Raw genomic sequence first — 72,089 nt, 5'->3', positions numbered from 1 at the left:
GCAGTTGGATGCCGGCGCCCCCTACAACGGAAAGGTTCTTGGAGGTGGGCTGCGGTTTGATACGGAAGAGGAAGCGGAAAAGGTCCCAGTGGGGTTCGATTCCAAGAAAAGCCTCGCAGTAATAGATGAAAATTGAAATGTGTCAAATAGAATTTGGGTTGAGATGGTGAAGCTCAAGCCCGTAGTAATACAGAAGGCCTCGGAAGAAGGAGCAAGAGGGGAGGGCTAATCCCCGTTCGGCAAAGTGGAGAAATGTGACAATTTCGTCAACATTTTCCATGGGAAATGGTTCGCCGTAAGAGGGGCGCCAATTGACAAGGGTTCTTAAGATGGTTGAGGGAGCACTTACTGTGTGACCACTCTGCGGTTGAAGGCTGCGCCTCCTCTGTCTTCTTCTCTTTGATCTCCGCTTTCTTGGGCGCCATCTCCGATTCGCTGGCCACGAGATGCTCGGGGCTGCGGGGAGAGTGGCGGGGAAGTTGGAGCGGGAGGATTCCCTTGGGGGGATGGCGGCGGCGCTTGGCTCGGATTAGGGATTTTTGTGGCTTTTGGCGGGATGCGGATTGAAAGCGTGGTTTTTTTCCCTACTGTTGTCGCGGGGTTAAATAACCAGCGGGGTGGGGAAAAGTTACTGTTCCGAAGTTCAGGAGTCACTTCCGAGAATATTCCGAGGTCGAGGGGTCATTTGGTGGATTGTTTGGATTAAATATTCGATTAACCATTTTTTCAGGGTTAGTTAGCCCGAAAAAATAGGTTTTTAGAATTAATAATCTACTATCCATCATTTGTACCATCATTTTGGTAATTTCGCAAGTGGTCATTTTTTTTTGCCTGCATGCCACGGTTGTTGGATCCTTACCTCCAAATTTTGTGGGATTCGGATTCAAGGCTCGGGGGCTGCGGGATACGTGGCATCGACTACTTATTTTTCAAATTTTGTGAAGGGCAAGCAGGATTGCAGATTAATGGGACCCTCAGCCTGATTCTCCGATTCAACCTAAGGCTCGGGGCATGAGCACCTCATAGCTTCGATGCAGCCAAGCAAGTACTCGAAGAAGGATTTCAAGATGAAGCTCCAGAAGAAGTCGAAGACTGCTTCGAAAGTACTCGATAAGCCTGCAGTACTCAGCTACGAAGAGCTCGGGGGCTTGTCAGACCCAGGGTCACCGGGCTGGGCACATAACGTAGTTTAAAGAGGTCTAAGAGATTAAGTTCATCTTATCTCTTATTCATTTTGTTTATCTCTTGTTTATCCCATTTAAATAGGAGATAGAGCTGACCAACACGGAGGGGATCTACTCGAGATATGTTCTGGTACGATTCCTCAGCTGGTATTGGTTAGTATCTTTGTAACTCTGGCCTCTCGGATATATAAGGGAGGTCAGGGACCCCTCTCAAAAAACAGAAGATCATTAGGTCATTCTACATCAAAGGCAATGCAAACCATACAGGACGTAGGGTGTTACGCTCCGTGCGGCCCGAATCTGTCTAAGTCTTGTGTTCCTTGCACCTTCGAGTTCCTGATCTTGGCGTCTCCTCACCCAAAACTTACCACCTTGGGTATATCCCTCGGTGGGCAGCCGGTTAAACACCGACAATCGGTACTTAAGTGACTGAGTGTGCTCATACATGCATATGAGTAGTTACACATATTCATGGTTGAGGTTAGAACATGAAGGGATTTGGCTGAGACCGGGGCAGCTGGGTGCGCTGGAGCCGGCGCTACCGTGGTGGTGGACTGGCGGGTGAGTGCTACCGTGGTTGTAGGCTCGAGTAATTATGTTGAGGGACGGTTGCTGCCCTGATGAACCATAAGTACCGAGTTGTTTTGACATCCCAACTAGCTTACTTTAGTACGACCAAAGGTTCCGGTGTGGGTCGGACTTAGCCTAATCCCACTGGTTAGCCCGACGGTCGCAGGGATGGTTTACGGGTATAAACCATTAGGGTCAGGGCCTGAGGGTTTGTGAAGCTGGGCTGGGGTGTGACCACGGCTGGGTGTCGGCTATGACGGTTGTCCGTTCGGGCAGTCGTGCGTGTGGGTACAGTGTACGACCTGTGCAGAGTGTATAATCCATTCGAATGGTCCGTGCCCACGGTTTGGGTAGGCTACGGTGTGGTCCTAACAACTAGTGAGCTACCTGTATAATCCATTCGAATGGTCCGTGCCCACGGTTTGGGTAGGCTACGGTGTGGTCCTAACAACTAGTGAGCTACCTGTTATGGGTTTTGTCTGGAAGATTTGCATATAATCGACTACATTGTTAATGGATGGTGCATGGTACGCATCTTGCATGTCATTCCCCTCACGCAGGGCGAGGTGGAACTTGCTGAGTACTTTTGTACTCACCCGTTTATGACTTATTGCAGAGGATACTGATTTTGTGCCTGAGGAAGGTGAGTAGTTCGTGCCCTATACCCAAGTCTGGAGTGGTGCCATTGCAGTAGAAGCCTCCATGTCAGATGAAGAGTTTGCCCTTGCGTTTATCACCACTACTGTTGTATTCCTAGTTTATATTATTATTGTAGTTGAACGTATTAAATAAAGCTATTTATGACTTTGTAATCGAACGTATTAAATAAAGCTATGTATGACTGTGGCACCACTTGTGTAATGTATTTTCACCAGAGACTGTTTTCTGGTGTATAAATACATTTTTAGCTCCGGTCATTTAGACCGGGGCGTTTCAAGTGGTATCAGAGCCGTACTTGGCTATAGGATGTGAACCGGTAGTCAAAGATGACCGTATGAGCCCTAGGATGGCTATCCTTGAAAACCCGATACTCCACGATCAGCCTTATCATTGTTACGCTAACCGTGTGCCCTTGTAAGTCAGATGGCCGACGACTGGATCACCACCTACTGCATCAACGAAGATGGATTCTCCAAGGTGCTCTATGCTGTCACAGTTCGACTTGGTATTCCGAAACGCCTGGAGTACGTGGGTCGCGAGTTCACGGAGCATGGCACCGAAAGTTGTGAAGTCACCATAAATATCAGCGCAAGTGACAAGTATTTGGAGATGCAACCCTGGAGCGTCACCGCCAATGGAAGCCATATGCAAGACACCATCCAAATTGCAGCTCGCAAGGCGTTGAGATACCTATGCTAGATATTCGAATGGCACTTAGGTTCCACTCCCATGAAGTACTTTCCTCCATTGGATCGAAACCGTCCTGCTTGGGCAGCGAGGATCCATAACTTGGAAAGTACTACAGTAACCGAGAAGGACCCCACAATTGTCACGATGTCCGGCTATTTACTTAGCCTTGATGATTTGTGCGACCAACTGAATCGGCGTGTGAGGGATCTCATCCAGCGTGCCGAGAAAGCAAAGACCCGTTGGCATAAGGCTAAGCTGGCCTTAGCTTAGGCAGAAGCCTGAGCGGCTGAAGTCGAAAACCGCCTCGCTGTGGCCAAAGAAAACCTTAGGGAGCAGGCAAACCACCATAGCCAACTTCTTAGAGGTGTCTACCTAGTGGATCATGCCAAGCGTAAGGAACACCATCCCAGGACTGCCGTTGAGTCACCAATCTTGGAGGGGATCCCACTGTACCCTTTGTCCCACCCGCGCAAGAGGATTTGTGAATCAGTGCCACCCACACCTCCCGTGTCTCCCCGCGAAGCTGAAGACAGAGATACTGAAGACCGTGTCGTAGGGACCAATAGTCAAGTTGTTCCGATCGACCCTTAAAAGTTGAGCCGCAATATTGTATTCTGTTGTGCCGTGTACCCCTGCTTGTTTGAATGAATGAATGTGTGAGACTTGCTTGGTGATTGAGTGATTGTGTGCTTTGTGTGTTATATACTAAGCACGTTATTAAGTGCATTTTAAATTAAAGTCACCTATAAAATATTATTCTAATCCTCACCTCTTGCTAAACCATAGATGTCTCATCGTTCGAGTCGAGTCCAGGGACTGCCAGCTCATGAAGACGGGGACGAGGTCAATCAGGGAAACCGGGATGCTCAGAATGTAAACCCAGAAATACCACGGAATGGACATCTACCCCCACCTCGTGCCACAGCTCCTATTGACCTGGCAGCCGTGCTGCAGCAGTAGAACAGGCTCAAGGGAACCTTGGCAACCCTAGACCCACAGCTCATCACAATGGTAATGGTAGCAGGATTGCAGATTTCAACCGGCTGCAATCACCCAAGTTTGGAGGATCTGACAATCCAATTGAGGCAGATGACTGGCTGCGTGAGATTGAGATGAAGCTTGAGGTCGTCCATGCAGATGACAGAGACAAGGTATTATTTGCAGTACAACAGTTGAGGGGACCAGCCCTTGCTTGGTGGCAGAGTTACTGGGAGATAAATGAAAATGCCAACGAAATGATGTGGGCTGACTTCGTCAAGGTATTCAGAGATCAGCATATCCCCAGCAGTGTGATGAAGCTAAACAAGGATGAGTTCAGGAAGCTACGTCAAGGTGGAATGACCGTGACAGAGTATTTGCATAAGTTCACAGAGTTGTCTCGCTATGCACCTGATGATGTCAATGATGATGAGAAGAAGCAAGAAGCTTTTCTTGGTGGACTTAACCCTGAAATAAGGACCCTAGTTGAAGTCACCACCCATAGTGACTTTAATGCCATGGTCAATAGAGCTATTACAACCGAGAGAAATAGAAAGCCGGAGCTCAGTGAACGCAAGCGCCAGTTTGAAGGCAAGAAGCCCCAATAGTCGGAGAAGTTTCAAAGGACTCAATTTCCTGCTCATTCAAGCTATAGGAGCTAGGGTGCTTTGCCTTTCAAAGCACACCCCATTTCCTTCCAGAAGCCAGCCCAGTCAGCCACGCTTGAGAGGACTCAGAGCACCTTCCGCACTCAACAGTCTGGTGGCAGTCAAGTGACCAGTGTGAAGACTTGCTTCCATTGCCGTGAAGCCGGACACGTCAAGGCCAACTATCCATACCTCAGCCAGCCTGCCCCTTCTATCTTCTCCAACTCTATTCAAGGACCGAAGCAGCCTACCGGAGGTAGTCATGAGTACCAGTTAAGAGCCAGCAGTAGGCCTTCGGCAAGGCAAAGGTGAATCACGTGTGCGCAGAAGAAGCGGAGGATGCACCCAAAGTGATTTTTGGTAAGTTCCTGATTTGATCTGTTCTGGCCTCAGTGCTTTTTAATTCTAGAGCATCGCCTTCCTTTATATCCTCTCACTTTGTGGAAGAACATGATATACCTACTATAGCCCTTAAGAGGCCACTAATGACCCATTCTCCTAGAGGTCATATACCCTGCCACTTAGGTGTCATAGATATCCCTATAAACCTAAGTGGGGTAGTCTTCCTTGCCAACTTGGTAGTACTTACCTCCAAAGGGATAGATGTTATACTCGGCATGGACTAGCTCACCAAGCACCGAGGTAATATAGCTTGTGCTGAGAGAGCAGTGACAGTCACCAACCACTAAGGGTTAACAGTCACATGCTTAATCCATCCTAGCCTGCCAGACTCTATGGTGAACCACATTCAGGCAGAGTCACCAGAAGACATGCCAGTAGTGCAAGAGTTTATTGATGTGTTCCCGGATGAACTACCTGGCATGCCTCCAGATCGAGATGTGGAGTTCACTATTGACCTTGTTCCTGGAACCAAGCCGATAGCAAAGAATGCCTACCGGCTTGCAGCCCTAGAGCTTGCTGAGTTGAAGAAGCAGCTTGAAGAACTTCAACAAAAGGGATTTATCAGACCCACTGCATCTCCATGGGAAGCCCCAGTGCTGTTCATGAAGAAGAAATATGGTAGCATAAGACTTTGTGTGGATCATCGTGACCTGAATGTGGTCACAATCAAGAACAAGTACCCACTACCACGGATTGATGACCTATTTGACCAACTGAAAGGAGCTAAGCTCTTTTCCAAGATTGATCTGAGGTCAGGCTATCATCAGCTCAGAGTTCGACAAGAAGATATCCCAAAGACCGCTTTCAGAACCCGTTACGATCAGTATGAGTTCACAGTGATGCCTTTCGGCCTAACAAATGCTCCTACCTTCTTCATGACTCTCATGAATAAAGTGTTCATGGAAGAGTTAGATCAATTTGTCGTAGTCTTCATAAACGACATACTGGTCTACTCTAAGAGTGCCAAAGAGCATGGACAACATCTCAGAGTGGTGTTGGGAAAGCTCAGAAGTCACCAGTTGTATGCCAAGTTTAGTAAGTGTGAATTTTGGATGCAGAGAATCAGTTTCCTTGGACATATCTTAATAGTTGAAGGTGTTGAAGTGGATCTAGAGAAGGTGAAAGCAGTGTCAGAATGGAAGCAACCAACCTCACCATCAGAGATCAGGAGTTTCTTGGGATTAGCTGGCAATTATCGGAGATTCATTGAGGGATTTTCCAAGAGAGCCCAGCCTATGACCGAGTTGCTCCGGAAATACAAGAAGTTTGTATGGTCAGAAGCTTGTGAAAAAAGTTTTCAAGAACTAAAGGAAAGACTAACCTCCGCGCCGGTGTTGGTCTTGCCTGATAATCAGAAAAGTTTTGTCGTCTATTGTGACGCATCAAGACAAGGTTTGGGTTGTGTGCTTATGCATGAAGGAAGGGTTGTAGCCTATGCCTCAAGGCAGTTGAGAACACATGAGCAGAATTATCCTACCCATGACTTGGAGTTAGCAGCAGTTGTGCATGCCCTCAAGATTTGGAGACATTATCTGATCCGAAATAAGTGTGAAATCTACACCGATCACAAGAGTCTCAAATACATCTTCATCCAGTTAGATCTCAACCTCAGGCAAAGAAGATGGTTAGAATTGATCAAAGACTACGATATAGGAATTCACTACCATCCAGGAAAAGCTAATGTAGTGGCTGATGCGCTTAGTCGTAAAGTGTATTGCCACCACTTAGTTACTCAAGCTCCAGAGCTAAGTGAAGAAATGAGGAAGCTGAACCTAAGGGTTGTACGACGCTCTTGCAACTACAACCTCAGCGTTCAGCCTGTTTTGGATGATCATATCAAAGAAGCTCAGATGGAAGATAAAAGGTTATTATGGATTAAAGATCGCAATAGTGAAGGCAAGGCCCCAGATTTCAGAGTAGATAAAGATGGAGTTTTGTGGTTCAAAAAGAGGTTATGTGTGCTTAAGCAAGGACATTTCCGCAAGACCGTTCTGGATGAAGCGCATAACTCAGCTTATTCTATTCACCCGGGTACTACTAAAATGTACTTGGATCTTAAAGAGAAATACTGGTGGAATGGTATGAAGGGTGATATTGCTCGCTTTGTCGCTCATTGTGATGTATGCAGAAGATCAAAGCCGAGCACCAAAAGCCTAGTGGATTACTTCAGCCATTGCCTATTCCAGTGTGGAAATGGGATGAAGTTAGTATGAATTTCATCACCGGTCTACCAAGGACTAAGAATGGACACGACTCAGTTTGGGTGATTGTTGATCAACTCACTAAGGTGGCACATTTCATTCCGGTGCGTACCACTTATGGAGGTGATAAGTTAGCCAAGTTGTACATTGATCGCATCGTGAAGTTGCATAGAGTACCGAGGAGGATCGTGTCAGATCGAGGCACCCAATTTACCTCAAGGTTCTGGAAGAAATTACATGAAGCGCTTGGTACAAAGTTTTATTTCAGTTCAGCCTATCATCCTGAGACTGATGGCCAGACCGAAAGAATTAATCAGATCCTTGAAGACATGTTGAGAGTATGTGTTCTCACTTATGGCAAAGATTGGGAAGACAGTCTATCTTATGCAGAGTTCTCATACAATAATAGCTATCAATCGAGCTTGAAAATATCACCGTATGAAGCCCTCTACAGAAGGAAGTGTCACACACCTCTCATGTGGTCCGAAGTTGGTGACCGTATTATTGAGGGCCCAGATTTCATTAAAGCAGCAGAAGACAAGATAGTAGAAATCAGGGAGAACCTAAAAGCAGCTCAGTTACGCCAGAAAAGTTATGCCGACAAAAGGAGACGTGCCCTCAGCTTTGAAGTCGGAGACCACGTGTACCTCAAAGTTTCCCCGATTCGTGGCACGCGTAGATTTCAAGTCCGGGCAAATTAGCTCCGTGTTACATTGGCCCTTTTCCAGTTGTTAAGAAAGTGGGAGCAGTAGCCTACAAGCTTCAGTTGCCGGAAGATATGTTAGATGTTCACGATATTTTTCACGTATCTCAGCTCAAGAAGTGTCTGCAAGTTCCGGAAGAACAAGTGGCCACAGAAATAATTGACCTATAGGATGATCTGCGATATCAAGAGGTGCCGGTGAAAATATTGGATACTGTGACCAGAAGGACACGCAATTCAGCTGTCAGAATTTGCCGAGTTCAGTGGAGCAGACATTCAGAGGCAGAAGCAACTTGGGAGAGAGAAGATGCGCTGCGGACCGAATTTCCTAATCTCTTTAGTAACCTAATCGAATCTTGGGGACAAGATTCAACCTAAGTGAGGTAGGTTGTAACATCCTGATTTTTACCACTAGAATAAAATGTAATAATTTTTTTTATAACTAACTTGGTTAAAATAAGCCATGTAAAATAATACTAATTCTTACATATGTGACAAGACAAATTGTTTCCTTTCATTTTTCCCTTCTTTGCGCCAACTCATTTCCTAACCTTTCTGTTGTCATCCTAATTAATCCTCCCTCTCCCTATAAAAGCCCACGTAAGCTAGGAAGCTAATGCACTTTTTCTTCCTGTAGTGCTCACGCTAGCTTCTGGATGACAACTTGGATATTGCAAAAAGACCCCTCGTCTCCTCAATTTGTGCATGCAGACCAAAATCTAATTAGCTTCTTCTTCCTCTGGAAACAACAATAGACGCACGCCATCACCAGTGTAGCAGCAAGCGTACCATGGAAACCTCTCGAACTGTCGTACGCTGCAATAACTCTCGGACAGCCGCAGCACCTAACTTCCCCGCCTTAATGCAACCTTGTAGTGCGAGCCGACCTTGCCAAGAAGGAACGCCATGCTGCCGGCTGTGAGGTGACGCCACGAGAGAGAGAGAGAGAGAGAGAGAGAGAGAGCAGCCCGGCGAGAGCCGGGCTCTCGCGCTCGCTTGACCAACCGGCCGGCCACCGCAATCACCGCCGAAGATGTGCCCCACCTCGATTCAAGTGCTCTGCCAACCTTGGGGAAAGCCGCGCACGCACTGTGCCGGAGTCACCATGCACAGTCTCCTGGCCGAGATTTTTCTCCGCTCGAGCTTCCTTCCTCTGCCTATAAAAGGGGCGAGGCCTTCGCCGGGAAGCCTCGCACCTGCCCCAATTACCTGTCGTTCCTCCATAGTCTCAAGTCAATGTCCCTGTGTAGCGTCTCCCTCCACCAGCTAAGTCGCAGGTGAGCTAACCCGTAGTCCTGAGCCCATCCTAAACTTCCTCTCCCACCAATCAATGGACACTCTCCTTTCTTTTCCCTGTCTCCTTTCTTTTCTCTGTAGCTGAATCAAACTCTCGGGCGCTAGAGAGCGAGTGAGAAGAAGAAAAGAAAGACACCCTGTACTGAGCCCTCCGTCCCTTCTCCAGAGCAAACATGTCCAAGTAAACAAGCAAAAGCCACTACAACTAGTACTGGCCACCAGCATTAAATAATGGGCCCCTTGCTAGACCAAGTCACCCCAATGACTCACGAAAATGCCAATCCCATGGCCACGTGACCCAAAGGACAACAAGCTAGTTCTTAATTATTTCATATTTAATGCCAACACTAGCTTGTAAAAATTAATAAATCACACTTACTAACCCAATTTAATCTGATTCTTTTTCCTGAACTCAATGATAATTAAAATTTTATTTTATACAACTAAATTTGTATGATGTACTGATGGATGTTTGCCTTGACTTGCTTGTATGTTTGTTTTCACATGATGCCATCGATCAGAATCGATTCCGGAAGAAAACCCGGAGGAACCAAGAGACGAGGAGCGCGACGACGCGGACGCGTACCGGAGCGAAGGCAAGTTCCATCGACCCCTACGTGAGCGGTTGCATCCAAGTGAGGATGTTTAGTTGTAGTCTTGGTCTAGGATTGATTACATATATCGGTACTTGAGTGACTGAGTGTGCTCATGCATGCATATGAGTAGTTACACATATTCATGGTTGAGGCTAGAACATGAAGGGATTTGGCTGAGACCAGGGCAGCTGGGTGCGCTGGAGCCGGCATTACCGTGGTGGTGGACTAGCGGGTGAGTGCTACCGTAGTGGTAGGCTTGAGTGGTTATGTTGAGGGACGGTTGCTGCCGTGGTGAACCATAAGGACCGAGTTGTTTTGACATCCCACCTATCTTACTTTAGTACGACCACAGGTTCCGGTGCGGGTCGGACTTAGCCTAATTCCACTGGTTAGCCCGACGGTCGCAGGGATGGTTTATGGGTATAGACCATTGGGGTCAGGGCCCGAGGGTTTGTGCGGCTGGGCTGGGGAGTGAGCACGGCTGGGTGTCGGCTATGACGGTTGTTCGTTCGTGCAGTCGTGCGTGTGGGTACAGTATACGACCTCTGCAGAGTGTATAATCCATTTGAATGGTCCATACCCACAGTTTAGGCAGGCTACGGTGTGGTCCTAACAACTAGTGAGCTAGCTGTTAAGGGTTTTGTCTGGAAGGTTTGCATATAATCGATTACATTGTTAATAGATGGTGGATGGTACGCATCTTGCATGTTATTCCCCTCTCGTAGGGCAAGGTGGAACTTGCTGAGTACTTTTGTACTCACCTGTTTATGACTTATTGTAGAGGACCCTGATTTTGTGCCTGAGGAAGGTGAGTAGTTCGTGCCCTATACTCAAATCTGGAGTGGTGCCGTTGCAGTAGAAGCCTCCATATTAGATGAAGAGTTCGTCCTTGCATTTATCACCGCTACTGCTGTATTTCTAGTTTATATTATTATTGTAATCGAACGTATTAAATAAAGTTATGTATAAATGTGGCACCACTTATGTAATATATTTTTACCGGAAACTGTTTTCTGATGTTTAAATATATGTTTTGCTCCGGTCGTTTAGAGCAGGCGTTTCACCCTCTCTCTCCCTCTCCCCTCTCTGCCTCCCCTCCCCTTCTCTCTCCGCCTGCCTCCGTCACCCCTCCCCGCTGGCGCTCCTCCTTTCCGCCGCCGCCGCTCGCTCTCTCGGGATCCGGTCAGGTGCGGGGCGCGGCTCGGAGGGAGGAGGGCATGTGCCAGCCGGCCACGGCGCGACCGCCCCAGCGCATGGAGCAGAGCGATGACCGCATGTGTCTAGGCAGGCCCCGCAGGGCACAGCACGAGCCGTTGCAACCCCGGTGGCGCGGTTCGGCTGGGGTAGGGGGCGCCGGTCCCGGCGCGGTGGGTGGGCATGCGCTGGTGGTAGCTATGGAGGATAAAGGCGGGGGTGGACCGCGGCTCGATTCCTTCGGCGAGTAGCTACGCCGCCCCTTCCCGCACCTCCACCGCATAACCCCAGGCACGACCAAGCCCCTCATCGACCGAATCGGCCATTTCCCTAGCCGCCCAAAGCTTCCTCGCCGGCCCCCAAACGCCCGCACGGTGACAAGCACCTCTGGCCACTCTTCTTCGGCCTCGGACCGCAAAAACCGAGCCCCGGTGAGTCCCTCGACTCGTCTGGCCTGTTTCCCCGCCATTTCCCAAGCCTCCGACGCCAGAACACGGCCGCGCCGCCGCGGCCGAGCCGCCGCGGCCTTCCCCGAGCGCGCTGGTTGCGGGTCACCTCGCCCTGCTGGCCATGGCCCTCGCCGCCGGCCATGGCTCTGGCCATGCCGTGGCCTGGGCTGGCCGGGCCTCCCTGACCTGTGGGGCCCAGTGGTCAGCCCCTGTTAGGGTCAGTCCCAGATCCAATCTCAGGCACGATTCATTATTGTAATCCCTGCAATTATCAATCCCTTTGTATGTGTGGATATAGGTTAGGTTTGAAGACCCTCAGGACCCTAAGGTCGGTGTTCCCTAGGAAGAAGGCATAACTGTCATCAAAGAATAACTTGAGTAGGTATGAGATCAGATGACGCATTGAAAAAATTGTTCTTGCTGTTGACCTTACCGAAGTTAGTTAATCAAAACCTGTAGCGTACTGTTGAGTGGTACTGACAGAAAAGCTAACTCCTTTCAGAAACTCAGAGTAATATCTGAACAGTATGGAGTCAACATTCCATTAAACAACATGCAGAAAAATAAAAGCAGAAACAAGCTTAAAGTTGGTAATTGCATTGGCAAAGTGGAAAACTCCTTCATTTTCTTTATTGATTGCATTTATAAATAGTACATGAGAAACAAACCCATATGATCAACGTAGCTACTAAAATTCAAACCTAATTAGGTGCAATAGTTGTCATTCTTCTTTGTTCCTATATGCATAAAGCTTTTTTGGGTACTGTTGGCCATCCAAGTAAGATTACACATGATTTGTGCTGATTTTTAATTGAAAACATTCCATTCATCCGTACAGGCTTTCAAAGAAGGTGATGGCCAACCACAGGGAAAGCTAACATTTTTGCTTCTTTCTTCACCTCTTGCTCTCAGTATCACTTATGATCACAGCCTTCCTGGATATGCGAACTATCAGGGCCAACTCAAGATAGGGCATAAGTGATCATGGGAATGGTATGCTCTCTTCAAGCATCTGATTATTTTGTGCAGTGCAATTATTTCTTCATATATTTGCTGAGTTGTTCTTCTTATTCTGTAGCAGGAACAGTGCAAGTTGATGGTTCAAAGACTTATGTTTTGAAGTTTGACATGCACTGCCAATGCAATGGTTGTATCAAGAAGATCAATGATGGGGTAAAGGAAATTAGCCTTTCAGACGAAGGTACGCAAATTCTTCTTTCCTTTTTTACCGTGACCTACTTGGCTGCCAAAAAAATGTTTCCCCTTTTGATTTCTTACTTAATATGTAATTCAGTCTGAACGTAAAATCTGCTGTAGTTTCATCAAAATGAAAAAAAACAACAACAACATGGTGCATGTCTTTTTTAGGACTGAATTTTAAGTTACTTGAATTTATCCCTTCATTTAACCCTTTTCTGTAGGGGTGGAGAGGGCTGATCTTTTAATAGAGACAGGAGAGGTGAAAGTGTCTGGGAGAATGGACCCGGAGAAGCTCCTATCTCTGTTGCATGCAGTGACAAAGAAGTGTGTGGAAATAGTTACTCAAAGCACCCTGTCTGAAGGACACAACGCAGCATCTCCGCAAAACAAGAACGTATATGGTCAGATATGAAGGAAGTTACCGTGACTTATAATTTGGGTCGGATAACCTTGTTTTTTGTTGGCCAAGATGGTAATATATCATACGATGTAGCTAATTAGTGGTGACAGTAGATACTATATATACATCTGATGCTAATAAAGTGTTTACACAGCGTTGCACTTGTTCCTTCATTTTATCTTTTATTTGATTGTTGTTCACAAGAAAATTGAATAGGCCATTCATTCATGCTTGTAAATTAGACTGAAACACTGGATTAGTTAGATATAAGCTGCCAATGGCTCTGTGGTGTGTTTAATGAATGTTGTGGTAAGAAGACATAATGACATATCCGGGTTCCTTTCATGACTTGTCTCATTGCCTGCAAGAGAAGTGGTAGGTTAGTAGGTCACCTGCTACTGTATCCATCTCAGAAGCATAAGCTGAATGAATTTCCCAACTGAACTGATGAATGAATCTTTCAGGCGCCTCCTGACCAGTTCGGCTTCCCCGTAACCTCGAGTGCCCCGCCGTTGCCGGAGGAGGCATGGAGCGAGACGATGCCTTCAGGACGATGCTGGTACCGCTGGTCGGCGCCCTTGAGCTCGTTCGGCGTGTGGGCTGCATCGGACATCACCGCGACACTGGCCATGTACGAGCTCTGAGCTGCATATCCGCACCCGCAGATGCCGTTGATGGACAAGTTGCTTGCTTGCCTTTAGATGATGGGTTTTTAATTTTGAAAAATGTGCCTTTAGTTGATTTTGTGTTGAATTTATCCTATACCATGCATACCATTTGTCACATTTCACTAATTGCATATTTTGTTACCTTCGATTCACTTATATTCGATTGTTTAAACGGTAGGGCGCGCATCGCACATCTAATGTTAACACGCACGGGTTGCTTCTTGTTTTTGGCCTCCAATCCATCGGCGATTAGTAAATCAAATCAAGAGCTAGAGATGAAGCAAGGGATGTGTAGGGACCGGTGTGTAGTAGTACGAGTACATTCATTGGTTGAATAAGCTGGTTGCTGATTGCGCGGCTGGGTACTCGCTTGCTGGATACTTTCTTGGTCCCGTAATTCGACGTTTTTTAAAAATCAAGGTCCAAGGTGAGATGTTGATCAGATGAAACTGAATAATTGTAAGGATCCCCCGTTGACTTAGTATGCCTTTGTTTCGGAGATGGATTGGTTCCATCCCTAGTTTTTGGGTTGGGTTCAACCCGAGTTCACCCACATGGTGTTTAGTTGGAGGGATTTATATGGATGGAACACATATCTAATTCATACCATTAGCAACAGTAAAATATGGACCCCACATGTCATCTTCTGTTATTTTTAATTTTTTTCTCTACATCTTATCTTCTTCCCCAGCTCGGCCCGCTTGCCTCCACCGTCCTCCCTACCGCTGCCTGAGCTCGCCTGCACCGCCCCTGCTCATCTTCCCGCACCCGCGCTGTCCCTAGCGCGCCTGCACCGTCTCCTCCTCCTGCTGCTGCTGCTCCCGCCCCCGCCAGCCGCTGCCCCTGCTCCCGCCACTATCCCTGCTCCTATCCTCGCCTGTCGCCGCCCCTGCGTCCGCACCGGCCGCGGCCGCCGCTGCTCCTGCTCCTGCCCCTGCTCCCGCCCCGGCCTGCTGCTGCCCCGGCTCAGGCCTCCGCCTGACGCTACTCCTGCTCCCGCCTCCGCCCGCTGCTGCCCCTGCGCTGGCCTACGCCCGCTGTGGGCTCCCGCCACACTCGGCCCCCCCGCAGCTGCCAACGCCCTGCGCCGGAGCTGCTCCTCCTCGCCCGAGGGCACGCCGCCGAGGCCCGCCTCGTGCCCACGCCCGCGCCCCACGTGCTGCTCACCCCTGCTCTGCCTGCCTAGCGAGACGGAGCAGAACGGCGTCCAATGGGTCGGGACGGTCCTTTCATTTTGGAGGGACCAATCCAACCGTATGTGATGGGAATATTCCCATACGGGTTGAATCTAACCGACTTAGAATTGTAACCAAACACGGATCCAACTGGTCAAACCTATCCTTTCCCATACTGATTGAACCTAACCCACGTAAGATTGTAACCAAACACAGGTCCAACTGGGTCAAATCTATTCTGATCCAATTGAACCCTCCAACCAAACCAAACGCATGCTTAACTATGCATTGTCATGAGCTGCTTGAAAGCATTCACGATGGTCTGTCCTTTATTTGTAATTTATGATTTAAAACCCATGGTTGGTAGTAACATTTGCGGGCAGGTACGGTCGTAGCTTATTATGGAATATTCTCATCTCGAGCAAATTGAGCTGGCTGCTGCATCATGACAGGCTACGATTAAGTCCCGTTTGCATCAAACGATAATCTTACCATTTAGAGTATTAAATAAAATCTATTTATAATTTTTTTTCACAAATAGTGATAATTCGCGAGATGAATTTAATAAATCTAATTAATCCATAATATGCTAATCATGGATTAATATATCTCGTTAGATTCATCTCACAAATTAGCCCAGAGTTTTGCAATTAGTTTTGTAATTAAACTTTATTTAATACTCCTAAATAATAAGATTCTCTTTGATGTGACATAACTAAACTTTAGCCTTCGGTAACCAAATACCCTGTTGATGAAAAAACCGGCGATCGGTTTCTTGCATGGCCACACACGAGGACATGGGATATTTGCTTTGCTCCAGCGCAAGTTCCAATTAGCTTCACGTAGGTGCTAGTCGTGCTAGTCAATTTGATATGTAATTAACAAGAAATAAGCCATCATCAAATACTAGAACGGATCAGTTGGATTTCCAAACTGTTCCAAAAGAGTATCGGCCAGAAGCTCGATACAAATATAATAAGAAATCGGCTAAAAAAAGGCCGATTCTACTGTGAGAGGCAATACTGATTACTTACTACTACTTCACGAACAACATTTAGATTCAGATCTAATCGGCTATATTCTGTATAATAAATTAAAATAATAAAGCTAACTGCAATCGATAGAAAGACTAAGATCTAAGCTGGATAATTTATGATAAAAACTAAACTACACAAGATTAAACGAATCAGTCTTGCAAAGTATAGCAAATATCGATAACTGCTGAGTAAATAGATCAAGAAGGAAGTGACGTGCCATCAATCAAAGATCTAATTTGCTCGATAAACATGGAAGTTACAAGCAAGTTGGAGATCGAAAAGATGCAGCCCTCCAGAAGAACTTGTCGAAAAGGAGAAAACTACAAAACTAGAGTTTGATGAAGTCGCTGACAATGAAGAAAAGAGTTTGTTGTATTGATTGTATGATTATTCTTTTACAAGTCCACAGGCTAATATTTATAGCCTAAGCTACAACTTCTTGTCGATCACGACATTACATAACTTGACTAAAAATAAAACAATCTTTCTAAAATAAATAAGTACCACAGGACTCGGACTCTATATGATAACTTGCTGACATAGACCATCAGCGCCAATTCCGCTCCATCAGCTACGACACCATCTTAGGCAATTGGCCGCCTCCTCTGCTTCAGCATGGGCTAGTCCCATCAGCCTCCTCTGTTGCCTTATCTTTGACTATCTTTTACTAGACTTCATGTAAAAAAAACGGTATCAAACGCACCCCTTAACAATAACCTCCGATCCACTTCTATTCTAGGATCAGAGAAACATACTAATATATACTGAAACAATTACTAGTTCGTGCATGCATGATCTCGACTCGATTCCGAGCTAAAGAACAATTGACGTTGCAAAGAAATTGTTGTCGTATCCATATGTATACGGAACAGCAGGTGCGATCCGATCCAACGATCACATCATTAAAGCTTATCGTAGAGAAATGCCAAATAATGGTCCCGAATTCAAATGCTGTCTCGTGCACGGGGCCTGTACTTTTTTTGTTGGAATGAACAAGAACAAGGCCTGGTGCTTTATTTATTCTGATTGATCTCGACGCGCGTGCTAATAACAAAGACTGGGAACATACTGTGTCATCGTAGCACGAGATCGTATCACCAAGATCTAAGGAAATTAGTGTTAGCTGAATCTATCGTCGTTTCTTCATCCAACCATCCACCGGAATGGGCCAGCCGGCATTGTTGGGGATCGCCACCTCCGAAGGCCCGAGTCAAAGGTTTTGCGCGCATCATTAGCACCGCGAGGAGCACAGTGGTAATTAACCTCCGATGAACCGACCCCGGTCGACATCTTTGTTTTCACATGAAACAACAACGAAGGAACCGAAGGTGGCCCCAGGTAGGAGCATCGTGACCATGAAGGATCATGACCTCCGACTTCCGTGACGACATCAAGACGGGGTCAAAGGCCCTTGATGCTCGAGGAAAAAGCAGGCCTGAAGGACGAAGGCCTTCGATCATGCAGAACTCGATCGGATGTCAGCGTCGAAACGGCTAGGAAAAAATCAGGTCGGGTCACCTCCGTTCCCATGAAAGACACGTTTCAATAGGAGTAGATAATTTGTACACTTTTTGTACGAGAAATGTCCCTAAGGATGGGCAGGTAGAGGTATTTTCGAAGGGTGAGGGAGTATAAATACTCCCTTCGTTTACTGTAACCGGATAATTTTTTAAAATATATTGAGTGTATATAAGACTATTTTGTTGAGCAAGAGAACTACTTTTCTGTTTGGGAACAAATCGTTTGGATCCCAACAGGCATCACTGGTGGATCCGTTCCACGCAGCAATCATGCGCATTCCGCCGTTGTTGCTAGTGTCCGAATCACACCCATCGTTTTCCGTCAGGGACGGAGCAGGCGAACGGTAGCCTCAGCCACCGGAAGTGCCGTTGCACGCTGCTGGGGCCTGTGTGCAGGCGCACAGCGCGCGCGCATGCGCACCACCGTACCAGGTGGCGATCATAATTGTTTGGGGCCCGGGGCAGCCATGCGCTGGCCTTTCTGTTCTGGATTTCATGCATGTAGCGAGGTCGATCCGGGAAATTAAGGGGGTTTCATTTGGTGAGCGCAAGATCTTGATTCAGCCTCTGGTTGTGGATATGATGAAATTGAAACAGCACCTATAATCGATGTATTCGCAGAATAGCATGAGCCATCAGATGCGTTCACAAAATAGCACTCCATCTCTATTTCTCCCCCTTAATTTTTTCCCATCACTTATGCAATATATCAGCAGACCAAATTGCCCCTGCTATCATACAAGACACACTAGCATCCCTGCATTTTAACAAAGGCACATCCTAATTTCTATGGTGCAAACGTTTGTCATGAAAAGAACTCTTTTTGGAAAAATGTTGGTTGTTCGAAACACTGACATGTGCAATGGTTTGTCATTGATGCTAATTCAGATGTCAAAGTTTCCACTTGTGGCAATACCCGTGTAAAAACTCTACAGAACACTCTACAGAAGAGGGCTATTGGTGCCGGTGGTGGCACGACCTAGTACTAATGCTCACTCATTAGTAACGGATCATGCCACAGCCAGAGAAGTGAGCATTCATCTCTGGCGTTAGTACTGGCTGCATTTTAAGCCGGTACTAACGTCTGCATTAGTACCAGGCCGAAAGAATAGTATCCCAGGAAGCTATTTAGTACCGGCTGACTAAAGTGCGCCACCGATGCCGGGGGGCAACGGCTAGTACCACTTTAGTACCGGCTACGTGCTCCAGCCGGTACTAAATGGCGTTGAGGATATTTAGTACCAGCTGGAGGCTCAAGCCAGTACTAAATGGAGAGATCTAGTACCGGCATGAGCCACCAGCCGGTACTAACGTGCCTTCGTCTATATATCAGCACCTTTCTTCCTCCCCGAGCCCAAGCCATTCATTTGGAACTCGGGCTTCTTCTTCCCCATGGCGTTTTAGAGAGGAGGTGTTGCCCTTTTTTCTCAAGATTGGTGGGGATTTCATGCATCCAAGTGCTCAAAAAGTTAGCAACTTCATCCTCTCTTCTTTGATGGTCTTTATGCTTCGTTTCATGCTTTATACTTAGAGAAATTTGAGATTATTAGAAAGAGTGAGAATGAGCATGTTTTTTTTTTATATTTACACATTCATTTGAGATATATAGCTAGAAGCGATGACTAGAATTTGAATGTGGTTAGTTTGCACGTGGGAAATGTAGAGTGATTATTTTGAATTAATTTTAAGTGACATGTGTGTATATATTATTATGCTAATATTTGTTTTCAACTAATTTCAAGTGACACGTGTATTTCCAAGGGTGGCCATTATTGTTATGCTTTGAAGCTAGTGAAATGCATAATTAGTGAATGTGAAATATCTAATTTTCAAAGTGAAAAAATATATATACTTGGTATTTATTTTGTATTATGAAGAAATTATTTTGACACTCTAATGATGTATTTATTTAGGCTCCCATTGAAACCATCGAGATGTAAAAAACATCTTTGTTTCCGAACATGTATATATCGTTAACCTTTACCATGCGGTGATGACACTATCATTCGGGGCCAACATATATTCGCGACACGGTGCGGTATAAGGACGCGATGATGGAGTACAGTCTTGGTCCCAATGAAAAAATCCTCACCTTTGAGCGAGGTGAGGATGCACCATTCGGATCAAGGCCGTACTCCTTCATCACGTCATTATACCGCACCGTGTCACGGATATCAATGTTGGCCCCAAATGGCAGTGTCATCACCGCAGGGTCAAGGTTAACGATAGATACATGTTTCTAAATAAAGATTTATTTTCTTCTAGATGGTTTTCGCATATAGAGCTTGAATAAATGTTTTGGACCTTGAATGCATCCCGTATGCCGTGGGACGATGAGTGTTCGCCTCGAGTGTTGAAATAATTAGGGTTTAGAAATACTGAATGTAAAATGTCAAGTTGAATGTGAATGCAAAGATGTAATTTGAATATAGCCAGTGAGTATGAGTATATTTTCATTGTAATTATAAGAATTTATTCTGTTATTTATATTTATTTGATAAGTGTAGTGAAATTAGTTTTACTTTTAAAAATACTGTAGTTTAGCGCTTCACCCAACATGATGAGTAGTTAATTGATGAGTAATTAGTGTTTAATCTGTAGAAATAGCTTTGCAACATGATGCATTGGAGCGCCGTGCTTTTGATCGGGCGTCGGTACGCAATCATTTGAGGCGCACCGGCCATTCCCTTGAGTTCCGCCCTGAAGAGCGTCTTGGACTTGTTAGCAGTCGTATTCGTCATTGGATTAAGAAAGCATTTGATTGCCTCACCCTATGTAATGCAAGGCGCAAAGTTGAGCGTGAATTAGATGTCGAGTTTCATGGTACGGATGATGATCGCGAGTTGATGGCTCGACATAATGCAACGCGTGTAATGTTGGGGATAGCACAAATTGACCATTCGGTGTCGAGAGTTCGCGAGGCGGTTCACGAGGCATCGGTCAATAGGGTTCGTGAGTAGTTTGTATTAGCATGTAGCTTATTCAGAATTTTGGATCTTTTAATTAATCATGTTGTGTAATTGATAATATGTAATGATAATGTAGACCTTTTAGTTAGTTATGGTGTGTGATGGTTATTTGGACCTTTTAATACTGGACCTCTTAATTTATTATTCATGTTGTGTGATGGAGATTTCAGACCTTTTAATTATTCATGTTATTGTAATAGTTAAAAATATGCATCTTTGATTATAGTTCCTTATAGTGTGAACGGTGCACCATGGCGTGGATAATATGATTGCAGATGGACCGACAATGGATATACGGCGACTGGTGCACCATGGCGTAGATTAATGGCCTAACGTCTTTTCTCGATGCGGCTGAGGTCCACAGGTCATCGAAAGGTTTCATGTGCTGTCCATGACACATTTGCAGTAATAATAAGGACTTCTCTAGAAGAAGCACTCTACACGTCCACCTTATTGAAATTTCATGGATAACTATACTCTTTGGGCCAAGCACGGTGAAGCTGGAGTTCTAATGGAAGACGATGAAGATGCTGATGATAATAACAACATTCCAGACTTGGCCCACTTGTATGAAGCGGGTGCCTTTGATGATGAACCAATGGACGATGCGGAAGAAAATACCATAGAAGAGCAACCACATGACGAACTAGGTCAGGTGTTGCTAGATGCATAGAAAGACAGTGAAACTGTGAAGGAGTCAAAGAAGTTTGAGACGATGTTGGAGGATCACAAAAAATTATATCCAGATTGCAAACTGGGTCACACAAAAGTTTGGTATCACACTTGAATTACTGCAATGGAAGGCAGCAAATGGTATTACCGATAAGGGATTTGAGGAGCTACTGGGAGTCATAAAGAACATGCGTCCTGAGGGTAACGAACTAGGGAATAAATCTAATATGCATATCCCTGACAATGAAATACGCAAAGCTAACTTCACGGTTCTACAGAATTCATCCCTGGTGGCTCCATATATGGAGGAGCACATGAATATTGTACCGTCTGAAAACCCGGGCAAGTCTGAGACCTTGATCACATGTGATCACATAGATACCTTTGTTGTTTGGCTCAGATGAAAATTCATGGGTGATGGCATGATTGATGAACAACTTCAATGGTTGGTTAGGGAACCATCAATCACAATCATGCAATACCAAGGGTACAAGATAAATGGGTATAAATTTTACACCAGAACCCAAGATGAAAAGACAACGAACCAAAATAGTGGTGTGCATATAGATGCAATAGGCAATGATGGAAAAAAGGACAGCTACTATGGTGTCATAGAGGAGATATGGGAACTAGACTATGGACTTTTGAAGATTCCTTTGTTTCGCTGCCAATAGGTGAATTGAGCTGGAGGAGGCGTGACGATAGACCGGTATGGGGATGACAATAGTGGACTTCAAAAAGATTGAATATAAAGACGAACCATTCATCCTAGCCAAGGATGTGACACATGTGTTCTATGTGAAGGACATGTCAAGCAAACCTAAGAAGAACACGTCAAGCAAATCCAAGAACAATGAGCCAAAATACCACATAGTTCTTTCAGGAAAAAGAAAAATCATTGGAGTTGAGAACATTTTGGACTAGTCAGAAGATTTTGATCAGTCTGATGACCTTCCTCCATTCTCAGTCAATGTTGACCCTAGCATCCTATTATCCAAAGAGGACGCTCCTTACTTACACTGCGATCACAACCAAGGGACCTTTGTCAAAAGTAAGATTATCAATATTCCATTAAATAATGATGAGTAGTTTTGTGTAACCGTTATGTTCTATTTGGTGATTTATGTAATGTATGTTGTCGCATCTTTCGAATAACGATACTATTCGAACAATGTGGTCAAAATGTTCTATATTTGCATTTTTTGCACCTATATTTAATTTATTACACACAAAATGTTTTAAAACACTTACAAAAAGCAATTTGGAATCAATATGTTGAATTAAGTGCATAGAACTATATATCATGTGACCAAGTGATGTAAACTATACAATACTATAATTTTGCATGCTAAAAATATTATGTATTTGTATTTTTTGTGCCTTTAGTTAATTTATTACACATAAAAAACATCTAAAACACCTATAATGCAAGAAATAAAAGAAATCGGAATTTGGCTCTTCAGTATGAGGCATCGCCCGGTACTAAACTTCCTTCACCAAAAATTTCCTGCCTGTGGAGGCAGTTTAGTACCGAGCTGCGAAGTTTAGTACCGGGTTGTGTGTAATAACCTAGGTGTTTAAAACCCTAAGTAAGAAAATCTAAATATAGCATCATGCATAATAACTCTGAATCATTGAAACAATGCATTTAATTTTGTGTGTGCATATGCATGTGTATGAATGTGTTCTGCATATGTATGTATCTGTGCATATATGGTTTTTCATAAATATGTTCATAACTATAGATGCCCAACTGGTCATAACCAATGTAGCACAAAAAGCACACTCATATTTTTTGTGCCTAGTAAGTTCACTTAAAAAGGCCAATTGCAAATTCAAAATTTAAACACATTAATAACTAGGAATTCAAATCCTAGAAGTAAAGAATTTAAAATAACATTTTAATCCCTACTCAAACAAACCTGTGCCTGAAATGAAAGATGTAGATTTTGAAATTCTCTACAACTTTCATATTTAAAATTTTTCATGCTTCCACATAAAATGTTGAGAAAAAGTCATTCAAATCCTACTTATTCTCTCTTTCTCTCTTCCCTCTCTCCTCCCTCCCCTCCCCTGTTCTGCCGACCACGGCAGACCCCCGCCTCCATGTTGCCGGCGATACCTATGCTTCACGTCCCGCCAAACCAATCGCCAAGCTTGCCTCCCGACCGGTCCTTCTTCAGCCATGCTCGCCCTACCTCACACGCCAGCAAATGCACGCCGCACGCTCGCCTAGCGCCCGCACGCCACGTGATGCGGGCCGCCGCGTCCGGACAAACCAGTCGGCGAGCTCGCCACCCAGCAAATCGGCGGCCCCAACAACGCGCCAATCCCCGGCCATCACAGTCCTGCCCGCCCATGCCACAATCTTCTTGGCCAGCCAGCCCGCCAGCACTTGACGGCCACGCGGCAGGGCATCTCTGCTGCCCGCACTGCGATGCGCGTCCTGCTGATGACGCTGCTGCCTGGCTCCCTCCCCAACTGCTGCCGCTCCTAGGCCGCGCCTCCCCCTCCTCTTCCACCTTGCTTGTCTATAAGAAGGGGCACGCACGGCCCCTGCTCGTGCGCCAGACCTCACCATCGTACGCCATTAATGCCGTCGCCCAAGCCCCACGTCGAGTCCCACCCTCCGCCCATCCTCTACCCGAGCTGAGCTCCTGAATCGGTTCCCCATGCCCCCCTGAAGCTCCCCGACCTCCTGACGCCGTCCTCCCTCATGGGACCACCACCATCCGCGGCCCGCACTTCGCCGGAGCTCCTGCACACCGCCGACAGCACAACTCCAGCCACCCTAGCACCAACCGAAGCCATAACAAGCTAGCCCTTGCTTCACTCATTCTTCACCACCCCTTTCCCCTTGCCGCTGACTAGTTCCTGTTGGTGTTTTACCGCCACACCCACCGAGGGATATCCACGAGGTGGTGAGTTTGTAGGTAGGGTGTCGCCCAAATCAGGAACTCGAAGGTTCAAATGAACGCAAGATTTTAGACAGGTTCGGGCTGCTGAGAGCGTAATACCCTACGTCCTGTGTAGTTTGTATTACCTTTGATGATGATTGTCCCTGAGGGGGTCCCTGTCTGCCCTTATATAGTCAGGGGGGACAAGTTTACATGGAAGTCCTAGTCGGGTACAAGCCCAGGAGTGCTACCTGAGTACTTCTTGGGTAGTTTCCTACCATGTCCGACTAGTTTCACTACTATACGAGCAATCCTACGTATTATGAGTAGTTACAAGAGATGTAGGGTATGGGCCCTGTCCCATCCCGTATCCTGGGAGAAGTGTGCCACGTGGACAGTCCCGTGTGCCCGGGTCTGATAGTTCCCTTGCCAGATTTTAGTCGGGAACAGCCAGCTCCGACTAGGGGCCACATTGCAAGTCCCCAGATCTTTCTAGGGTCCTTTTTTCTAGATCTAGAGATCTATCTGTGAGAACTCGAGTTAATTTTTATTTTCAAGAGGCTGTCAATTGTAAAATCAATCTAAAATCACAGAAAAATATGAAAAATGCAAACTAAAATTTGTTGTAACCCTCTTGATGAATCCTAAAATTTTTGCATAGAAGGATGACCAGTTACAAACTATAAATTGCTCTAATATTAATCTTGTTTTAAATAGCCCATAAATGTATCTCTTAATCTAGGATAATACTGTGGATGACTTTTGGACTATAAGCTAGTGTCTTCTTGTTAAGACTTGTGTAAAAATATCAGAGCCAGAACAAGTCTCCGAGTAGTTTTTGTTGGATCTTGTTTGATATGCTATTTTGCTAGAGTTATTTTCTCATGCTGTTCTACTGATATGTTAGGGTTGAAATTTTTACAGTAGAGTAACCTTGATGCATAAATGCTATGGAAAAAGTTTGGAACTTTTTACTTCTGTCTAACTTGCTCATATGCTTTTAGTTAAGAGAAACTATATTAAATCAAGTAACTAGTTCTGGTGCTTAGAAAATAAGAAATTTTAACCAGAGACTACGTTTAGAGTAGATTATGACGTTGGAAAAGTTTGAGACATAGAAACTTTGTGGAACAGCCTGTAGAAATAAATTTTGATTAATGTAGATGTATCTTGACTAATTTTCTATGCTCTGTATCTTGCACACTAAAACCTAAAACCTTTACAATAGACTCACCATAAGTTTAGGAGTACTCAGTTAAATGTTGAGCACCAGTTTTGCATGGTTTCTTCTGTATACATGGATCTTGATCCTAGAAGTAATTATTTAATGTATTTTTCATGATTAATCTACTGAATGAAAATAGTTAGAAATTTTACAATGAGTTTGTACTTAAGTAAGGTGCTCTGCATAAAAATCTCAACACCAGAAACTATCTCTAGTAGTTGTTTTATTTTTAATCCATGCTTACTTTTGAAAAATAGCCATTTATGAAATCACAAACCCCTCACTTACTTAATGAAATTAGTTAATCTAGATACTACTTGATAAATGACTACCCAAGAAATAGAAAATGAAGTACTTTACAACATAACTTGAGTTTTGTTGAAGGGCAACTTTGTAGTGAAATAGTTATTTATCTTGTACCATTAAAATAACTCATACATATGCATTCATACAGAATCGACAACTCTCGCTGACGGAATCTACGAGCTGGTGCCGCAGTCTGAGAGTGAGTAGCGTGAAGCTCAAGTTAATCTAACTGAAGTTGCTGAAGACCCGAACCAAAGTTCGGAAGAGCCCAAGCCTAGCTTTGCTCAGGAAGGAGTTGATTGAAATTTATGCAACTTTTATTTATATATGGTACTGTGTATTAAGTTTGCAGGAGTTGATTGAAACCCTAGTGCATGATCCTAGGTACCTATGATATGAACACTAGTCTGTGTCAGTCGCTAGATTTCCATGCTAATAGGACTCCGGTAAAAGTCGAGTGATTTCTTGTCACTTGCGAGATATACGAGTTGCTTTTTTTACTTATGTTGGAATCATAAGGTTGATGGATGGAGCTATATTACGATATTCCTATTAATGATTGAGGCCCCATCTGTTTAGCAAAAATACTAAGGTTGCGGTGTGTGGTAGTGGTGGTTAAATTTTTAAACGTACTAACCACTTGCCGAGAATATGGTAATCTGTAAGCTTATTACCTGATTGGATCGGCGAGTGGACTTTACACTCACCCTCTTGACGTCAATCCCATGGGCACATGGTGAGTGCAAGAGCAGCCACAGCCCGGTGTCGTTCCATGGTTCATGGACCTTTGTACTCGAGGGGGGTGGCCCTGATCCACAACCCGAGAAGAAAGGGGAAAAGTTGCATGTGTGGCTCTATGAGTAACCATGTGAAGTGTGTTTAGGTTTCCCCTTGCACGGTTAAGAAATTTGATTCGAATCATCCATTTCTTGCGGCCATTGAGACTGCTTGACCCTTTTACCACATAGAGTAAGAAGAGGAGCAATGATGATGATTAATCTGGTTGGATGCTCAATCAGTTATTTTCCACCGTGCATGATTTGGATAGTTCCTTACCTAGAATGGTTAATTAATTAGAATTTGATGCTAAAACTTGAAAGTAAGGACTCACTCTTAGATACATTTTTGCAAAAATAACCCTTAGCTAAAAACCTTGCATGTCTAGGAGTCGGCTAAGTATATACCACTAGTCGGGTAAGCCTTGCTGAGTATTAGTATACTCAACCTTGCTTGTGGCTTTATTTTCAGGTGAGATATTTGAGGACATGGATGCTAGTTTGACTTGGCCATGTACTCTTCCTTCTGGTTGGTCGGTGGAATGGGATGCGTCCTCGGCCAACGATGATAACACTGAATGATGTCATGTATGGGCTTCATCATGATATCTTGTATCGTCGTTAGAACTATTGTTTATTTTCCGCTGCACTATTGAACTCTGAAAGTATTTGTTTATAAATATTTTCAAACTTGATTTGTAATAATAATTCCTGTTGAACTTAGTGATATAAAATTTGTGGATTGTTGTAATCTCTGGGCTCACCTTCATGTGGGTTGTATGTATGCATTGTTTCGATTGAAATTCCAGTGGTTGCATCGGGATGTTACCTGATAGACTGTCATTTTACTCCGTTTTAAGTGCATGTTAGCCTGAATTGCCTCTATGGTGATGGTTAGCGCACTTAAGCTGATTAATTTAAGCGGTTTTGCTATAGCTGGTATCAGAGTCAAAATGCATACACCAAAGAGTACAACAAATCTTAAACAAATATTTTCATAAAACTTGACCCCAAAAATCAAATTTGAAAAATACGATGGTTTGTTAAGGATGACGCCTAGTTCATAAAGTCCTAAGGGATTATGGGAATATGACTATGTGGCTATCTAACTTATGTTTATTATAACTGACTCCAGCATATTACTTTCTGTCAAAAACTTATTTTTGTGCACAATCAACCTTTAAATTCTATAACGACGCACTCATCACTAAGGTAAGAAGGTAAGAATTATCAGTCAACTAAGAGAGCTTGACCCTCACGTCAGTGACGCGAACTAAACACTGCCCTCAAGCAGTGGCTTACTTGAGGTGCTGCCAATATACCAACTATTGGTTGATTATATTGGGAGTAAAGGTTTGGCGTAGGGTATGGCGATTGCTGTTCATGCACCCATCTCATTAAGTGACGGTACCCCGTGAATATGCTATCTCGGTAGCGTATGCTAACGTTGTCCGTACGGTGGAAATTGTTCGGATGCCGTTTCTATAGTGAACGGTAATGAATGTGGATGCTTTCGTGAGTGCCGGCACGAAAGATTCAAGTTATATTCTATCGATCTTCTACAGTTACACTAACCATGATTACGTTAAGCTAAGAATGGTTAGAAAAATTCGGGTAGTTCATATAAGGAGAGACGTATTATGTATGCCTCCGAAGTTAACCATCTAAGACCAAAACCATTTGGCAATTGTTTTGCTTTATAAGGATGAATAGGATGTGCATGCATCATGATCATACATGAAAATTGAATGAAACATTATCCTGGGTTTATAAGGAAGTAAGTTTGAGCACTCACTTAAGGGCTATCTAGAAATCTATCTTATTCTGCCATATCTAGATAGAAGAATCAATTAGGCTTAGGAAATGACCTTATCTTAAGAAAAGCTCAATAGGGAAGTTGCTTCAAATTTTGCCCCCTTTCTGCTGCTAAATTTTGAGAATTTTTGGACTAGTACTCAGTGCGCAACACTAAAACTTCCACACCTTAGTTTTCTGCCTGTTTTGAGCAATCCTGTTACAAATAAATTCTTAGACCTTCTTAGTGAAGTTTTCTACAGAATTGTTCAACATCAAACTTGTTGCAAACTTACTCAATCAGCTATTGTTCTAATTTGGAAATTTTTGGCTAAGTAGATTCTCTCTGGTGATCAAAATACTAGCTCTCTATCCACTGAAAAACTGCCAAAGCACAGAAGCAGTCGGAGATGTAGTCGAAGTGGTCGAAGATGTAGTCATTGTAGTCGGAGGTGTACTTGAAGCAGTCGGAAATATAGTCAAAGTGTCGAAGATGTAGTCGTAGTAGTCGGAGATGTAGTCTAAATAGTCAAAAATATAGTCATAGTAGTCGGAAGTGTAACTGAAGCAGTCCGAGATGTAGTCGTAGTCGTTAGAGATGCAGTTGAAGTAATCGGAGATACAGTCGAAGTAGTCAAAGATACACTGTAGTCGAAGATGTAGTCATAGTAGTCCGAGATATAGTTGAAGCAGTCAAAGATATAGTCATTGTAGTCAGAGATGTAGTTGAAGCAGTTGAAGATGTAATCGAAGTAGTCAAAGATGCAGTGTAGTCGAAGATATAGTCGTAGTAGTCGGATGTACAGTTGAAGCAGTCGGAGATATAGTCGTAGTGGTCCGAGATATAGTTGAAGCAGTCAGAGATGTAGTCAAGTTAGTCGATGATATAGCCGCATCAGTCGAAGATACAGTGGTAGTAGTCCGAGTTGTAGTTGAAGCAGTGGGAGATGTAGTCGAAGTAGTCGATGATGTAGCAGTAGCAATCGGAGATGTCGTCGTAGTAGTCAGAGATATAGTTGAAGCAGTCAGAGATATAGTAGAAGTAGTCGTGATAGTCGGAGGTATAGTTGAAGCAGCTGTGGATGTAGTCGTAATAGTCGGAAATGTAGTCAAAATAGTCGAAGATATAGTAGTCGGAGGTATAGTTAAATACCAAAGTTGTAGGCTACTAAATTTTCTAGTCACAGCCAAAATTTGTAAGGGTTTGGATGAACATAGTGGGAGTTATGAATTTTCTTGCAACCATTATTATTCTGTCCATAGTTTATCTATAAGTCACTGAGTTCTAAATCTTTCGCACTTAGGACACTCAGCTTTGGAGGTATTGTGGATTCCCGAAATTATGAAAAAATCTGCACATTGCAGATGGATCAAGGGACCTGCAACACTCCGAGCGATTTTGGTGCTAGTGGCAACGGACAACCGCAGCAGCCGCCACCACCGTCCAACGTGGCTGAAGTAATGGCTGCCCAGACTGAGTTGCTCCGCCAACTTGTTCAAGGGCAGCAAGCGTTTCAGCAATTCCAACAGCAGCATGGTGGGCACAATGCCCACCAATCTCAGGCTGCTGGCTATCTGGACTTCTTGGCCACTCAGCCCCCTCTGTTTCACAAGACGGAGGAGCCCTTGGATGCGGACGCTTTTGATTCGCACAATCGAGTCCAAGTTTTCTCTACTTGTGGTGCCATGTTCCGATGCAAATAAGACCCATTTTGCCACGAAGCAACTTCATGGTATGGCATGTCTGTGGTGGGACAATTACTTCGCTGTACTCCCGGCTGATCATGTTGTCACTTGGAAGGAACTCAAGAATGCATTTAGAGCCCACCATATTCCAGAAGGGCTTATGGAGAGGAAGTTGAATGAATTTCTATCTCTTACTCAGGGTACCCGCACCGTATGTCCAGGCTTTCAATAACCTTTGTCAGTACGCGGGCTATCACACTGACAACGATGCTGAGAAGCGTGATCGCTTCCACAGAGGTCTTAGTACCAAGCTCAAAGACCGCTTGAACCCTATCAAGGTAGACACTCATAATGAGCTGATTAACTTGGCCATCACTCAGGAAGATTGCATCCTGACTCATCGTGCCGAAAAGAAGAGGAAGGCACCAGTTGGACCCTCTAGTGCTCCGCCATAAAGGTATCGTTTGGTGCAGAATGCTACTTCTAAAGCTCCTTAGAAGGCCCCTCAACAAGGGTGTTGGGTTTTCAGGCCCCACAACAGCAGGGCATTGCACGACTGGCCCAAGGCCAATTGCTCAGCAGCCATCTCGTCCGAGCAACGCAAATTGTTGCTTTAATTGTGGGAGTTCTAGCCACTTTGCACGAGAATGCCGCCAGCCTAGGCAGCCAAATTAGGGGCAAGGTTCTAATCAAAATGATAAGAACGATGAAAAAATACAGAGTGTTCAAATTCAGCAGGGAAGGATCAATTTCACTACACTTGCTGATCTTCTAGAAGGTGCACCAATGATGTCGGGTACATTCTCTATCCACAACAAGCCTGCAATTATATTATTTGATTCTAATGCATCCCATAGTTTTATTAGTGCAAAATTTGGTGCAAAAATAGGCTTGGATTTTTGCCATACAAAATGGCCATACATGATATCAACACTGGGTGGTAAAATTTCTTCCAACCAAATCATAAGGCACGTATCAATCAAGTTGGGTAGTAAAACTATCAAAACCGACCTTATCCTTTAGGCACTTGAAGGCATGGATCTTATTTTAGGAATGGACTGGATGACTCGACATGGGGTGACATTAGATATTCCTTCAAGGGCCGTTGAAATCAACTCCCCAACCCAGGGAGCCTCTATTCTTTATTTGCCATTCCGAGAATGCACAAATACATACGCCTTCATCAAGATCGAATCCAAGTTAGAGGAAATTCTGATGGTGTGCGAGTATGCCGATGTTTTTTCGGATGACTTGCCACGAATGCCACCGGATAGGGATATTGAGTTCATTATCGAATTGCAGCCAGGCACTGCACTATCTGTCACACCCGATTTTAAGGATAAAACCGAATGCATAACTATATGTATGCCAGGATCAAGTTCCATACATATAGTGACTTCATCAGTGAATAATCAGCAACATTATCACAAAAAGAGAATAAGAAGACTATAAAGATTATCAGAGTTATACAGCTTATCCTAGAAATGAAGAATCCAAACTTCACAGGCAATCGACCGGGGGTTGTATAGGCCTAGAACTCAGCATCATCTTCAAAAGACTTCACATCAACTTTCTCTTCTGAGCAGCAGCTATAATAAGCGTGAGTACACTTATGGTTAGTACTCAACAAGTGTTGTGAATTATATGACATGAAGGCCAAAAGTAAGGAAAGCCTGAGTGGCTTACTGCGATAAGCAATTTTTAGTTGGTCAAATTTTTTTAGCACCTGATTCCTAAGGTACAAGTTCATACCAAAACCCACATTAAAAGAAACAGAACAGGTATAACAGAAACATAACCATAACCATAAATATGGTCCACAATTTAATACATCTTCAAGTTCATTAATCATGTGAGGGTCCAAGCCGCTCTTAACCGTGAGCACGGCTAATATACCAGTTTTCACTCTGCAGAGTTTGTACACTTTACCCATAATTCGTGTCTCCCAATTTGCCCAAGGTAGCTAGCCTCTTAAACACTTTCGAGGTGAGTGGCAAGAGATTCACTATGAGGCCTTTACAAAGATTCCCTAACTTGCAATGGTCCACTAAGGTTTCAGGCCGCAGTGGTCATAACCCTCCCTAATGAGGCGGTACCTTAGTCAAGGACCATAAACAAAGCCTCCAAGAGGACTAAGCTATACCCAATCAACGCACTCCCCTCTTGCCCTTTCGGTAAGACCATTACAAGCTAAAGTTTCTAATTAATTAGCCAAGACCAAAGACATATAGTGTTGTGGTTGCACTATTTTCCTGGATGGTTCTCCATGCTCCAATTAAACATATGATCTTGTATTAACAACGCATAGCGCATGAACATGGATAGAACAGGTGTAGTATCATCATTATTGTCATCGTGGTTATATATTATTTCCAAATCGGAACAAGTTATAGCAACTAAGCAGAAGCTACCCAACAAGAAAGATAAAACCCAGGTTGACAAGGAATGATCATAAAGACTAGGCATATCCTTAATTAGGATCCATCAAAATTAGGACACATGCATGCATATAGAAAAAGTTATATTTATTATGATTATCAGGACAAAAGAATGATCAAGGAAACACTTGCCTTTCTTTTAGAGAATAGCTGCTTAGAGTCTTCAACTCTTGTTCTTGAAACTCTAAATCTTCAAAGCTCTTGGATCGTGCTCTTTCTAATGTCACACAAGCATCGGGCCTAAGCAAACAAACAAGAACAACTAAGAATAGATACACCAACAAAAGGAAAGCTTTGAAAGAGTGTACAAAAGGATAGGGCTCGCTGCTACAGTCACAAGAACGAAAGAAACGCGGAAAACGGAGCTAGGATTGAAAAGAAACAACTATCGGAAGATTTATGTTATAAAAGAAATAAGAGAACTATAAACTTCATTTATTTTAATTGGAAATAAATATAAAAGATATTCAAATGAGAATATCCCTAATTATAATTAACTCATATTATATTTGCATTTATAAAGACGAAATAGAACTTAGTCCAATGTTATTTATAATTGTCTAGGTATAAATTACACTAGTTAAACAATTAATTAGCAAAGAAGTTGTGAGAACATCTAAACGCATAAATTTATGATTTGTGTTGAACTAAAAAAATTAAATTAAAAACACATTTGAGTTGATATTTATCAAGTTACATTAATTAAGAAGACCGGAGTAAAGACTTAATTGGATTTTAATTGGAAAAACTAGATGAGAGGACATTAATCAAATTAAATCTATATTTAATTTTGAAAATAGGAATTATGGTACAACAGCACTACTAAACGATAGCTTAGGGTTTTAGAAGACTAACGCGAAAAGAACGGATCGAAACGGATCTAAAACGCGGAAACAACGCATGAAATAAGGTTGGAGGGACCTATACGTGATTAACTATAGATTTCAGGGGTTAGCAGGAAAGATCTGCGAGACAGAAAATAGTGCTCACAAATAAAGAAAAGTTTAGGGTTAGATCTAAAAAAGACCACCAGTGCGGCTAGTTTGAAAAGATGCAATAGATCCAGGGGTTTTCGGCGAAGTTTGCAAGACACATGAAAAACTTCAGGAATTACAAGATTTTCAGGGGGCTAAATTGCAAAAGCTTGGGAACAGCTCCCATTGTGGCCGGCGGCTACTGTTTTCCAAATTCCCGTCATTCTAGGGCATAGGAGATCGCGAGGAGCGGGGCAAATGAAAGAGGACGACGAGGGGATACGATTCCATACCTTACCGCGGGGAGCATCGTGGTGGCCGGATTTCACCGGAGAAGAGGGCGGCGACGGTTCTGCTTGTCCTGTTCTGGGTGGCGGTGGCAAGGCAGGGGCACTGGTGGTGGCAGCACTCCTAGGGGCACTGCTGCAGGGGCAAGGCAGAGCCAAGGCGCACAGGGGCCAGTGCGAAGGGCGCGGTGGCGGCGCACGGGGGCAGAGGCGTGGCAGCACGAGGAAGGGTTGGCATGGCTGCAGCAGCAGTAGGGGGTGACACGGGGGGAGGGCGATGGCATTGCAGCAGAGGCGTAGCTGGAGGGCGCACACGGCAGGGGCAACAGGGGCGCAGGAGGTGACGCAGGGAGAGCGATGCAGGGGGCGCGTGGCTGCAGGGGCAACAGGGGCGCAGGGGCTAGGGCATAGGCAGAAAGGGAGGTCGCAGGGGGCCGAGGGTTTAACTAGCAGGGACAAGGCAGCACATTAGGCTGGAACTCATCCTTGAGTCCAGATTGCCCATGGGAGAAGCAAGATTGGGCTGACCAGCAGGCCCCACAAGTTAGGGACCAAAGAGAGGAAGGAAGAGGTAAAGCAGAGAGGAAACGAGAGTGGCCGAGCGATTTTGGTTATGGGCCAAAACAGTTTCGGGTGGAGGGTGAACATGAAAACATGCTGACAGTGCTGGTTGAACACGAACGGCTATTCGAGAAAGTGAAATAGAAAAGAGAGAGAGAGAGAGAGAGAGATCAGGCTGGGTCATCGGCGGATCAGTTCAGGACCTTGCAGTGGCGATTTTGGTTAACGGAATTGGCAGTTCGCTAGCTTCAACGAGCAATCAAACTTCGGGATAGAAAGAGAAAGGGAAACGAGGGGGTTCGCCTAGGGTTCCTCAAAGAGAAGCTTTTGATTTACTTTTTATCATCAAAACGCGACAGATGACGAGATTACAGTGGTGGCTGAGCTCAACAACACGGTTCTATGGTCTTGGGGCGAATTGGACCAAAATGAATTAAGTCCAGCTTGAGATGGAAAGAAAAAGAATTCATTTTTCAGAACATATTTTTAAGCTTAAAATTAATCTATAAAAGTTCAGATAAATCTTTTAAACCATGAAAAATATATCCAAAAGAATCCCAAAAATTTCGAGGAAAACTCTAGAGATAATTTGGGATAGGAGGAATCCAAATAATTTATTTGGGACTCATGAATAAGATTTTAGAGCCTTCCAAAAGATATGGACCTAGCTCTAGGATAAATGAGAATAATTGCCAGAAAAATTCTGAAAATTCTCGGAAAACCCTATTGATAGATGAACACATTCTAAAAGATATTCACATCCTAAAATGAAATATTTTAGGGTGTGAAACTATCTCAAAAAGACCCTATAGAATGCCACCCAAGGAGTTGGCCGAATTGAAACTACAACTGCAGGAACTTTTAGATAAAGGTTTCATTCGTCTTAGTGCTTCACCTTGGGGTTGTCCAGCCCTCTTTGTGAAGAAAAAGGAAGAGAGCTTGAGGTTGTGTGTGGACTACCGACCTCTCAATGCGGTCATAATAAAAAATAAATATCCACTTCCCCACATTGATGTTCTCTTTGATCAACTAGCCGGAGCTAGAGTATTTTCAAAAATTGACCTTCGCTCTGGATACCATCCAATTAAAATCCGTCCAAGTCACATTCCTAAGACTGCTTTCTCCACATGATACGGACTCTTCGAGTTCCTAGTCATGTCTTTCAGGATCACAAATGCTCCTGCCTACTTCATGTATCTCATAAATTCGGTATTCATGCCCGAACTTGACAAGTTCGTTGTGATTTTATTGATGACATCCTTATTTATTCCAAGAATAAGGAAGATCATGCTAAGCACTGGCACATTGTTCTCCAGCATCTTAGAGACCATCGGCTCTATGCTAAGTTTTCCAAGTGTGAATTCTAGCTGGATAGTGTAAAATTTTTGGGTCACACTATTTCCAGAGAAGGCATAGCCGTTGATCCTAGCAAAGTACAAGAGGTGATGGAATGAAAACCTCCCACCTCCGTTCATCAGATTCATAGTTTTCATGGTTTAGCTGGTTATTATCGCCGCTTTATTCCGGACTTCTTCAGAATTGCTAAGCCTATGACTGAACTATTGAAGAAAGGAGTGAAGTTTGTGTGGAGCGAGAAATGTGAAAAAGCTTTCCACATTCTTTGTGAACACTTGACTACAGTCCCAGTCTTAGCTCAACCTGATAACACCAGGCCATTCAATGTTTATTATGATGCATCTGGTACTGGTCTTGGTTGTGTGCTTATGCAAGACAATCGAGTCATTGACTATGCTTCACGAGCTCTTCGACCTCATGAACCGAATTATCCATCACATGATCTCGAGCTAGCAGCTGTCATTCATGCTCTAAAGTTATGGAGACACTATCTTATGGGCACTTATTACAATATCTACACTGATCACAAAAGTCCCAGATATATCTTCACCCAAGATGATCTGAATATGAGACAAAAAAGATGGTTGGAGTTAATCAAAGATTATGATCTCGAGGTGCAATATCACCCAGGCAAAGACAATGTAGTAGCGGATGCACTCAGTAGCAAATCTCATTGCCATTGCTTAACTGTGAAATTCTATAATGAAACACTTTATCATGAGATGGGAAAGCTCAATCTAGAAATGATTCCCCAAGGCACTTTAAATTACATCTCTGTTGAACCAACCCTTCATGATCAAGTCATCATAGCCCAATTAAATGACGAGGGAGTAAAGATCATCAAGCAAAAGCTTTCCCAAGGGAAAGAGAAATATAAATGTTTTCGCCAAGACAAGAATGGAGTTCTATGATTTGAATCTCGCATAGTGGTTCCAAAGAATCATGAGCTCCGAAAATAAATTCTTGACGAGGCACATCTTTCCAAGTTCTCTATTCACCCGGGTAGTAGCAAAATGTATCAAGATTTTAGACAAAACTTTTGGTGCACTAGAATGAAAAGGGAAATTGCCAAGTATGTCTCGGAATGTAACACATATCAGAGTGTTAAAGCTAGCCACTTGAAAGTAGCTAGTACACTTCAACCCTTGCCTATCCCTAGCCCTCGCAATGCTGCCCGCCCACGCCACAATCTTCTTGGCCAGCCAGCCCGCCAGCACCCGGCGACCACGCGGCAGGGCATCTCTGCTGTCCGCTCCGCAACGCGCGTTCCGCCGGCGACGCCACTGCCCGGCTCCCTCCCCAGCTGCTGCTGCGTCCAAGCAGCGGCTCCCCCTCCTCTTCTCTCTCGCTCGCTTAAAAAAGGGGCACGCACAGCCCCTGCTCGCATGCCAGACCTCACCGTCGCATGCTATTAACACCGTCGCACAAGCCCCACGTCGAGCCCCACCCTCCGCACATCCTCCACCCAAGCCGAGCCCCTGAATCGGTTCCCCATGGCCCCCTTGAAGCTCCCCGACCTCCCCACACCGGTCTCCCTCACCAGACCACCACCGCCCACCGCCCGCACCTCGCCGGAGCTCCTTCTCACTGCCGGCAGCCCAACTCTAGCCACCCCAGCACCAACCGATGCCATAACAAGGTAGCCCTCGCTTCACTCATTCTTCCCCACCCCTTTCCCCTCGCCGCATTTTAGCCGGGAACAACCCAGCTCCAGCCAGGGGTGACAATGCAAATCTCATATCTTTTTAGGGTCCTTTCTGCTAGATCCAGAGACCTATCTGTGAGAACTTGAGTTAATTTTATTTTTAAGAGGCTGTTAATTGTAAAATCAATCTAAAATCATAGAAAAATCCAAAAAATGCAAAATAAAATTTGTTTTGACCCTCTTCATGAATCCTACAACTTTTGCATAGAAGGGATGACCAGTTACAAACTATAATTTAATCTAAAATTAATCATGTTTTAAATAGCCTATAAATGTATCTCTTGATCTAGGACAGTAGTGTGGATGATTTTTGACTGTAAGCTAGTCTATTCTTGTTAAGATTTGTGTAAAAATACCAAGGCCAGAACAAGTCTCCACGAGTTGTTTTTGTTGGATCTTATTTGATGTGCTATTTTGTTAGAGTTATTTGTTCATGTTGTTCCACTCATATATTAGGGTTGAAATTTTAATAGTAGAGTAACTTCATGCATAAATGCTATGGGAAAAGTTTGGAACATTTTACTTTTATCTAACTTGCTCATTTGTTTTTAGTTAAGAAAAACTATATTAAATCAAGTAACTAGTTCTGGTGCTTAGAAAAATAAAAAATTTTAACCAAAGACTACCTTTGAGTAGATTATCATGTTGGAAAAATTTGAGACATCAAAACTTTGTGGAACTGCATGTAGAAATAAATCTTGATTAATGTAGATGTATCTTGACTAATTTTCTATGCTCTATATCTTGCACACTAAAACCTGAAAAATTTACAATAAACTCACCATAAGTTTAGGAGTATTCAGTAAAATGTTAAGCACCAGTTTTTGCATGGTTTGTTCTGTATAAATGGGTATTGATCCTAGCAATAGCTGTTTAATATATTTTCATGATTAATCTGCTAAATGGAAATAGCTGAAAATTTTACAGTGAGTTTGTACTTAAGTAATATGCTCTGCATAAAAATCTCAACACCAGAAACTATCTCTAGTAGTTATTTTATTTTTAATCCATGCTTACTTTTGAAAAATGCGCAGCCCTGCCTCGGGCACGGCCTCCGCTCCGCCGTGCCCCTGCCCCTCACCACCGTGCCCACCACGGCCCTCACCGCAGGCCTCCGCGAGCGTCGAGCTGTGCCGCTAGCCTCCATGCCCGGCCGCCGCCGCCACGCCTTCGACCGCCAAACTCCACATGCGCCCGCCGCCACCACGCCCTCGGTCGCCGGTCTGCACCGGCCACCTTGCCCACCGCGCCCTCGCCACGCCCTCGGCCGCTCGCCACCCCCGTGCGCTGTCGCGTCCCCGCGCCCCCCTGACGTAAGCCCCACACTGACGTTAGCACTACAATGTGCTGACATCAGCCTTTTTTATTTTTTTAATTTTGGTAAGTGTGGTAGAAAATTGTAGAAAATTATAGAAAGTTGTAGAAAATGATAGAAAATTGTTGAATAGTCTAGAATATTGTATAAAAATGTATTTATGGTAGAATATTGTAGAATATTGCAGAAGAAGGTGAAAATTGTAGGGAATAGTAGAAAATTGTAGAAAATTATAGAAATTTTTAGAATATTGTAGGAAATGGTAGAAAATTGTAGAATAGTGTAGAATATTGTAGAAGAAGGTGAAAAATTGTAGGAAATAGTAGAAAATTATATGTGATGTAAATTTATTACGGTACAAATTCATGTATTTATTGTAGAAAATTATTGAATATTATAGAATATTATAGACATTGCATATTTTGTTCCCACAGGAATCGAAATGAGTCCTAGTGATGACGATGACAAGTTCCTTCACAATATAATTCGTGAAGGTACCAATCACCCATCGTCCCTTGAAGATGATGCACCCGAGGATGACAGCAGCCAATATCTCAACGATACTGGCGATGGCGATGATAAGCAAATGGAAATTGCTCAGGAAGACGTTCAAGCCGAGGTATATGAAATTCATGTATATATAAACTAACATGATATATATATATGTGTGTGTGTGTGTGTGAAATGCGTGTATTAATAGATATTTTTCCAGGGATGTGGATCGAGGAAGCCAAAACGGAAACAAGGCTCGAAGAAAAAGATGGAGGGCGTACCAACTTCACCTTATTGGAAGAGGACGGTGAACCAATGGCTCCCAAGGGTGTTGAAAGGGCATTGGTCAACCAATATGGATATTTTGTCCTGGAAACATCCCCATTAGCTACAAACTATGGAAGAAAAATAAAGTCACTGGTAACGATGCAGACATCATCCCCGACAGGGAGAAGGAAATGTTATGGAGAGAGGTGAAACGACAATTCAATTCTCTAGAGGACAAAGAGGAAGTCTTGAAGGATTGGGTCATGAAGAAGATGGCTATTGCTTTCCAGACGTTCAAGAAAAACTTGAACAAAGACTATGTCAAAATGGGCCTCACGCTAGACTTTGAGAATAACTACAAGAAGCAACATCCTTTTTGGGACGAATTCATGCAGTACAAGTTGTCCGAGGAGAGCGAGGAGCGAACAAGACGGAACAAAGACAATGAGAGCAAGAAGAAGCACTTCCATCATCTCGGCCAAGGAGGTTATTCTTCGGCGATTCCAAAATGGCAGAAGATGGAAGAAGACCTAATGGCAAGAGGAATCATATCGGTGACTTTCAATTGGCCATTGCAAGCAAAGTATTTCTTCTATGCTCATGGAGGCACACTAAACATGGAAGATGGATCATTCGTGACTACTGATCGAATAAGAAAAGCGGCCGACAGGCTCGATACGGCACTAAAGGCCGTTGCTGAAGGCACTTTGAAGCCTGATAGAGAGAAATACGAGCTAACATACACTCTCGGGACACCAGAACACACAACACGTGTCCGAGGCATGGGCGTAGTTCCATGGAAGCATGGCTTCAGTGCAGATATCGACACTTATCGAAGCCGATGCAGAAGGAAGGCTGAACAGGAAGAGAAGATGCGTGCCCTAGTAGAACGAGTAGCTTCGATTTAAGGTGCAATGACAGCTAGCCAATGACTACAAGAAGCTCCTTCAGCTCCTAATATGGAGAGCAGCCCCAGCTCTCAACACCATAGCAGTGTCGCTTCCACGGAGCATTCGGCTGGCGGAGACCGAACTGAAATGGTTGCGAACAACCAACAACGTTACCCCATGGATGACATCACCGTGAGGACCCCCTGCGAGCTTCTTTATCAGTAGAGAAAACAGGTCAAATTAGTGGCTCACGGTATTGCCGAAGTACCTGTCCAAGGTGGGACAATTCATGTCATGCCGATTCCTAAAGGATATGCTCGAGTCATGGTTGACCGGGTCGAGAAAGGATGGGAAGACCTCAACCTCGAGATCCTTGGAGGCGATGGAGAAGAGGAACTACAACATGCGCTCCACACTTGGATCTGTTGGAACAAGCGCTACATAAGATTTCCGCAAGGATCCACAGATCCCGCAGCATCGGCTCACAGTCCAAGGCCAAGATCGCCAACACCAACACCCAGCATGAGTTCGCTGTCACCACACGCACAAAGGGACCCCAGCATGGGTCCGCCATCACCACCCACACAAAGGGAGCCCAACATGGATCCGCAGTCACCACCCACTCAAAGGGACCCCAGCATGAGTCCGCTGCCACCTCCTAAGGTGAAGAAGAACACAAACGCTTGGGTCCCGCCACTGCCACCTCCTAAGGTGAAGAAGAATCCAGCTAAGAAGAAAGAGAAGCCTCCACCTCCAAAGTTAGCATACGAAACAACTCAAGAGGAATTGAATGAGCATGTGAGAAAGGAGGTTCGAGAACAATTCGCTCCAAGGAAGCCTGAGCCGAAGCAACTAGTGGATCCAGCCGGACAGAAGTTCTTCATAACCATGTGCCAACCAAGGAAGAAAAAGAAACATAGTCGAACTACGACCACTCAATCATAAAGTCTTATCAGAAGAAGAGTAATCATCGGGGGAAAAATATTCCCTAGCTCAGAGAACAACCCCAACAATTGATATCTCCACTCCAAGTGCTTTCAAAAGAGGATGAAGCTACGTCCGAGTTTGTGGCGAAAATAAAACTCACAAAAGCTCAACTCCGAGGGGAGGTTCCAATCCCAATTCACCCAGGGGTAGGAAGGAAATCATTTGTAGGGAACCTCTTATGTGGCCTGAGTTGCTGAACATGCTACCAACAAGAATGCGCGAGTTGCATGAATGGTACATAAGGGCCACTTCAGATGGAGACGTAATGTTCGCAGCTCGGGTTAAAGATTGCGATTTACATCGGGGGCTAGCTGACGTATGGATCGAGTTTGTGAGTCTTTGATTTCTATACCGTCAAGACACCCTGGACAAGTCCCTCGTCAGTGTATTTCTTATGTAAGTGTTTCCTTTCATTTCTATATTATAACTCAACTACTTATGTGCTTTCTCATCCCTTTTTTTTTATCATGTAGGATGAAGGTGAAAGAATACCAAGAAAGAGGTACTATCACATCGGCTTCATGGGCCCGGATGTTATAAATGAGAATAGTGTCAATAGATGGTCAATCGGACCAAGAACAATGTATTCAGAGCCTTGGATAGGCAGCATACTTATACATTGATTTTGTTGCCGTACAATTTTAAGTGAATACTTCGACTCTGTTTTCATCCCTCCAATTTGATAATAAGTATACCCAACATTTAATTTGTATATGTGTATCAATAGCTATCACTAGATCTTGCTCAGTATCGAGATTGATTGAGCCCAATCGACGGAAATAGGACGTCGATAACATAATATCAAAACTTCATAGACATCCTCCAGAAGATATGGGCTCGCTTTATCAAAAAGCACGTAGAAGTTGTAGACACGCCGTGTGATCTTTATATCAAGATAGACTTTCCGGTATGAATACAATTCGACACCTAGTATCATTTCTTTAGACACCATGAATATTTCATAACCCATCTATATATAGTATATGAGACTGGCGGAATTAAACAACTTATGTGCCTATTACGTATGTGAGTGGATCCACGACTTTACCGACCCAAAGAAAATGACGCAAAAAGATTTCAATGTACGTACCAAATTAATAACAATTTTTTACATTTAATTACGTAAATGTATGAATTTAAAATAATGATATTTGTATGTGATAGCTTTGGAAAATAAAATAAGACCTCATCGAACCGGAAAGAGTTAGGGCAATTTAAGAATCACTCTATCGATTCCTGATGGATGAGGTGATAAATTTCGCTGGTGAATTTTATGCCGATCATAGGATAAGCATGGGTCAATTGGATGAATACAAGGAAGATGAGGAACATGAGTAATATTTAAAGTACTTGTAATGAAGCAACTTATGTGACTAGTTGTAATGTTTGATCCCAAGTGTAATATTTGAAGTGTATATAAATTGTATATATATATGTATATATAATTAATATATATGTAGTCTTTGCTATGCGAGATATGAATACGAATATGAATGCTAGCTATACGCAGACGGATATGGATAGAATATGAATACGAATACGAATTAAAACTAAAAAGAAAAAGAAAAGAAAAATAAGCAAACAATCAAAAAATTAGAATAAAAAAATTAGAACTTAGTACCAGCTGGTACTAAACTGGTGTCCCAACCGTCCTAGGTGGCGAGCAGTTTAGTATCCGTCTAAATACGGCATTTAGTACTGGATATTAGGCCCGGTACTAGATGCATACCACTTTAGTACCGCCCGTACTGTACCGGGTGTTGAACCCGTACCCGTCCGATAGATCTGTAGCTGTGTGCCATGACCCGGCACTATACCCATTACCAGTATTAGCATTGGGTCGTGCCACAATACTAATACCCGTTACCAGTATTAGCACTGGATCGTGCCGCGGTACTAACTTCACCGAGAACCATTAGTGCACACCGAGAGCCATTAGTGCCAGATCGTGACACAACGAGAGCCATTAGTGTCAGATCGTGGCACGATCCGGTATTAAGGAGCGAGCATTAGTACCGGACAGTACAATTACCCGGCACTAAGCCCTCGCCTAGGAGCCTCTTTGGAAGGGTTACAGCTCCGGCTCCCTCGGTGACTCATGCTGGAGCCCTACCAAATATGGTGGAAGCAAACGGCTTCACTGGAGAAGTCTCTGAAATCCCGCTGAGAGAAGCTGTTCGGTGGAGGGAGAGCCGAAAAAACTGGCTCCCTACAGCTCATCCGCGTCGCTTGCCCTCCTTGCCCCCGCGGATGGCTCGGACGGCCGTTAGCGGTGAGCCGGCGAGAGCGGGGAGGTGGCCAGGTGGTGGCAGAGGTGTCCGGCGGCGAGAAGCGTGAGGCGGGGCCGGAAGCCGGAGGTGCTCGAGGTGGGCGGTGGCGGGAGGCGTGAGCGCGAGGAAGGGGCGCGACGGCAGGCGATGGGGGCGCGAGCGGCCGGGGATGAGACAGGCGGGCGCGGGGGCCTGAGGCGGCTGCAGGAGACGGGCGCGTCCCCAGCTCGTGTTGCTGGCGGCAGCCGGCGGCCCGGCATGAGCGCGAGCGCTTGGCCTGGCGGCACGGCCTCGCCCGACGGAGCAGCGCTCAGGCAGAGCTAGGCAGCAGCAGCGCAGGGCGAAGGACAAAGGAGCGATGCGACGTGGCCGCGAGGTACAGACCAAGAGCCGCGTGTCGCAGGCTGGAGTAGACCAGGTGGAGAAAGAACAAACGAGTAAGCAAGAATGCATAAGGACGGAAGGATGAGAAAAGGATGGGAGAAAAAGAAAGACGGTAGAAAAAAGAAGGGAGAAACAAAAGAAAGTGAAAAGAGAAATTATTGGTTTTTAATATAAAATTATATTCATTAATCCTTTTTATTCCATATGAAATAAGAGGTAATATCTTAATAACCAGTTACATAGTTAGGGATATATTAGACATTTCACATCTCTCATGTAATTTAAAAAGAAACAGAAGAAGTCATTCTATCCTGCCGGCTGCCCAAATACGTCAAAACTCTGTGAAAATATAAAATTCAGCTGCACAAACACATCAAATAGCTACGGGCATATTGGACAAATAGCTACAAGCATATTGGATATTTGATCTCTTCGGTCCATTCATGAAAAATAGGATGAAGCATTTTGCCAAATATTTTTCAAAACAGCTTTCGCTCTCCACAAGAGAGCTGCTTCACCAGAGGAGCTGGAGCCGGAGCCTTTTTAGAGGAGCCGCAGCCTTACCAAGCCCCTATATATACCATATATACCAGACTCCCTCCCCGAGCTGCCATAAACTCAGCACTGTTCATACAGTCGAGTGAGGGGAAGGGGTGGAGAATTTGTATAATTTTTCTATATATGTTGTAAAGAATGAAAACTTTTGAAAATGTTTTTCACTCTAATTGGGTCTGATTGGGTCCTCTATAGCTCTCACGCCGGCCTGTCATGACGTAGTGTGAATTTACTCACGTACATTGGATCCGCCTATCAGGATCGATGGAGGTGGGAGAGGGAGCAGACCGCGAGTTGAAGGATGTTTCTGCCAAAAACATAATTTTTTTCTCACCGCGTGTTCGATTCCTCCAACCCGCCGGACCGAAAACACCCGCCGGCGGCCTGTCATGCGCCCCTGCGGGTGGCTCATGACACGACCCTTTTGAACGCGAATGCGACCCTTTTGCGCTCGGCGGCCTCTCTTTCGCTTCCTCCCTCCGCGCTCCGCGGGTGGCTCACTCCAGTCTCCACTGCCGGACGACAGGCGTGCCTGGCCGCCCGTGGGCCTCTCTTGCAGCCCCTCTCGTCGCGCTCCGTGGCCGGCGCCCCTCCTCCCTCCCTCCCTCCCTCGGTGTTTCCCCATCCGCGCTAGGTCCGCGCCCGGCCGACCAAATTCTGGACCGCCGCAAAATCCCACGTGCCGCTCCCGTTCCTCGCCTTCCTCCACCTTGCTCTCCGACACGCCCTCGTCCATCGCGATCGTAGCGTTGCTCCTCCCCATAAAAATCCTCCCAGCCGTATCACGTTGGGGATGAACAGCTCGAGGAAAAAATCCTCCAGCTCGACGCCTCACGGCACTCTCCTCAGGCCGTCGGCGCCTCCCTTCGCGGCCCCCAACTTCCACCGTAGGGACGAGATCCCCCGCGCGTCGGGATGAGACCCAGAGCCAGGATCCCCTCCTCTGCCCGAGTGCTGCCAGCCCTCCTCCCTTCGCCAGCTCGCCGCCAGGTGCAGCAATCGAGAAGTTCCCTCCAATCGCCTTCCCAAGGTACCAATTTCTCCTTAACCTCGTCTCTTTTCTGTAGGCAATCTTCGAGTAATCTATTGCCTCTTGCCTGGATCGTTGTTATCCGTCGTGATGCCCTGTTTCGATCACGTATTTTCATCTAATCTATATCGCCTATTCCCGAAGTTAGAAATATAGGCTACTGTATGTTTGATCCTTGCGCGTCTCATTGGACTAGGTAGCATGTTGTTATCTACCAGTAAAATTCCTCCCAGTAATGTTCTATATCACCGGAAAATAAAGAGTAATGAGGTTTCACACCATCTGCTCTTTTGTTTCTATTGCCTGCTTTATTTGAATCTAGGATGTCTTTTTCAACTCCTTGAAAAGCTAAGGTTTTCATTTGTACCAGAATCATGAAGAGAAATTGAGCACCTATTCTATATGTTAACCACTGCTGTCAAAAATCAAAACTATGGATAAGAATGCCGCTTGTTGTTGTTTGTCTATGTCGTAAGCCGAAGGGTGCCTACGAGCTGTGTCTGGATGTACGCGCAGGAGAACCCTATATCGTCCAGGATGCTCATGCTTTCAAGCTCCAGCGGTGCTGTGCACAGTGCAGAGGATCTCGTGCTGTTCATGAAGCTGTCATTGGTCAAGAGAGGATCCCTCCGTAGTTTGTACACCACCTGGTGGGTCTTCCCAGTGAAATCTCTCACCTAAACACTAACCAATTGAGGCTTGTGTCCTGGTTTAGTTACATATTTGTCAAATGGATATGTCCATCATCCATATATTGAATAATTGTATGTCTCAAAAGTGATTGTTAGCGGTGGAAAATTGTGGAAGAGTCGAATTGGTAGCAATTATTTTGTCTGTAAAGTGGAATGGCCATGAATAATTGCAGGCAGATAATGGAAATTTGTTAGTTGTTTTTGTCCTGAATCTGTGCATAAACCAGATTTGTACAACGCATTTCGCCATTTCTTTTCAGTGAGAAAGCAAGAAGCAGAATAAGAATTACCTATGGTATATTCATATATTCAGTAATTTTCAAAAGAAAAAATATATTCAGTTATGGTTGCAGCCGTCTGGTGTCATGTTTGGCACTGAGAATTAAGTCACATTTGATAATCAGTTGTCTGATTCCATGGCCCAGAAGGTTGCGGAGTCAGTCGACATGCACACATGTATCCAAGAAGATTTAACTTGGGTATTCAGAGCATGTGGTTGTAATTCAGGTACCTCCATTTTATGACAGCTTTGCTTTGCTTTGAGGTCCTCTAGGTTTTACTTTTGTTACAATAAAGCTGAATCAGATAGTGTCATTTGCAGATGTTTCTTCAGTAGAGTAGTTTTGCTGTCGCCGTTTTAAACTCTCTGTATATCTATGAGCTGGTCTACACTATATATGCTGCCATTGTTGATATCGCATGGTGAGTACTTCTACAATTTTGTTTTTTAAGTCTCCTTCATCTGGCTTTACGTGTATAATGGCACTAGAAATCCATCTTTACAATCTGTTTCTTTCAGATATTCTGGTGCTAAGTGTCTGGCAGTGCCATCACGAGGTCTAGGTATGCCAAAAATAAATAGTATGGCAACTAATATGACTTGTGGCACTTAGGAAAATCACTGATCTAGCTCCACTACGATGAGTCTATGACCAATTCCTTTTTCTTATATGTGAATGGAATATCCTGCAATTCTTATTTTCAAATGTACTGAAGTGAATCTCCAGGTTATTTAGGCTAATAAGACTGATAAATATTGATATGTAGGACCATTTTATTAGATGCAGTGCCAAAGCATGTGTTTGGTAGTTCTGCATATCAATTTATTTACAGCCTGTAAATTGAACCAATACCATTTATTACCTGTAATGTCTCTGTTTCCCCCCCTTCTAATAAGCATTTTGCTTGAATACATTGTTTTAAAATTCTTGTTTATAAGGTTTTACTAAATTTCTAAAAATACGTGTGTGCTGCACGTGCGTCTCTGCTAGTATATAAAAAAAGGTTAGCAATTTTCTATATGACTTAGTGTTATCGGTCAAAACCCACCGGCGACGACAAGCAACACGAGGAGCCGGAAGCGAGCAGCAACGACAAGCAACACGAGGAGCCGGAAGGCTCCCGGGACTGTTGGTGGGCCCCGGTCCCTCGGTTAACGGCCCAGGATCCGGCACACGACCTGGCGTCTGGATTGCTAGGCGCGCCACCTGATCTTGTACCTGATCAGGAAGGTGTAGAAGTGTTTTTAGTTAGTTTTCTGCATGCACAGACACGTTCAAATATTAGTCCGAGCCGTGATCGGCTCATTGGGTGTTCCCCGATATCGGCTGTAAAGAGCCGATTGTCTTCCAGTATCAGATCGGATCTAAGTATTTAAACAAAGCGCATATATCCGATGGTAATATAAACTTGCTCTGTAATCAATAAGCTAATTCAATCTACGACGGTTAAGTTTTCACCGTATAACCGGAACATTCTACACGTAGCTAAGCCTTACAAATACGAAAGATAATAGAATAACAACCTAAACAGAGGCCTAAGAACTAATAGAAAGCCGATTTCCGGAACAATCCCTCTTTAGGTTAATACAAAGCATCAAACATACTGCCGGATCGTTTAACTCGTTTGAAGCGACTAAACATGTGGATATTAAACTAAATCTTTGATGAACAAGGACTAACCATAACAGATTGGATCTACTAATCGAAACAGAGCAAGGTGCTACCCTCGTACCCGAGATCGGGCACGAGAACAGCTAAACGTTTACACGTAACAAACGATGCATGAATACAGCATGAAAGAGCTGATGCTACCCTGTAAACGCTAAGATAACTAGTGTTACTCGCCATCAACAACGTTTCAACATGAGAAACACAAAGGTAAACAGGCAGGAACGATGCCGCCCCGATCATGCGAAGCTTGATCGGGGCTGCACGGCACTAACCCGAGAGAAACCCTAGAATAGGGGTGGCGATGCGCCGAGAGTTGTTTGTGGATGATTATTGTTCGTCTATCATTTGTAGTCCAAGGTACATATTTATAGTCCGGAGACATCCCGTTCCTAACCAAGCCTAACTGACTACGACATGAATCCTGGCTATCTCTATCTAAACTAATTTTAAACGCACACACCTATCTAGATACATGGCCAATCCTGGCCTTAAAACGCCCGCGCAGGAGCCGATTCGCAAGCCTACTACGATTATCCGTTGAGCCCATCTTGCTCGCGGCCCACCTTCTGGTCCAGCTAAATTATGGCGATAACACATGCCCCCCTGGTTTCGGCAATAATTATTCCAAAATCATTTTTTTTCTTTTTTATCACCTCGCCTCTTCGTCTTCCAAAATCCATACACGCGTGCCGCTTCCACTTCCACAGGATGTGACTACTCTGCATCTAATTCCTTGAAAACCATCATGGTGCCGATTCATATTCCACTCCGTCTTTATAAACCTGCCCCCGGTAGTTTTCTTTTCATTCGTCCCCTTCCTTCAGCCATTAGCAACTGCACCAATACAACCTTCCTTCTCTCGCAATGGCTTCTTCTTCCTCTGCTTCCTCCGCCATTTCCTTCGAGTTCGAGTCCACTCGAGAAGCCACTCCAGAATATGACCCCATTGCCGCCTACGAGACATGCGCTCCAATGCAGAGGAGCGGGATTTCCGTACTTGGTCAGAGGACGACGAATCCCTGACCGATGGTGAAGATCTCCAGCTTCTCCTCGGCGGGGAGCTAGATGAAGACGACGAGGATGACATGTCCTGGGAGGGGGACTTCTTCTCCTCGGAGGAAGAAGTCTATTCCTCATCAACCGAGGAGGACTCGGCGGTAGGAGGCTTCCTGCTTGGCTGGTTGTCGGAGGACAACGACGACGATGATGAAGAAGCCGAAGACAGCAGTGGCTTCAGCAGCAACAACAGCGGAAACGATAGCGGCAGCAACAGCGACAGTAGCGACAACGACAGTGACGCCAGCATGGCTCCTCCGATCAAGCGCCGCAGAGTCTCAGGCACCTACTGGTGGTAGATCGTAGGATTAAGCCGATGGATCGGCTCTAGGAGCAATCGGCTCCCCTTTTGTAATCATTTCCCCTTATAAATAAAATCCTTTTATTTTAACCCGCAACTTGTCAAGAAGCCGATTTCTCGGGAGCCGATGGCAATGCATCGGTCCTTTCCCTCAAAATGCCGATCCGAATCCGAGTCGATCCCTGACCCAATTCCATGTTTTGCCTAAATCCGAAACCTTACCAAAATAGATCTTCAAAGATTCTTCGAATCCAAGTTACTCTCCAAAACTCTTGCTCATAAATCCAATCGTAAAGACCCGGACCAAAACCTTAGAGCACGAACTCGAAACCTGCGCAACAAACCCTAGATCCAGTTTTCAGGCTTTCGATCTTCGTTGAGGTTTCAGATGGCGGAATCTTTGAATGTCGATTCGGGCGTCCTTGGTCTGAAGGTAAAACTCCGACCTACGCTAATTTAATGAATTAATTATTCGATCCCTCGCAGCATTAAATGATCTTTTCCGGTTATTTGGCTCTTATTGATTCTTCAGGTTTCAAATATTCTTTTACCGCATCCTTCTTCCCCCAATTCTTTTTGTCTCGGGCCTCGTTCTTACGAGAAACCCGTAGATCTGATTTTTTGTGAGGCCAATCGAATCCCGTTCGTGAGCCAAAACATAGACTTAGATTCTTGGGCCGACAGCCTGCGTGCCTGGCCAAATCCTCCCGAGGGCTGGGTGTCCTGGTACAACAGAGTAGCAAAAACCTATCAGCCCACATGAGAAATCATAGGGATAGCCGATGCTCTGTATCTGTCTTTGTCCCCTCTTGAGAAGAATGAGAACCTCCTGAAAACCATCGGCTACTTTTGGTCCGATGCCTTGAACTGCTTCTTATTTGGCCATGGGCCGATGACTCCAACCCTCCTAGATGTAGTGATGATTACTTGTTTGGATATCTCATCACCCTGCCCCTCTGCCTTCAGACTGTCCGAGGTCCCCTTTAAATTGTCCTCCAAAACAAAGTGCGTAAACTTGGGTGCATACCTGAACCAGCACATCAAAACCAAAGGCCCTGTGACTGAGAAGGAACATTCTGCCTTTCTGAATCTTTGGTTGGAACACTTAATATTTTGCGGTTCTTCCCTTGCCCCAACCAAGAACTATCTCCCCCTAGCATATGAACTAGCCAAAGGTAGTACTGTTGGCCTTGGTAAGTTGTTCCTCGGGGAAGTCTATAGATATCTCCACCTGATGTCTTTGAGCCTGCTTACCCAAAAGAAACTCAGGACTGGTGGTCCCTGGTGGTTCATCCAGTTATGGGCTCACCTATATTTTCAGGACTTCATACCAAACTTCCCTGTTTTGGCCAATAACTCCTTTCCAGATCAGAGTGGGAGGCGAATCAGGTGTACCAGCTTCAGCCAGGCTCTGTACAGTCTTCGTGGCAGCAAGTTGAATTCCTCAGATGCTTCAAACTGCTTTAGGATATTCTATAGGGGTCTGGACAACCCTATCTTCCTTCCCTACACCGATTCTGAAATTTTTAAGAACCCAATCACCTTTAGATTGGTTGATTTTGCCGATGATGATAGCACTCGGCATTTATACTCTATCATGATTCACCCTTGCTTCCTTCCAGTCGGCATGAGCACCTCCAACTGAATCATCAAGCCCAGTTATGAGTTCTACCAGCCGGTCGTAGCAGTCCGGCAGTTTGGTCTTGGGCAAGTTCCTCCCCACTTCTTCCTTCATCATTTGACAACCTATTCTCTGATCTTCTCCTTCCAATCCCCGTCGACCTATCATTCACCTCTTCGGCTATTGGCTTCGAAAGCTGGTGGTCGATGTGGAAGACTCACGTCTTCCGAAAAGCCTTGGGGCCAATGCTGCAGTAGATCCACACTGAGTATGAAGCCCCTGAGGAAGAGGTATTACCATCAGTTCAGTACTTCTTCCTAACTCCGCTTAACCCCTTCTCTAATTCCATTTGTTTTCTCTGCAGCAGGAGGATGGTCCGGAGCCCAAGAACGATGATGACTCCACCTTCAAGTTCTGACCAATTGCCCCTATGGTCCTCTTCGGCAAGAATGCACCTCCCCCGTCAAAGGTCATTATGCGGATTCAGCCTGATTCTGCAAAATCGGCCTCCAAGCGGAAGCGAACCTCTAACATTGCTGCCCCCCGAGCCCAAACTAAGGCGAGGAAGATGACTGTCAGGAAGATTCGGAAGGAAGCTGAACCATCTTCCACCGCTCAAGAGACTCTGATCGTTAACCAGGTTTAGATTGTTCCTTTTATAATTGATCCTCTGAACATGTATATTTCAACTTAATTGTTCTTTCCTTGCTTGCAGGCTGATATCGTAGATATTTCCAGCGGGGAAGAGCCAGCGCGCCAAGAAGACCCAACTCCAGAGGCCCCAGAGGATCCTTTGACGATGGTCAACGCCTTAGTCAACCTTCAGGATCCAGTCCTGAAGGCTACAGAGAACCCCGCAACACCAGCCGATACTTTGGTCGGCCTTCAGGATCTGCAGGAGCCGATCGTCACCTTGTCGATTGTCGGCCCTTTTCTGCAGGAGTCGATCGTCACCTCGTCGGCTACCAGTCCTCCTCTAGAAAAGGTGCGTCTGCAGGAGCCGATCGCCACTTCATCGGCTGTCACTCCTCCTCCAGAAAGGGTGCGTCTGCAGGAGCCGATCGTCACTTCATCAGCTTTCACTCCTTCTCCAGAACAGGTATGTTATATCCCTGAGCCGTTTGTATCTTTCTTCCCCTGTACCGTACTAACTTTCTATCTTCTTTCAGGGTCTAAACCTCTCGGAGTTGCTCTCCTTTGACCCCGCATCCGTTGGCTCGGCCATACTAGAAGTGGATGAGCATCAGCCAGATCCGACCGGTGCCGCCAGCCAACTCCTCCGTGTAAAGGGCCTTCTGTCAGCTCCAATTGATGCCTTGGTCCGACTCTGATGCAGTGAGGCAAATTCTCAAGGAGATCAAGTCTCAACTCCCGGAAGTCCTTCAAATCAAGCTCTGGCCAACCGGACACCTCCCTTTCTTTCGGGCAAAGGTAGAACAGGCTCGGCAAAGGATTGAAGCTCGTCATTCTCAAGCCACCTTGAAAGCCGATATCGCTGAGAGGTGCCGACTGCTTAATGAGAAGAAGGCGGCTCTAGATGCTAAGACTGACACATCTACACATTCTCAAAGGCTTCAACTTCTGGAGAAGGAGTTACAAGACCTCCAAGCTAAGGTCCGGGCAAACGAGCGGTGCATCTAGGAAGAGAAGAACCTTATGGCCCGCTCCAAACAAGAAGCAGAGGAACTGACTACCCAACTGAAGACAGAACTCGCAGAGCTGAGCGTTTTGAGTTGGAAGGTAGTGTTAGGTCAGGACAAGGATGATGAAGCAGTGATTGCTAAAGCTGATTGCGTTCGCCTTGAGGCTATCACAGCCATTGACGAGTTCCTCCAGTGGACTGCTTTGTAATCACTTCTCGTAGCCCGTTGTCTTTCAAAACCTGCATGCATTTAAATTAAAATTCTAAAGCCGATGATTATACATCGGCTATTTGACCAACTTAGTGTGTTAGGTACGATATATATATATATATATATATATATTATATGCGGGCCGACTGCACGTGTCAGCCCCCTTTCCTTGCGTCCAGCCTGATGTGCAACATCGGCTTTCACCTGTACGGGCCATCAGGTCATATCGGTTTATAGCTTGATGCGTAGCATCAACTTTCTCTTACACGGGCCAACTAATCGTATCGGCTCACAGCCTGATGCGTAGCATCGGCTTTATTGCTCATCATCCCACATAGTTGGGAAGTATTTCTTGAGATAGTGACCTTTGACCGCCACCGGAAACTTGACGCCATCTAACTCCTCAAGCATATATGCGTTTCCAGGAAGGACTTGGTCAACCCTATAAGGCCCATGCCAATTTGGAGACCATTTGCCATACATTGCATCCTTAGTCCCCAATGGTAGCACCACTTCCCAATCCAGATCTCCGACTTGGAATTATTTTGGCTTGACTTTCTTGTTGTATGCGCGAGCTACTTTGGCCTTATTTTCTTTGATCTTCTCAAGTGACCAAAGTCTGAGCTCCGCCAGGTCCTCAATATTGTCGTTCATCAGAGCAACATATTCTTGAGCTGTTAGGTCATTTTGGAACTCTATGCTTCTCGAGCCGACCGTAATCTCCCATGGTAATACAGCATCCTGTCCATACACCAGGTGGTAAGGAGAAGTTTTTGTTGCTCCGTGGCATGAAATACGGTATGCCCACAATACCTCTGATAAGACTTCATGCCAATGCCTAGGATGTTCGTCAATCTTTCTCTTGATCAACTTGATAAGGTTCTGATTGGACGCTTCAGCTTGTCCATTCGCTTGAGCATAATATGGAGATGACCTGATCAGCTTGATGCCCATGTCAATAGCGAACTCTTTGAACTCCTCTGAAATGAAGACTGACCCTCCATCTGTTGTGATGGTCTGAGGAATCCCGAACCTGTGAATGACATGCTCTTTAACAAAATTAATGACATCCTTAGATGCTACCGACTTCATAGGGACCGCCTCCACCCACTTGGTAGAATAGTCTGTGATGGCCAAAATAAACTGGTGGCCTTTGCTGGATGGAGGATTAATTTTGCCGATCGTGTCCTTGCCTCAGCCTCTGAATGGCCATAGTTTGACGATAGGGTTCACTACTGACGCTGGTACCATCTGTATCTTCCCGAACCTCTGACATGCCTGACATCCTTTATAATATTTGAAGCAATTTTCAAGCATGGTGGGCCAGTAATACCCCGATCGCCTAATCAGCCACTTCATCTTATGAGCCGATTGGTGAGTCCCACAAGTGCCTTCGTGGACGTCGTGTAAGAGCCGATTGGATTCAATTGGTCCCAAGCATTTGAGCAATAATCCTTCTAAAGTCCTGTAGAACATGTCATCCCCTATCAGGACATATTTCATGGCCTTGTAGCGTATCCTCTTGGGTGCCCCCGAGCCGAATCCTTCAAGTAATTGAAGATATCAGCTCTCCAATCTCCTTGGTCCACGAGGTGTACCTGAAGATTGGCTCTGTCTTCCACAACCTTGTATCCCGAAGCTATCTGTGCAAGATCATTGGCCTCTGAATTTTGTATCCTAGGTATCCAATAGAAATTTATGTATCTAAATTGGGCCATCAGCTCTTGACATTGCAGCCATAAAGGGAAGAGTAACTCGCTCTCACACCTGTACTCTTCTGTGAGCTGAGAAATCACAAACTTTGAATCCCAAAAATTTCCACTGCTTCAGCTCCGGCCTCAAGAAACAACTCTATACCCTTACGTACCGCTTCATATTCTGCCAGATTGTTGGTGCAAGCAGTAGATAATCTGATTGAAAAAGAATATGTTGCCCCCCGAGGCGACACAAGCAGTATACCTATGCCACATCCATCTCCATAAGCCGATCCATCAAAATATATGGCCCATGCGCGCATAGAAAGTGCTGCTAAGTCAGTATTAATCCTTTCCGCAATGAGATCCGCCAGCGCTTGCCCTTTGATTGCCTTCGCGGGTTGGTATTGGACATCAAACTCTAACAATGCGAACATCCACTTCCCGAGTCGGCCTTTCAACACAGGAGCCGATAGCATGTGCTTGATAACATACGATTTGCAGATGACAATCATCTTGGCTGATAGCAGGATATGATGAAGTTTTGTGCATGTAAAGAACAAACAAAGGCATAACTTTTCAATGTCAGGGTATCTTGTCTCCGCATCTAGCATTTTTCTGCTGAGATAGAACACAACCCTTTCTTTACTGTCATGCACATGTATCACTACTGAAGCGATGGAGGTGTCACCTACTGATAAGTACACGTAGAATGGCTTATCCTGTTGGGGTGGAACTAACACAGGTGGTTTCGACAGATACTCCTTGATCTCTTCAAATACCTGTTGTTGCTCTGCCCCCCAGCGAAACTCATCATTAGCTTTAATCTTCACCAACTCCATAAAAGGCTCAATCCGTCCGGAGAGATTGGAAATAAACCTTCTGACAAAGTTGATTTTGCCAATGAGCTGCTGAAGCTCCTTCTTTGTAGTAGGTGGCACAATAGTCTTTACAGCTTCTTGACTCTTTAGTTCGATCTCGATTCCTCTTTCATGAACCAAGAAACCCAGGAACTGACCGGCCGATACGCCGAAAGCGCACTTCTTCGGATTCATCCTAAGCCTGAACCTTCTGGTTCATTCCAGAACTTGCCGTAAGTCTCCTTAGTGTCCTTCAACCGATGCAGATTTAACCACGACGTCGTCAATATATATTTCCACCAACTTGCCGATTAGATCGTGAAAGATGTAGTTCATGGCACGTTGATACGTAGCGCCGGCATTCTTCAACCCGAAGGTCATGACCACATACTCGAACAGTCCCACTGCCCCGGGCACTCTAAACGTGGTCTTGTTTATATCCTCCAGAGCCATGAAAATCAGGTTATAGCCAGCATTGCCGTCCATGAAACTCAAAATCTTGTGACCAGCAGCTGCGTTGATCAACGTTTCCACGACAAGCATCAGGTATTCATTCTTTGGAGTAGCTCTATTGAGGTCTCTGAAGTCCACGCAGACTCGCCATCGGCCATCTTTCTTTTCCAAAGGTACGACACTTGAAATCCACTCGGTATACCTGCACGGCCTGATGAATCCTGCTTCTAGCATTTTCTCCACCTCTTTCTTGACTTCCACCAGAACCTCAGCCTTCATTTGTCGCGCTCGCTGCTAAAATGGCCGAAATCCCATCTTGAGAGGGAGCCGATGCTAAACTATGCTCCTATCCAACCCAGGCATCTCCGTATAATCCCAGGCGAAGTAATCTGCGTACTCTTTCAGCAAAGCTATCATTAGCTCTCGTAGACACGGGCTTAACTTTTTGCTAATAAATGTTGGTTGTGGCTTATCCCTAGGACCGATGTCAACTTCTTTGAGCTCGTCAGCCAATGTAAACCCGTATCCTAACTTTCCGTCATCTGTTAAGTCAACACTGCAAATGGACAAAGAAACTGACAAAAAGAGCTTCGGCCGATCGTTAAGATCGGCCGCTTTATAATCAACATTGATCTTTGAAACTGTACAATTGGTGTACGGCCGGCTGCTAGAGCGGGCCTCCCTGTATCTGCTATAATCATGTAAAACACTTCTCCAACCAGACGTGCCAGAATGTGTTGTCGGTCAAAACAAACCGGCGAGAAGCAACAGGCAACACGAGGAGCCGGAGGCTTCTGGGACTGCTGGTGGGCCCCGGTCCCTCGGTCAACGGCCCAGGATCCGGCACACGATCTGGCGTCTGGGTTACTAGGCCTGCCACCTGACCTTCTACCTGATCAGGAAGGTGTAGAAGTATTTTTAGTTAGTTTACTGCATGCACAGACACATTCAAACATTAGTCCGAGCCGTGATCGGCTCATCGGGTGATCCCCGATATCGGCTGTAAAGAGCCGATTGTCTTCCAGTATCAGATCGGATCTAAGTATTTAAACAAAGCGGATGGTAATATAAACTTGCACTGTAATCAATAAGCTAATTCAATCTACGATGGTTAAGTTTTCACCGCATAACCTGAATATCCTACACGTAGCTAAGCCTAACAAATACGAAATATAACAGAATAACAACCTAAACAGAGGCCTAAAAACCAACAGAAAGCCGATTCCCGGAACAATCCCTCTTTAGGTTAATACAAAGCATCAAACATACTGCCAGATCGTTTAACTCGTTTGAAGGGCCTAATCATGCGGATATTAAACTAAATCTTTGATGAACAAAGACTAACCATAACAAATTGGATCTACTAACTGAAACAAAGCAAGGTGCTGCCCTCGTACCCGAGATCGGGCACGAGAACAGCTAAACGTTTACACGTAACAAACGATGCATGAATACAGCATGAAAGAGCCGATGCTACCCTGTAAACGCTAAGATAACTAGTGTTACTCGCCATCAACAACTCTTCAGTACGAGAAACACAAAGGTAAACAGGCAGGAACGATGCCGCCCCAATCACGCGAAGCGTGATCAGGGCTGCACGGCACTTACCCGAGATCAACCCTAAAATAGGGGTGGCGATGCGCCGAGAGTTGTTTGTGAATGATTATTGTTCGTCTATCATTCGTAGTCCAAGGTACATATTTATAGTTCGGAGACATCCCTTTCCTAACCATTCCTAACTGACTACGACATGAATCCTGGCTATCTCTATCTAAACTAACTTTAAACGCACAGACCTATCTAGATACATGGCCAATCTTAGCCTTAAAACGCCCGCGCAGGGGCTGATTCGCAAGCCTACTACGATTATCCCTTAAGCCCATCTTGCTCGCGGCCCACCTTCTGGCCCAGCTAAATTATGGCGATAACATTTAGCAATTAATTTTTTTAGATTTAGTTAGCAAGTGTTTAGTTTATAAGTATTATAATAATTGTTATACATGTGATAATTAATTTTTTGAGATGTGGTTAGCAAGTAATTTAGTTTATAATTGTTATATGTGATAATTAATTTTTTAGATGTAGTTATCAAGTAATTTAGTTTATAATTGTTATACATATGATAAATAATTTTGTTAGATTAGTTAGCAAGTAATTTAGTTTATAATTGTTAAATAATAGTTATACATATGATAATTAATCTTTAATTAATTTTTTATTTGTACAAGAGCATTGTAGCGGATAAATTAGACTTGTAACATGTTTACTGAGATGGCCTTATGGGCATTCATTCGTCAATTTTGGGGAGGTGTTATACCATCTGATTGAAGTGACTGAGGTTATTGGAATCAAGATGATTGAAATTCAACATCAAAGGTACGTGGTGAGTGTGAACTTTGGTACGACGCCAGCATGTTTACTTAATTATTATAATTAGTACTTACAGTCCTACAAGTCTGAGTATATGTATGATTGATCGTAGAGATGAGCGAGCATCCTGGTGGCATGCTGATGTCCAGACCATCCACATTGCTTGGTAGTTGAAGTTCAATTACCCCGTTTCCATTAGTCTCAATCACTTTGATCGGACCGACACAAAGCCTTCCCGTGTTTGATGAAGGAATGCCTCGTAAGGCCAACTCTATCAAGATGTTACACAAGTCTCAACAACCTCGTGGAGCTTCGATAGGTGGAAGTTAGAAGATAAATTAGATTTGTAACATGTTTATGGAGATGGCTCTTCGGGCATTCATTCGTCAATTACCCCTGTTTGATGAAGGAATGCCTAGAAGAGCCATCTCGATCAACATGTTACAAAAGTCTCCACAACTCATCTATTTGCTCACAATATCTTCCATAGCCTTCATAGGTCTTCGATATATGTCTTAGACGTCTCCAAAGCAGTATCTATAAAACCTTCTCTATCATGCATAATTATAATTATCCAACACAAGCAATTAGTTGATTTAATATTTTTTTCAGCTGAGTCGGCAATGGACGCATAACTAGTCGAGAACTAGTAATCTGAGCGTTACTGAAAGAATAGGAGCGAGGCTCCTTCAGTAAACTTGCATGTAATACCAGTCGTGAACTAGTAAACGGAGTAGTACTCGGAGTGTGGGAGCGAAGCCCCTTCGGTAACATAGAATACTAGTAAAAAACTAGTAATCTGAGTGTTACTGAAAGTATGGGAGAAAAGGCCCCTTCATTAAACTTGGCCGTAATACCAGTCATGAACTAGTAAACGGAGTAGTACTAGAACTGTGGGAGCGAAGCCCCTTCAGTAACATAGGATAGTAGTTGAAAACTAGCAATCTGAGCGTTACTGAAAGTATGGGAGCGAGGCCCCTTCAGTAAACTTGCACGTAATACCAGTCGTGAACCAGTAAATGTAGTAGTACTAGAAGTATGGAGCGAAGCTGCTTCAGTAACATAGAGTACTAGTCGAGAATCAGTAATCTGAGCGTTACTGGAAGTGTTGATCTCCTTTCGCCTACTGAAGATGATTCCTTGGACGGGCCATGAGAATTCACATGTTGCCATGCGAAGACGTCACGGTTGGCCCGAAGGAAGTGAGAATGATGTCCTTCATGTGGGGTTGAGCAGTTCCGCGTATTACGCTGCATGAAGATGTCTTGGTTGGCTAAGGATGAAAACGTCATAGATGCTCGATATTCTAGGAGTTGGGGACCTCCTGGCATCTGGGTACTGTAAGCGATACGACCCTGGTCCTGTAACCTTGTGCACGATGAAGGGTCCCTCCCATCACGAATTAAGCTTGTGCAGCCCGTTTCGTCTTGGATGCGGTGAAAGACCATATCTCCAACGTTGAAAAATCGTCGTTGAATGTTCCGATCATGGTAACAATGGACGCCTTATAAGTAGCAGGCCGACTGGAACAAAACATTGCATTTGACTTCTTCTGCCGAGTCGAGTGTTAGATGTCTTGCGTCATCAGCCTCGCCTTCTTCGTACATCTCCAATCGAGGAGATTGCCACATGACATCAGCCAGTAATATAGCTTCGGACCCATAGACGAGAAAGAAAGGTGACTGTCCTGTGGCTTTACTTGGATGTGTGCGAAGCCTCCAGATTACTGATGAGATCTTGTTGATCCACTTGGCGCCCTTTTTGCTGTTCTCATCAAAGAGTCTTCTTCAAGCCATCAAGAATCAAGTCATTGCACGCTCAACCTGGCCGTTGGCTTGCGGGTGAGCCACGAAAACGTACTAGACCTCGATAGAACTGAGCTCACAGAAATCCCAGAACTGATGCGAGTGGAAATTGGATCCCAGGTCCGTGATGATAGCATTGGGGAAGTCGAATCAGTGCAAGATGTCGCAGATGAAGCTAACCACTTGATCTGCAAAGAGCCTTGTGATTGGCTTGTACTCAATGCACTTTGTAAACTTGTCGATGGCCACCAACATGTGAGTAAAACCTTCTGGCACAGTTGTCAAGAGCTCTATCAAGTCCAGGCCCCAGCATGCAAACAACCATGAAGCTGGTATGGTGATAAGGTTGTGGGCCGGGACATGGGGCTGTTTGTTGAAGAATTTGTGCACCAGCGATGAGTGCTTCGATGTCTGTCAAAGCAATTGGCTAGTATAAATCGGATCCGAAATCTTTGTCGACTAGTGTGCGGGAACCATGCTGCTTCCCGCACACTCCTTCGTGAATCTTCTGGAGTATTTCTCTGCCTTCCTCCATATGGACACACTTCATGAGTATGGCTGATGCTAATCCATGCTTGTATAATTTGTCCCCAACTAGAACGTACCCTTTGCTGCGCCATAGAATGTGTGTGGCCTTAGCGCTTTTTGGGTTGATGCCGCGGGGTAATTTGTGCTCCTGGATGTAGTCGATAAACATTACCTGCCAGTTGATCTTGATCATCAAGATCTCTCAGTCGGGTGCTTCGATAAACGTTACCCACTCTTTGTTGACTTGTTGGACCACTAGCAAGAAATCGCCATAGACAAGTAGTCGCTTGATGCCCAGAGAGACTACCAGGCGTAGCTCATGGAAGAGTCCCTCATACTCGGCTTCGTTGTTGGAGACCTCAAATACTATTTGGAACACATACTTGAGTTGTTCTCCTTTTGGACTGATGAAGAGTACTCCTGCACCACCACCTCCGAGTTTGAGTGAGCTGTGGAAGTACATCACCCAATGCTCTGACTGGTTGGCTGGGGCTTCCACTTAGTTTTCTCGCCATTCCTCTATGATTTTGACTAGTGCCTGTGACTTGATGGCCGTCTGGGGCTTGAAGTCAAGGGTGAGAGCCCCCAGTTCCACTACCCACTTGGAGATGCACCTGGTGGCATCCCGATTGTGGAGGATATCTGCCAATGGAAAATTAGTGACCACCGAGATGTTGTATGCGTCGAAGTAGTGGCGAAGCTTCCTGGAGGTGATGAGTATACCGTAGAGTAGTTTATGAATTGTCGGGTAATGAACCTTGGATTCAGAAAGGACTTTACTGATGAAGTAGACTGGCCACTGGACACTGAAGGCATGGCCTTCCTCTTGGCGTTCCACCACAATTGCTGTGCTAATGATGCGAGTAGTCACGGCGATGTAGACTAGCAAGTTCTCGCTTGGTTGTGGGGCCATTAGGATGGGGGGCGACTGCAAGTGACGCTTGAGGTCTTCCAGTGCCAACTTCACCTCCTCGGTCCACTGGAACTTGTTTTGGTGCTTGGGAAATTTGAAGAAGGGTAATCCCCGTTCTCCAAGTCGCGAGATAAATCAGTTCAGAGCCGCCATACAGCCTGTGAGCTTTTGGACATATTTTGATCATCCGTGGGGCGTACATGTCTGTAATGGCGGTGATCTTCTCCAGGTTGGTGTCAATCCCTCAGTGACTAACGATGAACCCGTAGTTTTCCTTGTGGTACACCGAAGACACACTTGGTTGGGTTGAGCTTCCATCAGAATTTGCGTAAGATGTTGAAGGTTTCCTCAAGATCAGGGATGAACTCATCATGGGCTCTGGTCTTGATGACCACATCATCCATATAGGCTTCAATGTTGCAATGTAGCTGATCAACGAGGCATAATTGGATGGACCGCTGATAGGTGGCTCCTGCATTCTTCAACCCGAAGGACATGGTTATGTAGGCATATGCTCCAAAGAGGGTGGTGAATGTTGTCATAATCTGGTCTTCTTCCTTGAGAGCAATCTAGTGGTAACCCGAGTAGCAGTCGAGGAAAGAGAGCAGGACGCAGCCAGCCATAGAGTCGATGACTTGCTCGATGCGTGGGAGCGCGAAGGGATCCTTCGGACAATGTTTGTTGGGATCAGTGTAATCCACACACATCTACCATTCATTATTTTTCTTTTTACAGACTAGTACAGGGTTGGCTAACCACTCGGGGTGATAGACTTATTTAGTGAAACCAACCGTGAGTAGTTTTGCTAGGTCCTTCTTGATGGCCTCCCTCTTATCGGGAGAGAAGCGTCATAGTCGCTGCTTCTTTTGAGTGGCTTTGGGGTCGACTTTTAGTCAATGCTCAATTAACTCCTTAGGCACACCTGGCATATCCACTGGTTTCCACGCGAATATATCACGGTTAGCTCTAAGGAAGCTGACGAGCATGCTTTCCTATTTGTCACTCAAGCTGCCTCCAATCAAAGCAGTCGTGGACAAGTCACCTTCTTGTAGCTGGACGGCCTTGATGCCGACGTCACTGGGGTTGGGTTTTACCCACGACTGGCTAGGCCTCTGGCTAGAGATCTCCATCTCTGAGTCGGTGAGCTTTTGTGCGGCTGCGAAGACTTCCGCAGAAGGTTCTGGCACGCATGATGTCGCGGCGTACTCGATCGCCTCTTCATCGCAATCATACGAATTCTTTAAGTCACCACGGAACGTGAGTACGCCTGTCTTGTCTGGCGTCTTGAGTAGTAGGTAGACGTAGTGGGGCACGGCCATGAATTTGGTCAATTTTGGTCTGCCGAGGATGGCGTGGTATGATGACTCAAAGTCAGCCACCTCGAACTTTCATGCGGTAGTTGTCCTTTGTCCCAAAGGTGACTGGCAGGACCACTAAACCGAGTGGTGTAGCCGCGTTTCCCGGGACGATGCCGTAGAACGGAGCTCTACTAGGGGTTAGCATCTTGGAAATGTCTAGCCCCATCCTCTTCAAAGTCATCGCAAACAGCAGGTTGAGGCCGCTCCCGCCGTCGATGAGTACTTGAGTCAGCTATGAGTCCGCCACGACAGGATCTAGGACGAGCAGGAATTTTTCCTAGCTCGGAGAAGCTGGTCTACTGATCATCCCTAGAAAACGAGATCGGGACCTCATTGTATCTCAGAGGCTTTTGTATGGCGGGCTCAACAAAGAGGATTTCATGCAGGGTCAGCTTCTGCGTGCGCTTGGAGGGGAAGCCGCCGTCTCTACCGAAGATGACATTGATGACATTCTATGGGTCCTAGAAATCTTGAGCCCCTGACTTGTCACCCTCGTCGTTGTCCTCCTGATCCTTTCGCTTTCCGTCTTGAGGAAGGGATGGGGTGTTGAGTGACTTGCGGAGGCTGACGCACTCGAAGAGCGTATGCCGTGACTTCGGGTGCATCGGGCATTGTTTGTGCAGGAGTTTCTCAAACTGTGCTTGATTGCTCCCCGACTTCTTGCCATGCGGATTGCGCTCAACAGCTGCGATTTCTTGGTCTGGCTTGCGCTTTTGGGGATTCCCCGAGTTGTTCCGCTGGCCCTTGTTGAAGTGGTTGTTACCATTTCCCTGCTTGTCGTTGTTGCACTTGGGGAAGCGATCGTTCCCCTCGTCCTTCTGGTCAACCAATCATGCCATCATGTCGCATAGTTCCACGGCAGTAGTCAAGCTGTTGTGTCCGAAGTTGTGGTACGTGTGCTTCAAGAAGAGGCCGTTCTCGAAGCAGCGGATGACGTCCTCGTCGATGAGGTTGGTGATGGTGGCTCGCATCTTGAAGAAATGCCGCGTGTAGGACCTTAGGGTCTCATTCATCTCCTGCTTGACCTGGGACAAATCATGACGAGTGCCTACTCGGATCATGGATCCCTGAAAGTTGTTGATGAAGGCCTGCTTGAGGTCCTCCTAGGAGTCGATGGACTTTGGTTTAAGGCTTTCAAGCCAAGTGAAGGGCGTGGATTCCAAGGCTACCGGGAAGTAGACTGCTTTGGTGTTGGATCCTCCTGAGACCTCGATGGCAACAGAGTAGCATCGAATCCATTAGCGTGGATCTTGCTTGCCATCATACTTGGGGATCCCGACTTGTTTAAAATCCTTAGGGTAGGATTTCTCGGTGATGTTGGAGGTGAAGGCGGGGAAGCGGTCGTTGTCGCCATCATCGTGGTATCTATTGGGACGCTCCCGTCTCCTTGCCTCGATGATGCGCCGCGTGTCGCGGCCATCATTGATCTTCTGCCTAAGATCAATCATGGGAGCGTCCTGGAGGCTGGCCTTAGGTGGAGCTTCGCCTTGAGGCCTTGCATCGTGCCGGTTGCGAGGTGGGCGAGTGGATTGTTGCACCTCTTGTTCGACATTGCCACATGCGGACTGTTGGCCCTTGGGATTGCCATGGCCGACTGGATTGTCCTTGTTGCACTGGCGATTGTCGTTCCTCCAAGATCCGCGGCCTCCTCCAGGGGTGCGACTAATCTGCGTAGTGTCACCATGGCGCTTAGATCTTGAGGGCATGTTCTAAGTTGAGGACACTGGGTATTGCCCATCGAGTTGCATGAGCGCGCGGGGGGTTAGGTACTGCCACCTTTGTATCTGGGGGTTCAGTGGTAGCTATTGAGCTAGGAGCGCTGCTTCTGCAATGGCGCCAATTGGTGTACGATACACCTGATCCACAGCTGCTACAAAAGAGTTGTTGAGGTTCTTTTGGTGCATTGGGTTGCGAGCACGGTTTTCCATGTTCCACCTGCGTTGGGTGCGTTTAGCGTTCATCAACCGCCGGATCCTTCTATGCTCCTCGTTCTCATCTTGGGGGGCATCCACCGTACGCTCATCAGCAGACACATCTGCGAGTAGTTCAGCGTCGTACTCGGGATCCGACTCGTCATCATCCGCATTGCGAAGGGAAGCCATGTAGACTTGACGATCCGGCAAATTTTCAGCCGTTATGCTGTACTCGAGTAGCTCTATGCTACCCACTCCCCCTTCCAAGATGGGAGAAAATGGTTCCTGCGTGAAGGCCACAAGACGGGAGTCGTAATCAAGTAGTTTAGAGGGCTCTAAGCCATTCCAGTACACGAAATGGCCTTGCGGTGTAGATGTTATTGTCAAACCTTGGTGACTACCCGAAAAGGATTCGGGATGGTCATCAGATTGCGAGTGGTTGTCGAGGACAAGGGCCTCCCGACAAGCGGTGGCTCCCTCGTCCTAGAGTCCTCCTTGGCTCTAACTTGAAGGTGTAGTACCAGTCCAGGAGTACTCTTTGTTTGAGTCCGAGTAGTTGTCAAAAATGGGGGCTGCCCGACAGGCGGTGGCTCCCACATCCTCGATCTTGAGTAGACGATCTAAGTTCTCCTCCAAGTCAGAGAGGGACTTGGACTGTGTAGCCTCCTCAGTTTGATTCTGATCCGAGTAGTCCTGGTGCAGCGCGAGTTGAAATCGCGTCGAAAACGGACATCATCTCGATCTCCCCGGCTAGATCGGGGAGTAGCAACTCATCGAGGTTGTCGATGAACTCGTCGAGGTTGCTGTGTCGAGTTGCTGGAAAGGCCTCCGACTTCCTGGTGTTGGCTAGGTGGCTGTTGAAGCCACCCTAACCATTGGCGAGGCAGATCCAGGAGCCGAAGGTGAAAGTTGTGCCATCATTGAGCACGGTGCTGGTGAAGTTAAAAGATGCCATTGAGTTCTCCAGTGGATGCTCGATGAACGCCCCTACCTGGCGTGCCAGCTATCGGTATTTTACTACCACGCCCACCGAGGGATACCCCCAAGGTGGTGAGTTTGTACGTAGGGTGTTGGCGAGATCAGGAACTCGAAGGTGCAAGGAACACAAAGTTTAGATAGGTTCGGACTAGCGAGAGTGTAATACCCTACGTCCTGTATGGTTTGTATTGCCTTAGGTGTTGATCGGGTGACCTCCTGTTTGGAGGATGTCCCTGCCCGCCCTTATATAGTTTAGGGGACAGGGTTACATGGAAGTCCTAGTCAGATACGAGCTTAGGAGTCCTACCCGAGTAGTATTCGGGTAGCTTCCTTCCGATCTGACTAGCTTTACTACTCTATGAGTAGTTGTACTACGCTACGTGTAGGGCATGGGCCACGTCCCACCCCTTATCCTGTAAGATGTAGGCCATGTGCGCAGTCCCGTTGGCCCGAGTCTGACATGGGGGATCGCAGCTGACATCATTAGGCTCCGTCTGTTTCCTTCCTCCCTTCTGGGGAAGGCAAAACAATGGTTCTATAAGGACAATGAAGCCATCAACACGTGGACCAAATATTCCACGGCGTTCCCCGTGAAGTTCTTTCCACTAGGCAAAACCAATGCCCTGCGTGGAAAGAGCTCAAGCTTCCAGCAAACAGGGATGGATTCGATCCCAAAAGCGTAGGAGAGGCTGCAAGAATACATCCTCGCCTGTCCTCATCATGGGATGGACAAATAGCTCATCCTCCAAAGCTTCTGCAATGGGCTAACTCCTACTTCCAGGGCCCGCATCGACGCTGCTGCTGGAGGAGCCTTCCTCGACCTCACCATCACCAAAGCAACTACGTTGGTTGAGAAGATGGTCTCCAATCAAGGATGGAGCGAAGAACGCCTCCAACCCCACACAAATGGCATGCACACCGTCAAGGAGACAAACATGCTCGCCGCAAAGATGGACCTCCTCTTGAAACACCTGGATGAGAGGGAGAAATTCAAGGAACACATGAACAACTACACTCAAGCCATAGACGCGCCATCTGCATGCGAAGTCTGCAGAAATGGTGGATACTCGGGGAACGACTGCCCCGAGACCCGTGAAGAAGTGGCCTTCATGAACAACAATAACGGGTACCATCCACAAGGAGGCCAAGGATGGAACCAGTCATGCCCACCATATCAAGAAGGTAATAACTACAATTCCAATTTCAATTCAAATTTCAATTCAAACCAACATTCCTTGACAGATCTTGTGCTTGGTCAAGACAAAATCAACGAATCTTTAAATAAAAAGTTTTCAGCCAATGATGAAACTTAGGAAAATATAAACATAAAAATTGAAACTTTATCTTCAGCTCTAAACAATCAACTAAGTTTCAATAAAATGATCGAAACTCAACTTGCACAAATTGCTGTTGCTGTTCCTGCGGTTGATTCTGGAAATCTTTCCCAGGGCAACCCAAGGCTCCCGTTGAAAATGTTAGCATGGTGGCCACCAGATGGGGTAACCCATCCAGGAGGCCATCCCACACTAACCATGCTAGAAGACCTACACGCGAAAGAGCAAACACATGGGGAGGACAGACATCAATAATACAAGGAGATCCAGGGGTCCCAATGATCAGCTGTTCAATCTACGATTGCTACTTTGATCAGGCCCTCTGTGACCTTGGGGCAAGCATAAACATTATGCCCAAGGTGATATTTGAACAACTACACTATCCTGCTCTCTCTCCCAAACCCTAATTTACGTGCAGCTCGCCGATTCAACCATTCGATATCCTGAAGGGGTAGTTGAAAATTTACTAGTGCAAGTCAAGAACTCCTTCATCCTCACCAACTTCGTGGTCCTCGACATGAAGTGTGATTTAGGCGTACAGCTTATTCTTAGGCGACCCTTCCTAAGGGATATCAAGGCAAGGATAGATGTCGGGACGGGAGAAATTCGTTTCCGCATCGGGGTCAACAATATATTCTTTAAATTCCAATACATGAAGGAGCAACGCTTCGTCATTCATCAGGATCACGATGGTAGTGGAATCTGGGGACAACCACTGCCCGAACATGAAAATCCACCAACTGCACCAACAAGAAGAAAGAAAGCAAAGAAGGTGTGGCGGAAGGTGGAGAGTGCGTCTTCATCCACTTCTCCACGGTGGGATGCCAAGTGGTAATCACGCCGGAGAAAAGTTCTGCTCGTCAGACTTAAAATGACGAGTCCTTGCCAAAGGTAAATTGGTATTTATCTCATATTTGATTTTTAAGAATTGCTTTTTCACTCCATTGAATTTCCTCAATGCATGTTTGAATTTTTCAAAACCCTTCTTGCACGCTAGAATTTTTCTAGCCATTTTCTGCTTTTACAGAAATCCAAAAAAATATTTCTGAGCATAAAATCCATTGTAAAATTTATTTGAACACCTTCTCGGAGCAAGTTTGACCAAAGCACTTAAGGCATGACTCCTAGTAGCCGCTGAGGGGCTGTGGGCCGAACCTATCAGCAGGTGGGGCCAGCAGGGGGTCGGCCGAACCCTGATTTTGGCTGAACCCATTTGACCGTTGGGTGGGCCCAGTTTTTTTCAAATGACTAGTAGCCGTTATGGCCTGCCCTTTCCCGGCCGTTACGTGCTCGTGCTCTTTAAATAGAGCCCAAGAGGGGGGTTGTGTTTCACTCACACTTCAACTCTCTCACTCACTCCCTCTCACACTCTTTGCTCTCAGGATTTTATTGGATTTTTGCTCAAGTTTGGATTCAAGAAACCTCTCTCTCTCATTTCTTTGCTGCAAGAATACTCATACATTTGGAGAAACAACTTTCGGGTAAGAGTTTCCATTCGGTTTCACTAACATAACCCATTTCGAGTTGTTCTTATTCATTCTTGTTCTTCAAGCTTCAACTATGAAGGGCATGGGTCGGAAGATTTCTGGTGCATTGAAGAAGATGATGCGCACGAGTCGTACCATTCTCGGGGTGGCTCAAGCTCTCACCACACTCCCGAACCTACACCGAGCCCGAGCATGATGGACTACGAAGAAGAACAAGAAGAGCAAGCCCAAGTGCATCCCAAACCACAAACTGAGGACATGGAGATAGACGATGATGACGCACCCTACCTCGGCTTGTGAGACAACCGCAAGAGGCACGCCTACGCCATCCCCAAGCGTCAGGATGTTGGTTAAATGATCAAATCTTGAAGCTTGAAACGCATGGGTAGCAAAAAGCATGATCCAAATCTAGGTTGTTGCGAGTTATGATATGGTTGAAATAGAGCTGCTATGATCTCCTCCTAAGTGAAGCTTGATTTCCGAAGTATTTAATTTTTCAAAATACAAAAACAAATAAAGTTCCTCGATGATATAAAAATTCTCATCCAAAGCCATATGTTGACCACTTTAAAAACCTTCCACATATGCAACTTGTTATCTCGTTGAGCTTTATCAAATTGTTGAGACCCTTTGTGAGATACATTTCATACTCCCATGTTCAAGATCACGTACAAATTTCCACCACTTGATGAGCTTCTACACTAGAAGATAGCAAGCACTACATCATCCATCCACAAAATAAAACTCCATGTTATCTCATGACCACTCTCTCCAGAGTTATCAAAAGGATATGGGCTATGCAAAAAGGACATGCTCAAGAAAGCATGATCCAAAAAAAAGAAGGAAGAAAGGGATAGCCCATATCCAAGGAAAAGAATAAAGGAGAGAGATTGTCCATGAAAAGGAGTTCATGCACCGTCCAACAGAAATATCCACACACATGCACATCTTGATCAAGGTTTATGACTTGTTTCTCCTTTGAATCCGGTTCTTGACTTACCAAAATATGAGAAACAAGTGTGCCTTCAATTTCCCCATACCTATAGCTCCACCAAACATAACCTTTAGGAGTAGGATGAGAAACAAAGGCATAATAAAAGCCTTGGTGAGGAATCAAACATAATGAGCGATCCGAGAGATCATTCGAGGTATTCTGAAAACTTTACAAAACCTCCGGATTGATGGCTGAACAAAAGGAAAGAGAAAAATTGTTTCTCTACAAAGCCGTTCTGACTCTCAACCGCTGAAGATGTGGTAAAGCTATACGCCCCACAGGAGTAAGGTGAAGGGTAAGATCAATGCCAACTTATTCAATATCATGGTAAGAACACCTAGTTGTGTCTATGGTATAAGTTGGAAATGCAACATTGCGGCAACTTCTGATCAACAACCTAAGACTAAAACTTCACTCAGGACGAGCGAAGGGCTAGCTTGGGGGAGTTGTTGACGGTCCTTAAATGACAAATTTGACCGTCAACCATACTCATAAATAAAGGAAAACTATGCACCTTACTCACATATCTATATCACTAACCTAGTTCCACAGATATTTTGGACAATAAGCCATTTCAGGGATGCAAGTCTGGAATAAGAAGAAAACATGTAGAAGATAAGACAGAAAAGCACAGAAGATCACATCCAGCGTCACAATTAAAAAGAGGGCCCACCAAACAGAGAAAACCGCCTTACCAAGGAGCAAGTCACCGAAGATCAACACAAGGACCCACATGTCAGCCCACAATCCGAAGGTGGTGGCTAGAGGGCCCACCTAGGGTTTGGCCGAACCCTAGGGTCGGCTGAACCTGGACAGGACCCCGTCTAGGTGTCGCTTTGGTGGGAGATCTGATCTTATCCTCCCAAGATCGGTTGTCAAAGTTTCCACACAAAAGGATGGCGGGAACCGCCCTTGGAGGGTATAAAAGGACGAGGAGCCCTCCCATTGGAGCTAGGCGGGAACACACCACAACTTGGAGCCTCTCTCCCTCTCTCACTTTGTGACTTGTAATCCTAAGGCTAGTGGAGCTAGGCTACAACTTCTCTTAGCGAGTGCTAGTCGTCCTTGAGGTTGTTGAGCAATCCTCGGCCTCTGGCATGGCATTGTATTCGACTTGTCTGTATCTTATTTATAATTCAGAGTTTAGTCATGGTTGTTATACTATCTTGATAGTTTATCATACCATGCCTTGCTTTATCACAAGTTATCCAATGTATGCGGTTAGGTCAGGTGAACTAAGTAAGGATATCAGTTTGTTGTTCCTTTGGGCTTACCTTAACGCTTTACTTGTCCATCCGAAGAGTGGAAGACCTGGGGCGCTAGGGTAGTGACCTCATATATACATGGGCGTGGTGCCTGAGTATGCGGGATCCTTCGGATATGACCATGCTCCACGGTGTTGTAAGGGTAGACAGTAGGTGGTGACAGCCCTATCCATCCGCTACAGTGGTTTTGCCGTGGTTAGTGCACTCCCGACGTTCGGTTATGGTGTACAAGTTCTGAAAGATGTAACGGGACTGGTTGTACACCGGTGTGGGACATTCTCCCTGATATCTGGAGTCTAAGCTCTGAGCCCTAACCATGTACCTTGTTTAACCCTTGCTTGTATGAATAGATGCTTTAGGACCTTGTTTCTATGAATAAATTCTCATAACTACAACAACATGAATAATTAAAAGATCTGAAATATCCATCACATGACATGAATTAATTAAAAGGTCCAAGTGTCCATCACATACTGTGATTAATTAAAAGGTCTAAATTATCCATTACACAACATGATTAATTAAAAGATGTAAAATACCAAATAAACTACATGCTAATACAAATTACTCACGACACCTATTGCCCGATGCCTTGCGAACCGCCTCGTGAACTCTCGACACCGAACGGTCAATTTCTACCATTCCCGACTCTTCGCGCCTTGCATTACATTGAGCAATCAACTAGAGATCGTCATCCGTACCATGCAACTCGACATAAAATTTACACTCAAATTTGCGCCTTGCATTACATAAAGCGAGGCAATCAAATGCTTTCTTAATCCAACGACGAATTCGGCTGCTAACAAGTCCAAGAGCTCTTCAGCGCGGAACTCAAGGGAATGTCTGGTGCATTTCAAATAATTGCGTACCGACGCCCGAGCAGACCATCGCGCTCTAACACATCATGTTGCAAAGCCATTTCTACGGATTAAACATTAATTACTCATTAAGCGATAGCTGAATACATAAGTACATCTAAGTACATCTAAATAAATAATAAACTAAATCAATAAATAAAATACTAAATCAATTGCTAAATCAGGGTTCACATGTAAAAAATAATAATAAACTTAATCAATTGCTAAGTACATCTAAATCAAAAAATTGTATGCAAAAGTAAATTGAATTATTTTGACACTCTTTAGTTTTTTTTCAAACCGCATCTCCACAAATAGACTTTCAGAGATGACTGATTGTTTCTAAAAAAAATATCCGTGTTTCTTCCAACATAGCCTTCGGAACATTAAAATCTTTTA

General features: G+C 45.1%; 1 protein-coding gene and 1 long non-coding RNA gene across 2 annotated transcripts; both read left to right on the top strand.

Annotated features, from left to right (window-relative positions):
* Nucleotides 1-5,463: 5,463 nt before the first annotated feature.
* Nucleotides 5,464-13,964, top strand: LOC112892551. Its single transcript, XM_025959691.1, has 6 exons — nucleotides 5,464-5,882; nucleotides 12,409-12,421; nucleotides 12,542-12,563; nucleotides 12,649-12,771; nucleotides 12,992-13,176; nucleotides 13,635-13,964. The coding sequence occupies exons 1-6, from the start codon at nucleotides 5,464-5,466 to the stop codon at nucleotides 13,812-13,814; spliced, it is 942 nt and encodes a 313-aa protein (XP_025815476.1). The 3' UTR covers nucleotides 13,815-13,964.
* Nucleotides 13,965-44,858: 30,894 nt separating this feature from the next.
* Nucleotides 44,859-47,453, top strand: LOC112894004. The gene is made up of 4 exons (XR_003228932.1): nucleotides 44,859-45,406; nucleotides 45,883-46,605; nucleotides 46,700-46,800; nucleotides 46,898-47,453. It is a non-coding gene; the product is annotated as an uncharacterized LOC112894004 (long non-coding RNA).
* Nucleotides 47,454-72,089: the final 24,636 nt, after the last annotated feature.

Source organism: Panicum hallii, chromosome 5, assembly GCF_002211085.1.
Source record: "Panicum hallii strain FIL2 chromosome 5, PHallii_v3.1, whole genome shotgun sequence".
Lineage (NCBI taxonomy): Eukaryota > Viridiplantae > Streptophyta > Magnoliopsida > Poales > Poaceae > Panicum > Panicum hallii.
This window is presented reverse-complemented; position numbering and strand designations above follow the sequence as displayed.

Bases quoted from the DNA above. Each gene is read 5' to 3' on its own strand.
- LOC112892551 (XM_025959691.1), top strand. From the start codon at position 5,464: ATGGTGAACCACATTCAGGCAGAGTCACCAGAAGACATGCCAGTAGTG. The intron at 12,564-12,648 runs GTATGCTCTCTT...CTTATTCTGTAG, and splicing joins CATAAGTGATCATGGGAATG to CAGGAACAGTGCAAGTTGAT. The intron at 13,177-13,634 runs ATATGAAGGAAG...TGAATCTTTCAG, and splicing joins ACAAGAACGTATATGGTCAG to GCGCCTCCTGACCAGTTCGG.